This window comes from Rhinolophus ferrumequinum, chromosome X (assembly GCF_004115265.2).
Source record: "Rhinolophus ferrumequinum isolate MPI-CBG mRhiFer1 chromosome X, mRhiFer1_v1.p, whole genome shotgun sequence".
In the NCBI taxonomy this organism is placed as follows: Eukaryota; Metazoa; Chordata; class Mammalia; order Chiroptera; family Rhinolophidae; genus Rhinolophus; species Rhinolophus ferrumequinum.
The window spans coordinates 669,803-741,891 of NC_046284.1; the positions used below are offsets into that span (position 1 = coordinate 669,803).

The 72,089-nt window shown below is 37.1% G+C and overlaps 2 protein-coding genes across 2 annotated transcripts; both read right to left on the reverse strand.

Annotated features, from left to right (window-relative positions):
- Positions 1-17,154: 17,154 nt before the first annotated feature.
- CHIC1 (cysteine rich hydrophobic domain 1) lies at positions 17,155-50,258 on the reverse strand. The gene is made up of 6 exons (XM_033116169.1): positions 49,826-50,258; positions 33,137-33,191; positions 26,449-26,604; positions 21,530-21,586; positions 21,018-21,077; positions 17,155-19,510 (listed from the first exon to the last, which is right to left on the reverse strand). The coding sequence occupies exons 1-6, from the start codon at positions 50,098-50,100 to the stop codon at positions 19,460-19,462; spliced, it is 654 nt and encodes a 217-aa protein (XP_032972060.1). The 5' UTR covers positions 50,101-50,258; the 3' UTR covers positions 17,155-19,459.
- Positions 50,259-53,902: 3,644 nt separating this feature from the next.
- CDX4 (caudal type homeobox 4) lies at positions 53,903-61,117 on the reverse strand. The gene is made up of 3 exons (XM_033119269.1): positions 60,616-61,117; positions 55,213-55,358; positions 53,903-54,109 (listed from the first exon to the last, which is right to left on the reverse strand). The coding sequence occupies exons 1-3, from the start codon at positions 61,115-61,117 to the stop codon at positions 53,903-53,905; spliced, it is 855 nt and encodes a 284-aa protein (XP_032975160.1).
- Positions 61,118-72,089: the final 10,972 nt, after the last annotated feature.

Here is a 72,089-nt window from a genome sequence, read left to right on the forward strand (position 1 = left end):
GGGTCTTAGTGATTGTAGCCAGGTGGTCTTTCCTGCTCACTGTTCTGCAAGATATTGTGGGATTGTGAGTCAGTGATATTGTCTTAAGAACAGGAAAAAATACAGCGCTATACATCCTGTGCTTAACAGGCTACATTCTTCTATTATCTTAAGCAAAGTATACTTTTATAATCTTTCTTGAAACTTGCTTTATAGACACTCCTCCAGCCCCCTTGACATGACTACACTTCAGTGCAACTATGACTCTTAAAAGAGCTATGTAATTATTTTAACTAAAAGCTAAATTCTAGTATACCTATTCTGTTATGATTTGCTATTGGTTTCACAAGGAAGATTTCTTTGATATGGGGTGGCCAGGAAAGTCTTCACTGAAGACACAAGATGTATAAGCTTTTGTAAAGGAAGGGAAAGGCACATTTAGTCGCTGTGTTCATGTTTAGAATGTATGTAATAATTCATTCAGAATGCATTTATTTCTAGTGAAGCTGAGCATTCTTCCAAGTATGGTTTACCATTTTTAGACAGATAGCATAAGTATGAAGTTATTACATACACTTTACTTCCCTTAATAATAATAATAAAGGAGCTCAATGCTGGAGAGGCTGCCAAGATCAGGAACTCTTATGCATTGCTGGTAATGAAATAATTATTCAGTGTAAATCTTTATAAGGCACAATTTGGTATTACACATCAAGAATCATAAAAAAGTCAGCCTGCCTTTAATCTAGCAATCTCATTTCTGGGATGTATCCTAAGGAAATAATTATGATACATTAAAAGATATTTTTGAACAACAACATTGATATTTCTAGTAGTAGAAAACTTGGAATTGACCAAAAGCCCCCAATGGGAACTATTTAAATCCTACAATCATAGAATCCTAAAACTAAAATCTCTGAGGTCATTTTGTCCTCATTTGTCATATTTCTCTGCCACCCCACTGTATTTTTCAGATGAAGCAGCTGAACTCAAGTAAAGTCTCATACCAATTGGAGTGACTATTCTGCAGCCATCAAACATGGTAAAGACCATGAAATATAGGAAAAGTTATGGATAAGATATTGTAGTCACAGCTGCCCATGAAAATGTAATGAAAAGGGTAAGAAAAAAGATAGCCAGTGAAAAATTAAATTTTTAGGCCCACTCCTTTACAGCTGTTTCATATCTCTAAATTACTGAAGTATGCACCATGCTGTTTGGAGCATTTGCCTGATTCAGAGATCATTTACCTAGAGATAGGGGGAGAGAAAGGAGGTGGTCCTGTTCTTAACAATGCAAAGATAATCCAAAGAAAATAGAATAAGTAATACTGCAGTGGGAGTCAGGTAACCTTAGCTTCGGTTCCAACTCTGGTATTAAAAGCCAGTCTCTGCTCCACTTTGGGACTCTGCTTTCTCATTTATATTGGACTAGATGCCCTTGAAGATCATTTTTCATATCTAACACTTTGTTCCAGGAAGCTTAAAATTTAAATGCAAATCTGAGTTGTTTAGAACATCAGGCCGAAGCAATAAGTTTAGATCCTATATGCTCCCTTGTTCTATTATTACAGACTATCCCCTAAACCCTAGCTACCAGTTTGACACATGTGTGTTACTGGTCATGGGGAGGCCTGAGCAAAAGAATTTGGAGGCTACATTCTCAAAACTAGTGTAAAAAATACCAAGGTAATACTACCTGAATATGAGGAAAGCAATGTACGATCTGCTTAAAACTAGTATGGCAGTTTGTTGAAAGTCAGTGGAAAAGATTCAAAGGAATAAAGGAAGCAAAGCCCCTGTAAGAGCCTATTTTTAAAGGGAAAAATTAAAAGATAATTAATTTTTAGTACTATACATTACTAAGGTTTCACACAAACTTTGAACATCCTAAGGGGATAAATAAGAGGCAAATAGCTGTAAGAATTTATTGGCTATAGCTCCCCTAAGGAGAGTGAATCTTTTCTAATTGTGCCCTGGACAACAGCAATACTATCCTTTACTTACAGTTTTGAAAGCTCTTCAACATCCATCATCTCATTTGATTCTCACAATAGTCGTATGAAGCAAGGATTATTACATTATCCCCATGTCATAAATATATCAAAGACTTTGACTATAAAGCTAGTAAATATAGAGCTGGAATTTGAATCCATATAATCTGATTCCAAGTTCAGTGCTCTTTCCATAAAACCACTTTTTCATCTCTGGTGCAAATTCTAACATCAGTCTCCATGGGCTACCTGTTCTTTCTTTTTCTACTCACTGGTCCATGATCTCCTTTAATCCTTATTTTTAGTTTTGCTTTCCATTCTGTTATAGCTCAACAAACTAGAAATTTGAAAAGACCCATTGCATACTTAGAAGTCAGAGATTTTAAAGTACATTGTGAATGTGTTGTAGGCTTAGTTACTGGCATTCCCTCATTTCAAAAATGAGGAACTATTCATTTTTACAAATTATAATTTTTCTGAGACAGAACACTGCCCAAGTCATGAAACTTATTGCCAATCTTTTCTATTAAACAACTAGACAATATGAATACAGATTGTCTCTGTCAGCCTTTACTGATCTGAGAAGGAAAGAGAGGATAGTCTTTGGGTGACACTCTGACTTATTCAGATCAAACAGCACACATACCTCCAGTTACTCTACTCGTCATGGTAGGTCTTGACCCCATTTCTCTTTTCATTACAACTTCTAGAGTCAGCATAGGCCTACTCTGGGTGATCAAACACTGTCCTTTAATCATACGGCATTAAAGTTATCTGTGGCATTCTGTTATCTGTTAACCAGGTACTCATTCCTCCAATTGAGACTTACTTTTGACTTGGTGCCTGGAATACACCAAAGCTCATTAGTCTTAGAAGCCAAGCCAAACACTAACATGAACACAGATGAACTCAGTGGAGTGGCCAGTAGAGTTCCCATTCTCATTTGCCAGCACAGATTTGTTGACTGTTTTCAGCACTTTGAGCAAACAAGGTTGAGATGGAGATGAATAAAAGCCAAGGTTGAGACAGAGATAAAAGCCAAGCAGAAAGACAATTAAAGATTTCATAATGTTATAATTATTAAGTTTTTATAGAGTATCAGACTGATATTAGAGATATCATGGAAAATGGGTCTCAGAGTGCAGGTGTGTTTTCCTTCGACTATGAATGTTAATAGCATCCAGTTGAAAGTTTCATTTATTTGAATTTTCCCTTTCTCTAGTTATCTTAAATAATCAGCTGGAGGAAAATGGGTCCCTGGAAATTTCTCCAAATCCAAAAGCACCAAGGCCATTTTTGTAATTCATCACTCTTACTGTTCGGGCCTACCTGTACAACCTATCTTAGGTCATTGAAAATCCACTAATCAGATTATGTCACAGAAATGGCAGTGTGAGGAGTGCTTCTTGAAATCTCCCCTGGAATTTACAACAAATTGAACAGCTACAATTCAACAAAGGACTCCCTGTGTGGCACACAGGTACACCTGAGAGACCCACAAATTAAATCTTCTAAAGGTGGGCAAATTAGGCGAGTGGGCAGGAGGGAAAGAAGTGCAGAGACACGGCTGCGGGCCACAGGACATAGACCAGAGCTTGAATCTCCCTACATTGCAGAGCTACCACAGTCATAGGAGAGGGAAGAATTTGGAGGGCTAGCCCTCCACTTACGGCCCACAGTCCTGCCTGAGGGATCAGCATATAACATGACTGAACCTAACTTCATGGCAGAGACCTTGGAGCAAAGACTGAGGGCAGAAGGGTGAGAATGGTGGTTTAAGACCTAACTGCCAAGCAGAGGACAGAAGACATAGGCATGGAGCCTGGTTGACCTCTCCCTACCCTCCCAGAGCTTGCCCCACCCCCACTCTCCCAGTGCTAGAAGCAAACTCCAGAAGAAACGGTAGCAGTGCCAGATTAAAAAACAGAATATTTATGGCTCTGAGAACTGCAGCCCTGCAGACTCACAGCTCAACTAATTCTAGTGAAAGGGAAGGAACTGTACGGGCAAGACAACTGTGTGCTAGTAATCACCATTGCTCAGAGTCACTTCTCACAACCCACCCACCCCCAACCCCACTTTTTTGGGAGGATCCCTGCAAGGACAACCAGAGCACTGAGACACACAGGCTCTGCATTGGGCTGCAGGGGGAGCATTAGGATTTCAGAAGCTCAGAGACTATCCCTTTCCACACAGAGGCGGTGGTGCCCTGAGACCCAGGTGACCTGCCCACATAGGAGAAGCCCACCTTCCAGGGAACCCCCCCCCCCACAGTGTGAGAAGCCAGAACAGTGCAAGAGAAAATATAATGCTACAGCATGAAAGAGAATAAAAAGCTGCAGCAGGAGAGAAAATAAAACATTTTACCAACACCTATTGGAAAGCAAAAGAAAGACTTCTTCTTCCTGTTACAGAACCCACTTCTGTAGATGCCCAGGAAGAGAAATAATAATTCATTAATTGCCATGAATAACCAAGGTAAGAAGGCAGCTCAGAAATAAAATGAAAAGTTTCTAGAAAATGAACTTAAAGACATGGAAATATGTGACTTAAATGACAGAGAATTCAAGATTGCAGTTCTTAAAAAAACTCAGTGAGATGCAAGAAAACACAGACAGGCAGTTTAATCAACTCAGAAACATAATCAAAGAACAAAACAAACATTTTACCAAAGAGATTGAAATTTTAAAAAAGAACCAAATAGAATTCCTGGAGATTAAGGACTCAAGAAGAAAAAAAACATTTTAAAAAAGAGGAAAAAGACAACTTGCTACTGCAACACAGAAATCAACTCACAGCATAAGTAGTGATAATTTGTGAGAACAAAAATGTAAAAGAGGAAAGAGTAAAGGTCTGAATTGGCAAAGGGGAATGGAGATAAGAAGCATGCTGAAGAAAAAGGACTACTGTAAATATGAAACTTTCTTTTACAAAACCTTAATGGTAACCACTCACAAAAAATCCAGAACTGAAGTATACAACATAAAAAAAAAAAAAAAAGAAGCAGAGGGAATAATCACAGAATACCACCACACTGAAATAACAGACAGCAAAAAAGGGCAAATAAACAATGGAGACACTGAGTCACCAGAAAACAAAAGATGAAATGATAGGAAATCCTCATATATCAATAACCACCCTAAATGTAAATGGACTGAACTTACCAATAAAAAAGCAGAGTAGCGGATTGGATCCAAAAACTAAATCCAACTATATTCTGCCTCCAAGAGATGCATCTCAGCTACAAGGACAAATATAGACTCAAAGTGAAAGGGTAGAAATTGATACTCCAAGCAAATGGTATTCAGAGAGAAGCAGGTGTTATCATACTTATATTATATGAAACAGACTTCAGGATAAAAAAGGTAACAAGAGACAAAGATGGACATTTCATAATGGTAAAGGGGACTGTACAACAAGAAGACATAACAGTCATCAATATTTATGCCCCCAACCAGGGAGCACCGAAATATACAAAGCAACTACCAACAGAACTAAAGGGAGAAATTGAACCAAACCCAATTATGGTAGGGGACCTACATACATCATGGACGACTATGGACAGATCATCCAAACAGAAAATAAATAAGGAAATTCAGCCCTAAATGACACATTAGATGAAATGGACATCATTGACATTTATAGAGCACTTCATCCTAGAACATTAGACTATACATTCTTTTCTAGTGTACATGGGACATTCTCAAGGATAGAGCATATACTGGGACATAAAATCAGCCTCAGCAAATTTAAGAAGATCGAAATCATACCGAGCATGTTCTCTGATCACAAGGCTTTGAAACTGGATATCAACTGCAAAAAGAAAGCAGGAAAAACCACAAATACGTGGAGATTAAACAACATTCTTTTAAACAACTGGATCAAAGAAGAAATAAGAGGGGAGATCAAAACATATATAGAAACAAATGAGAATGAAAATACATCCTATCAAAATTATTGGGATGCAGCGAAAGCAGTAATAAGAGGGAAATTTATATCATTACAGGCCTATCCCAAGAAACAAGAAAAATCCCAGATAAATAACCTCACATTACACCTTGAAGAACTAGAAAAAGAAGAACAAATGAAACCCAAAGTCAGCAGAAGGAAGGAAATATTTAAAATCAGAGCAGAACTAAATGAAATAGAGAACAAAAAGACAATAGAAAAAATTAATGCAACAATGAGCTGATTCTTTGAAAAGATTAATAAAATTGACAAACCCTTGGCTAGACTCACTAAAGTAAAAAGAGAAAAGACACTAATTAACAAAATCAGAAATGAAAAAGGGGAAGTTATCATGGATGCCACAGAAATACAAAGGATCATCCAAGAATACTATGAAGGACTATATGCCATCAAATTCAATAATCTAGAAGAAAAGGACATGTTCTTAGAAACATATAGCCTTCCTAGGCTGAACCATGAAGAACAGGAAAATCTAAATAGACCAATCAACAGTAAGGAAATTGAATCAGTCATCCTAATCCTTCCCAAAAGCAAAAGTCCAGGACCAGATGGCTTCACTAGTGAATTCTACCAAACCTTCAAAGAGGATCTAATACCTGTCCTACTCAAACTCTTCCAAAAAATTGCAGAAGAGACAGTAATCCCTAACTCATTTTATGAAGCCAACATTACCCTGATACCAAAATCTGATAAGGATAACACAAAAAAAGAAAATTACAGACCAATATCTCTGATGAATGCAGATGCAAAGATCCTAAACAAAATTCTAGCATATTGAATGCAACAATGCATTAAAAAGATTATACATCACGACCACCTGGGGTTCATCCCAGGGGCGCAAGGATGGTTCAACATACACAAATTGACCAATGTGATATAGCACAAACAAAATAAAAGACAAAAATCATGATTATATCAATAGATGCAGAAAAAGCATTGTCAAGATACAGCATCCATTTATGATTAAAACAATAAAATGAGTATAGAAGGAAAATACCTTAACATAATAAAGGCCATACATAACAAACTCTGCTAATATAATTAATGGTGAAAAACTGAAGCCCTTTGCTCTATAGTCAGGAACATGACAAGGCTGTCCCCTATCACCACTGTTATTCAACATAGTATTGGAAGTCCTAGCTAGAGCAATCAGGCAAGAGAAATAAATAAAAGGCATCCGAATTGGGAATGAAGAAGTTTTTGCAGATGACATGATGCTATATATAGAAAACCCTAAAGACCCCACCAAAAAACTATTCAAAACAATAAATATAGTCAAGTTGCTGACTGCAAAATCAACATTCAAAAATCCATGGCATTCCTACATAGTAACAATGAAATCTCAGAAAAAGAAATTATAAAAAAGTGATTCCTTTTGCAAATGCAACAAAAAGAATAAAATACCTAGGAATAAACGTAAGCAAAGATGTGAAAGACCTATACACTGAAAACTATAAGACATTTTTAAAAGAAATTGAAGAAGACACAAAGAAATGGAAAGTCATTTCATGTTCATGGATTGGAAGAATCAACTTAGTTAAAATGGCCGTATTATCCAAAGCATTACATAGATTTAATGCAATCCCCATCAAAATTCCAGTGGCTTTTTTTTTTAAAGAAATAGAAGAAAAAATCATCAGATTTATATGGAACCACAAGAGACCATGAAGAGCCAAAGCAATCTTAAAACAAAAAGAATAATGCTCTAGGTTTCACATTCCCTGACTTCAGCTTGTAACACAGAGCAACGGTACTCAAAACAGCATGGTATTGGCAGAAAAACAGACACATGAAATAGAATTGAAAACCCAGAAATAAACCCACATAAATATGGACAGATAATTTTTGACAAAGAAGCCAAAAACATATAATGGCGAAAAAAAGCCTCTTCGATAAATGGTGCTGGGGAAATTAGAAAGCTGTGTGCAAAAGAATGAAACTAGACTGCTATCTGTCACTATGTACCCAAATTAACTCAAAATGAATCAAAGACCTAAACATAAGACATGAAACAATAAACTGCATAGAAGAAAACATAGGTACTAAACTTATGGACCTTGGGTTCAAAGAACATTTTATGAATTTGACCCCAAAGGCAAGGGAAGTAAAAGCTAAAATAAATGAATGGGACTACATCAAACTAAAAATCTTCTGCACAGCAAAAGAAACCATCCACAAAATAAAGAGGCAACAAACGGAATGGGAGAAATTTTTTGCAAACAATGCTTCCAATAAGGGGCTAATATCCAAAATATACAAGGAACTCATACAACTCGACTACAAAAAAACAAACAACCCAATTGAAAAATGGGCAGAGGACCGGAATGGACATTTCTCCAAACAGGACATACAGATGGCAAATAGACATGAAAAAATGCACATCACTAAACATCAGAGAAATGCAAATAAAAACCACAATGAGGGCCGGCCCGGTGGCTCAGGCAGTTGGAGCTCCGTGCTCCTAACTCCGAAGGCTGCTGGTTCGATTCCCACATGGGCCTGTGGACTCTCAACCACAAGGTTGCCGGTTTGACTCCCGCAAGGGATGGTGGGCTGTGCCCCCTGCAACTAGCAACAGCAACTGGACCTGGAGCTGAGCTGTGCCCTCCACAATTAAGACTGAAAGGACAACAACTTGACTTAGTAAACGTCCTGGAAGTACACACCGTGTACCTCTAATGACAAATAAATTTGAATTTAAACTTTTAATTAAAAAAAAGAAAATTCACTAATCCTGCGAGATTTCTCTATTGAAAGCATTTGGAGGTCTTCTTTGATCTCCCTCTGCCTTCCATTCTGATCATCATCTATGCCACTCTGAACATATGTAGTGCCACTCACCTTTCATCTGTGAAACCTCTCATCAAAGTATAATTATTCCCGGATGCTTTCTCAAACAAGAAAAATGAGAACTGGATTCTCAGCTAACTCAGAGTTGTGTTTGGTGACTGGATTCATTCCTTCCTTCCACCTCCTACCAAATAATTTATTTCTAATCCAAACTGCTTAAAACATTTTTAAAAAATTACACACTAAAATCAAAATGCAAAGCTGATCTCAGAAAACGTTTGCTAATTATGCTAATACACTGTTATTGTGCATATATGTGAAATATAGAAATGTGTATATGTGTATGATCATAGGAAATATATGATGTCAGAACAGCATAGTGGTTAAGAACATAGGCTTTAGAGAAGCAAAACAGTATAGGAAAAATGCTGACTGCTGTACCTGGCACATATTAAGTGCTTACTAAATACTGATTGAAGAAATGAATGACTGACTGAATGAATAAATAAATAAATAAGTAAACTGTGCCACCTTAGAATTTAGCTCTTGGAAGGTAGGCATCACATGCTGTGTAGACATGGCATAGGGCATTCACATGACAGGTGTACAAAGAATGCCAAAAGAATATGAGGAGTGCCCCTAAGTAAAAAGAACTGAAAAAGGACCCACTGCTTCTAGCTTGGTGGAGTTTTGAATGGTCAACATGTTTAATATAAGCAGCAGTAGACAATCCTGATGAAAGAATTGGATTAACTTATTTATGTTTCAGAAGGCACAGAATGTGAAATTACACTTAATTAGAAACAAAAATATTGTGACTTGATATAGTCTTCCCAGCCCTTTCACGTTACCTTACTTAATCCTAACTATTCTGTTGGTGTAATTATTCCTGTTTTACAAAGGAAACCAAGGGTAAAAGAGTTAAACTACTTTCTCAAGACTGACTAGAGGGAAATGGTAGGCAGGAAGCATAAAGCCAGGTCTACAATAATAAAAACATAAACCCAGTGCCTTTTCCCCTGAATCATGGCTGTCTTCCCTGAAATGGTAAAGCAGATAAAAGCAGCCAATTTAGGGGAGTAAGAAACAACCCTATAGGGACCCCACAAAAGGCAGGGTCTCTTTCATAAAGTCAAATTAAAAAAGCTAATAAGGGAGGACCTGGGACGGCGGAGTAGGCAAATGCTGTGCTCACCTCCTCCCACAACCACATCAAAATTACAACCAAACTACAGGACAACCATCATTGAGAACCGTCTGAAGTCTAGCTGAACAGTAGTTTTACCTCTAACGACATACAGAAGAAGCCATGGCGAGACTGGTAGGAGGGACAGAGACGCTGATAGGGCTGGTCACACACCTGCGTGTGACCATTAAAAATCAGGAGGGATATCTCAGCTACGGAGGACTCCCCTGAGGAGTGAGAGGTCCCAGCCCCTCACTGGGCTCCCCAGCCCAGGGTTCCAGTGCTGCGAAGAGGAGCCCCACAACAGCTGGCTGTGAAAACCAACTGGGATTCCATCCATCCAGGTGATACGGATAACTGCAGGAAACCCAGACATCCGCTTAAAGGGCCTACACACAGACTCGCTCTTTCGCAGGAACTCACCCTGGGTTCCGGTGGAGAGACAGCAGCTCGGAAGGTGCCAAACAGAGAGACTGAGTTGTGTAGCCTCAGAGCAAGGGCTGGAGGGACAGAATCCACTGTCCCTGTACTGAGCTCTCCTCCTATGCAGCCAGCAGGCGGGCGCCATCTTTCCTGTATTGAGCCCTCCCCCACTTAGTCAAATCTGAATCTGATTGGCCTGGTCAGCTCCACTCACTTTGCCCTGATGAATCCCTGGGACCAAGCCCCACCCAATTCAAGCATCACCACAGGCTCTTTCAGTGGTGAGCAGCCACCTCAGCCCGCACTGCAGTCTTTCTATAAATCACAGAATTTGAGAGCTGGTGGCTGCCAGTTTGATCCTTCCAATTATTGCCAGTACCCCACGGCAATTAGCATCTCTAAGTAGTGTGTATTAATTCCTGCTCTTAATTCTTCCCAAGTATCCCGGAGAAGACAGAAATACTCAGTTTCTGGGTGTCATAGCTCCCACGCTTCTCCTAAAACAATTTTGCAATATATGTATATTTAGAGCTATAATAACTTCATACCCTTTCACCCAATAATCAATTTATAGGAATCTATCAGAAGGAAATGATCAGATTCAGGTAAAGATTTATGTATAATGATACTCACGAAGTCATTATAATACAATTATTAATAATACCAAAACACTGCAAACAGACAAAATACCAAACAATGGGAAATGACTAAATTTTGACATATTCAAACACTGTACTGGTATATAATCATAATTTACTTTCAAAGATTACATATTGATATGGGAAAATATGAAAGTAAAAGCAATATACAATATAAAACTTTTTAAAAACATGAACTATACACACATACATAAAAATGTTATACAATTTAAACATACTAAAATGGTAGCAGGTGGTGGGATTATGGGAGATTTTTATTTTCTTCCCCATACTTCTATTTCTTATCTTTTTGGTAATGGAAGCAGGTATTTTTATAATAAAGCAAAAACTTAGTTCTGGTTGCAGTATCTAACATATTAAGTCTAACCTATTTTTGAAAGAAGCCTTTCTAAATTTTCTTTCAGATATTAATTTTGGTTCAACACAGTGTGAGAAAAGAAAAACAATCAGTGGTCCTTTCTAAATAAGAAAATATAGGGCAGGTTTTATAGATTCCTACCTAGAGTTCTTCGTATCATGGTGGTATCACCTTGGACAATATTACCCTTGGGAGATAACAAAGCAGGTGCAGTTTTGGGTGGCTGACCAAACCTTAGTTGAAGAGTTATGAAGTAAAGATCAGTTCCAAAATAATGTGTTGGTCCTTCCAGCTTGTGGCTATGTTTCACTAGGTGGAGTTTTTGACGCCACTATTCTATTTGGAAGCCTGACCAGTTTCATAAATATCATCCATTCATCACCATTCACAGACCTTCAAAGGCATAACAATTTGAAATACACTAGTGTTATAGAATCATTTCATGGAAACTCACAATGTCATAATTAAATGAGGCTTTAGAGATCATCTAGCTCAGGGGATATGATATGAATATCCCATAATCACCCGGTAACATAAATAATGAAGCAGGTCATCTGTAAGAAAACTCCCCTTCCAACAAACAAACAAACAAACAATCCCATTCTCCCATCTCGCCAAACCTACCAAATTTTTTAAAGGAATATATGTATCTATCATAGTCTGTATTTTTTCTCAATTTTGAAATAAACATGCATTCAAGAAATAGATATTTTTAACTATACAAGGAAAACAAGACAACCTGAGTTTAAGGGAGACAAAAGCGAATAGGAATGACCATAGCAAAACAGGAAATAAATGCTCCACATAAAAGGGTCTACTCAGCTCCAGCTGATTGTTCACATGTGGAATTGCTCAAGAAAAGCCGTAAATCTGGATTTCTACATGAAGTCTCTTAATTTCAAGTGCTGGCAACTGATTAAAAATGTGTGGGAAAAGCACTGCAGGTCAAAGACGTCTGTTTGAGGACTGGCTGTAGCTTAGTTTGCAATCTTGATCCAGCCCAACCTCCTACATTGGGAGTACTGGATAAAATCAGGCTGATATTTGTTAAAGGTCACTCAGGTGACAGAACAGGGATTACAACTCAGATTTATGATAATTACAATGGGTGAATTCTAATATCCCCCAGAGAATTTCCTATATTTAGGTTAAGTGAAGTATCCCATGAAGTGTTAAATATTATTTAATGGCAAATTTAAAGGCATGTGGCTTTTACCCTCAATAATATAAAATGTCATGTAAAAGTATTTTCTACACAGCACATCCTACTCCATATCCAAGAAGTTATCAATGAAAAGTATAAATGTTTGCACTATTCATAAAGTTTCCATAAAATAATTTTAAAACAAAACATTATGAAACTTCTCTGTAGGTTTAAGTATGCCATCAGTTCTAACATTTTGAAATTTAAAGTCTTTTTGAAATATTCAATACAATTACCAAAGATACTGGGAAACATTGACGTTTTTCTTGCTATGTTACATTTTGCTGTTTTGTCAAATTTGCAAAAGTCTGTCATATGTTTTAAAGATTCTCATTACGTTAATCAGCTTGAGTAGTAACTCAAGCAGAAGACGTTAACTCTTTGAATTTCTTGTACAATCTGCTGACAAGACTCAAAACTTTTGCTAACTAGCTTCACATTTCAACATTTCTTGCACTAAAAATTATGTTTAGTAGCGTGGAACTCCACTTGTACTTTATTTTTAGTTTTATAGTTCACAGGTAGGCATGCAAAGACATTTTTAAAAAATCCTTACCTAGCCAAATGCCAAATTATTGGGCACAACAAAGTTTCCCCAAACCACTATATAGCACGAAATACAATACTTACAGGATCAGATATAACACTAGCAAACGTGGGAAGGGTCAATATGTGAACTACAATTTTTAAAAGGAAGACCTAAGTAATTACCTTATAATTATGCAAACAAGGAAGGGAAGATGCAACAAAGAACACACAACTACATTCAGTGACATAGATTTGCACTTTATTGTAATTTTGCATCCTGAGATAATAAAATTACATCTGACAAATCGACAAAGACAGAAGCAGCAGTGAACATTTCAGAGAGGCAGGTCTCCTTCATTTTGGCACAGCTGTATGTAGATTGAGTTCTTCTGGGACTGCGGGGGTAGGGGGGGGCGGGTCACTCCAGAATTCAAGGGCGAAAAATGAATCCATTCCACAGGCTATGTAACAATCAAGATGCACTTTTATTCTTTTCTGGTAAAGCTGTTCCAACGGGAATCCTCTGCCAAAAAGTAGAAATCCTAGGTTTTTCATACAGATGCTTTGATCAATGCCTGCTTCCTGGCTACCAGGATTTCCTGTTTTTCAGCCGAGACTTGTATTTATATTTGTTTAGTCCAAGGATAGCAAACGAGCTTTTAGATTATATAATTTCAAACATTTGTAACTTGTTTCAATGTCTAGGCATTAAAACAGTTTAATACTATACTATTTGCTTACTAGAAAAATGGAAAATTGATAAAATTAAGCCAAGATAAATGCAAACAAAATGAGCAGGAATAAAAGGAACATTTGAGAAATTATTGCCTTGACTCATCACGTTGAGTTTATACACAGAACTACTTTGAGACTCAGAAATTGATATTTACCCCAATGCTAGATTATGACATTATAATACTTTCCACATTTGCAATCCTATGTGTGTGTATGTATGCTTTACACATACACACCCAAATAAATTAGCTCAGTTATATAATCCAGAAACAGAACACATAACTGAAGGCAAATTCTAACCTGAAGTTATATAGTCCAATCTAGCGAAAGCATACAAACACACATAATCTAGCATTTCATTATTTAGGGGCTGGGTAAGCAACCTGTGGAGAGGGTCAAATAATTTTAGTTCCTTTATAAAAGTGGTTCCCAACATTTCACCATAAGGATCCCTTTATTATTCCTTCCTCATGTTTTCAAGTATTTTGTTTACTAAACTGCATGTGATAATATGCTTTCTCATTTTTCAAAAAAAATTAAAAGTATAACTGCCATTCACAGCTTCTGATCAGTGTGTGACAAGCAGTATTAGACAGAATTGAGAAAAATTTAAGCAAAATGTATGGAAATTCAACATCATTGCAGAAATCTTATAGGTAAATGTATGATTTCTAGTACCTTTTTGAAATATTGAAAAAGGTTCAAGGATGCCCTAACTGCTATCTCCATCTGCCCCCAGTTGGGAACCACTGCTTTATATCCACCTGCTTCTCTTCCCTAAATCAAGTATTAACATAACACAATTATCCATGTTAACACATAGGGGATTAATAACAAAATTTACTACTGAAAAATCGATTAACTGCAACACTCATTCTGTAGGGTTTGATTGAGAAAACAAAACATAACAACATAGATTTAAAGTAATTTAGAAATTACAAAATTATGACATCCAGTATATCTTTCAGTCAACTTCAAAAATCACATTAATATATGAAAAAAATCCTCAATTCCTGTGAGGTAGGTCCAGATTATTGTCCCCACTTACATAATGAGAACATGAGGTACAGAGGAATTGAGCAGCAGAGCTAAGAATTGAACCAACCGGAAGTGACTCGGGTTTGAATTCCATAGCACTTTCCCTTCCATCTAGTATTATCAATTTGTTCCATAGGTCTCTTTGAGGATATGGAACTTAATAAGTCACTGAAACAGATATTGGATAGAATATGAAACTCTTTTCGCCTCCGTGTCAAAGTGGGTCCTCCCATATCTCCATTGTTGTCACAGCTCTATTCTTGTTGATACCAACTGCATAGTCAGATTCCACATAGGCAAAGCCCACAGACCTCAGTCCTCAGTTCCTAGAGAGACTACATTCATTCTTCTCACTGTATAGGGCTGAGGTCTAGCAGGCGTCGGGTTCTTTGAATCTGTGTGATATGAACACACATCAGCTAGGAGCCAGTTGGTGAATCAAACGTTTACGGTGTGCAAGGCACTGTGAGAGTTTCTACCAAGGGTAGTAGAGCTGAGCAAAATCATTCTGAGATTCTATAGAGTAAAAATTTCTAAGAATTCCTTGAATCACAGAATGTTAGGTGATCTCTAATTTTCTGTCCAGCTCTAAGTTCAACTCCATGATTTAACAGATAAAGAGACGACGTGTAATTTAAGTGACTCGCCTGGAGCCCATAAAATTAGATCATTTCCTCATATAGTACGAATCTGACAAAGTCCATAAAAAGTGGAACATTTTCTCAGGTTGCCATCATTAAAATGAAAGGGCTGGCTCAGAATCAGGAAATAGAAATTTTGGGCAAGATAAGGATGTTTGTCTATCTATTTATCTATCTATCTACCTTCATTCTTATTTTTAGTCCACATATTAGATGAACAGGTAATATTAATGAACCCTATTCCTTTTCTGTGGAAAATTTCCCTATAGTTCACCATTTAAAGGAACCCAAATAATTTGACAATGGTTGCAAAATTCATTATTTTAAAGCAGAATTTTATAGCATAAGAGGACATAATTTCAATGAATTTGAGTATCATACAATCAAATTAGCAAAAAGTATCTCCACTATGTGAAACTGCTCCAATTAAATGTGTGTATTATAATTTCCATATCCTCCTGGGTCAAAGTCAATTCTAATGAAATACTGTTCAAGTAGTGAGGTTTGATTTTTGTAAATGGTGGTTTATTTCTAAACAAACTTAAAATGTTAATGATTTTTTAAAGCTCTCATACACTTGGAAAAACTCTATTCGTTCAAAGGCTTACAAATGTTATGGAACGTCACTCCAATTATTAAGAAAACAATAATAAATTTCATTAAAAATGGCAGAGTACTAAATATTAACACAATATGATTAACTGATAAGACATTAGTGCTTATAGGTCATAATAATATGAATAGTGTGTCCATTAAATACTTAAGTGGGTTTGGGTGGGGCTTCAATCAAAGACCATTGTTGTTCCAGAATCATGTTAAATTACACGTTTAGTAGCATTAGAATTATACTAGGTTTCTAAGTGACTGATAGTCTTGTTTTGTAATATTTTGTCACTAATATATCACATGATTGGGGGAAAACAAGGAAACAGGCTTTAAATAATAAATAGAAGAAATATAACGTGTTAGCGAAATATTCTTATACTTAGTTGAAAAAGATGTTTTTAAATCTAATGTCTACTAATTCATCCGTTGTTTCCTTCAACATAAATGTTATCTTTGTTCGAAAAAGACAAGGCACTTCTCCATCTACCTATAACATTTGACTACAATGGCCTCCTTCCTAAATTAACATAGGGGGTAGAAGGGAACAAAGAGTAGCTGGAAAAAGTTAGAGCTTATTTCATTTTATGTACAATTTGGGTGTTTAAAGAGGTAATGGGGGTGGAGATACATAAGGGGACGTTAGAGAAGGACCAGTTTTAACTTGTAAACTCAAAGCTTTGTGAGATTTATAGACTTTGGCAAATACATGTTATTTTCTCTGAAAGGACCACAGCAGGTTTCATAAAGGAATATTATGCAACAAAGAAATTCAAAATTACTCTCTTCAATCCAAAAACAACTTTCACAAAAATATTTTACTCACTTCATGAAAAATATCCAAGTCTGTTTTATCTTGAGGATAAAAGAAAAAAAGGTCGATGGGGGAGGAATTAATGACCACAGTGTGCTCTGTCATTTCAGCACTCACTGTTGCCAATTTCATTAAAAGAAAACACCCCCTCCCTACCAAAGCACTTCAAAATACCTAAACGCTAATCAGCCCTGTCCAAAACAAAATAGCTTGAAAAAGAAGTCATATAAGAAAGAGAAAAAGAAAACTGGGTATTTTCTGAGTAGTTCAAGAAAATAAGGTGAGTCAACCAGCATGATGATCAATAAAATAATAAATTTAAGAGTGATTAGACTAGGTTTTAAAATTAAGTTTACACATGCTGGCAAATGGTTTTCATGACTTGAATTATACTCTGTCACCTCCAGGTGCACTCTATTCCTGTCTCAATATTTGTATCATGGAAACAATTCACCCCCTTCTGCTTTTCTTTGAGCAAAAGCAAGTATGACTTATACATGGTAGAAAAAGTTACTATGACCATAGCATGGTTAAATTCTAAGTTTATAGAAAAAAATGACATTTTATGGGTAGATAACTTAAAAGTAATTATTCTATCAGTTATAATTAGAAATTTTGTATTATTCTGCAAACCAATTTTGGTATTAAACTGTCACAGTTTGAAGCATAAACCTGTTATTAGCTGGAACATAAAGCACAGATACAATTTTTCCCTGACCTCAGCTATAAAACAAGACATTTGGTATGCATTTTCAAAGGTTTCCACCTTGTCTATAAAAATATAGCTTCAATTGTACAGCAAATAGGCAAATGACATAGGCAGGCACACACAATGTATTAAAAATTAGAGATTCTGGGTGGTTGGGTGTTATCGAGGGGGCAATGGGGCTCTACAGAGTGCGGTGAAAAGTGTTTGTGCAAACAATTATAGCCACATATCAAACAGTGTCTCTTTCCCCCTGTCTTCTTTTACTGGATTTTGGATTTCAAATTAGGCATCAATTTCAAAAGTGGCTTTAAAAGGCCTGACCTTGTATGAGGAAATGATTGTTCCCGCCACTGGGATGAATGCTTGCCTAAAGAAGTTACTAAAAGCAGTAAGAGTAAGATAATAAATAAAATATTATTCAGTCCCAGATACTTTTATTTTTAGCACTAGGAGCTAATGCCTATGTAGGCATACACTTGCGGTTGAATTAACACAATATAAAGCTTTTATTATGCTAAAAATTCAAATTCTAGAACAATTAAGAGTGTGGTACTCTCACTCATCTTAATTGCAAAGAGAAATAGAGAAATATGTATCGATGAAAAGGCTACCTATGTGGTGAATATATAAACTAAAATACTTTTGTCTAAGTAAACATTAATGTTTAAAAAAGATTTTCAAAAATAAGATTAAGAATATTTTATCGCTTATGATTCAGTTTCTCAATTAGCTTTCTCTCTTTCCCAAAGTAGAGGTTCAGAACTCCAGAAAGGGGTTAACAGTGGCTTGGATGGTGTCTAGACATTTGAAATCTTGAAACACTCCTTACACGTCATAATTATGTGTATTTTCAAATGAGGGAATGGAAACATGAAGGGAAATAAATGAGGACAGTGAGGCTGTGAAATGTTTCAGATGTTAAATGAATTACTTTAGGGGTGGGAGTGGGGTACAAAATGGGAATTATTATATTAAATGGAAAAAAATAAGGTTCCTGGCTTCAGGTGCAATGCAGAATATCTCAGACAATGATTTCAATTTCAGTCAACTCATTACAAAGGGCAACCCTGCCCTACACCTAAAATTTTTAACATACTTTTATGGTGTTGCCATAAAATAGTATGTTAACAGTCTGTACATTCAAAAGGATGCTTGCAAACTTCATTCATATTAAAATCTATGCAGAATTGTTGGCAAATACAGCAAGAGTAATATTACATTCTGTAAACCATGGCATATCACATTTTACATTATGCAAAGAGACAATATTTACAAGTCTTTAGGAGTTTAAATATTTTATCTACTAACATAAGTGATAATTTAGCAAAGTGCAGGACAAAACCAGTGCTATTAATTGCATGTCCTTTAAAAGCAGGTAAGAGTAAAACGATTTCTAAAAGCTACCAAAAGCTTATTTATGTATATCCAACAAGGGATTACAGAGCATTAAAGTAGCCTAGAAAAATGATGCATATTTAGAAACAGTGAGTATGAAAATAATAAGGCAGCATGCTCAGAATAAGATTTTGTGTTTTTTAAAACACCAGCACTGATGTTTTATCTTTAATGGTAACTATACACACACACACACACACACACACGTATTTATTTAAAAATTAACAGTGCAAAACACAAGCCTCATTTAACAACGAAAAAACGATGTGCAAATTTTCTTCTTAAACCAACACAAATAAAAGTGTGAGGAGAATATTCTACCATTGTAAAGAATAAGTTGAACACAGCAAGGAGACCATCTTCATTCCAAAATCATCTACAAGGCACTAAGGGTAGGAAATGACAGGTAACACAGAAGGGACTGAATAAAATTCCTCAGTCAGGTCGGAATATGGGATATTTTGGTAAGAATTCTATTAGTATTACCTGCAAAATAAAAACAAACAAGAATATAATAACAAAATAAATTTCACTTGCTATACGAGTAACTTGTATATAACCCAGAAAGTCTATAATCATTTCTCACAGGACTATATTTTGGTCCTATACTACAAAGTAAGTGAAATATATAAAACAGTTATACAAAGAATATACCACATGTTTTCATTAGATTGGTAATTAAATGAAACTGGCAAGTATAACTACTTACTATAGCTAACAGTTTTTATTACCTGATTTACAATAACTATTTGTTTAGGTGCAGAAAAGTAAACCCGGTGAAATTATTATGTCCTTCCCCACCTTCCCCACCCTCATTTATCTACATAACATCTATCTATATTTTTCAACTAAAGCTGCTGATATTGGTTGAGTATAGTAATCTATCTCTTACAAGTTGTTTGTAAAAAATAATAAAGTGTCCAAATGGTTTGATTAAAACATTTTAATTAATTTAAAAAGGTTTGGAAATATAATAATAAAAACCTAAAATATATATATATATACTATTATAAATTCAATACATAAATTTATAATAGTGTATATAGGCTTTATCTATAGTAGATTTTAAATTTGTGGTCATTTGTACATTTTTCCCCCAAACTATTCAAAGTGGAGAAAGATACCAAAATAATTCTTATTAATGAAATGGAATGTTTATTAAATATATACTATATTTCAGCAACTTGAAACTTGGATAAATTTCATTCTTTTCAATGTTAATGATGCTGAATTTCTCACATTGGCTATATGTAAATTAATGCTTTATGATTAAGACTGCAAAGCTTTCAGTAAAAAAAATAGAAACTACAGTTTCTTCACTTAATGTTAAATGTCAGCTAAGAAAAAAAAAAAAAGCCAGAAAAGTGAATCCGTAATTCAGAAATCAATTCCTATATTATGCAACTTTTGACAAGATTACATTCAGAAATAGCTTGTTCAACAGCAGCTGTACCCATCAACACACGCAACAGATTAAGGTTGTGCAATGTTTTCTGTCATCTGAGCATCCTACCATGTTTCCCCGAAAATAAGACCTAACCGGACCATCAGCTCTAATGCGTCTTTTGGAGCAAAAATTAATATAAGGCCCAGTATTATGTTATGTTATGTTATATTATATATTATACTATATTATACCCGGTATTATATATTATATTATACCCGGTCTTATACTAAAATAAGACCGGGTCTTGTATTAATTTTTGCTCCAAAAGACGCATTAGAGCTGATGGTCTGGCTAGGTCTTATTTTTAGGGAAACACGGTAGCTGAGATTTTTCTAAAATCTAAATAATTGATAACTTTCAAGATAATTTATGTTGACTACAAATCTAAAGAAGATGGAAGGAAACCTCTATGTTCCAAATGACAAAAGTTCAGGCTGAGGAGGAGAAAAAAGGTAGACAGACGATTTGACAAATGATAGACATAGTGAAATATAAAAATTAGGACAGAATCCAAAAATTTTTAATTAAAAACAACTGCATACTTACATACTCCATCATATTGCTAGTTTCACATTTCCTTTTAGTCAACTTCCAGTGCAAAGCAAGCTAAGAAAGTACAGTTTGTTAAGAATTTTGATATCAATTTATACTAATCATTACCTATACATTTGAATAAATCACTGAAAACAATCCAGGAATAAGTATAAGATCCAAAACACAGCATTTAAAAGTACCTGGTAAAGATTATACATTAAAAACTGAGGGTAAGGGGGATCAAATATATGGTGATGGAAGGGGAGCTGACTCTGGGTGGTGAACACACAGTGTAATTTATGGATGATGTGATACAGAATTGCACACCTGAAATCTATGTAATTTTACTAACAATTGTCACCCCAATAAATTTAAAAAATAAACAAACAAACAAACAAACAAACAAAAAAATCTGAGTATTAATTCTCTAATCCATTCTTTTGGACCTGAAAAATTCTCTCTTTTTTTCCAATTTAATAATACAAATATAAGAATGAGGCACTTATTTGCTTAAACTTTCTTACCTTGTGATATAATCTGTTATTTTCCCATTCTAATAACTTCTGAATTGATCTTCTGGTCTAAGAGGAAGAATCAAGACTTTGTCACAAAATGAAATTGAGGAGTTTTGTAAACTATGTAAGATCCTATTATTATCTCCTCTTGTTTTTCTATTAAAAATCAGAAAAAAACAATATAACTGACAGAAACTGCCAAAAGAGGAAAGGTATTTTGGGTGATTAGTATACTATTATAATAAGATCTCCCTCCCTCCCTCTCTCATACACACACACACACACACACACACACACACACACACACACTCAGGATTTTAATATATGCATTTCAAAATGAAATATGTACAAATTACTGTCTTGTGAGTCCATTCACTGGACTATTGTGAAAACATTACTAATACTGTTGGTAGTCCATTTATAGACCTGATCTACATTTTCATATACATTTTCACAGGGTTACTTTTTTCAATATATATGCAATATATCAAGCTAATCTGATTCTTCACAGAAGAGTTTCCTATCAGAGCTCCTAGCACAATGCCTGGCAAGTAGTAGTCAGTCAAGGTCTACAGGTTCAATAAAGCAAGCCAACATATATCAAAATTTCCACTGTTAAAAAACAGCCAGTCAGAAACCTTGTATTTAGAGGAAACAATAAAAAGAGAAGCAGCACTATAGTAGGACAGAGGCCGAGTTTCTCCATTTGGAGTGTATACATTTTGTAAGGAGTAAGAAAAGTTTGCAAAACCTTTGAAAACATTAAAATAAAATATTACCAGGCAGTTTTGATTCTTATCTAAAGAGTTTTATGAAGTTTCTGATATAATAGGTTAGTAGGACTTGTTAATTTTTAAAATTACTCCCTAAAATTAAACGATTTACAAATCAGACTATATCTGAGACGATTTCCAGAGCATCAACACGAGAAACTATTCTACCTGTTCAACTATGTAAGTTAACAACCAACAGCAATTATATTCAGCTCATATACAATGCCAGCTAGAGTTTACTGTGGAGTCACTAGACTGGATAGAATCTCTCTAAACAAAATCAGATAGCTAACAAATAAAGAGATTGAATTAGTAATTATAAATCCTTCCACAAAGAAAAACCCAGGCCCAGACGGCGTTAATGATGAATTCTACCCAACAGTTAAAGAAGAAATAATACCAAGAACATAAATATAAAACTCTCAACAAAATACTAGCAAGCTGAATCTATCAACATATGAAAAAGATTATATACCATCACCAAGTTGAATTTATCCCAGGAACACAAAAATAAATTGATGTAGTACATTACATTAATAGAGTAAAAGGCAGAAACCACACGATCATCTTCTTCAAGATTTAGAAAGATCATCAAGATTTAGAAAAAGCACTGGACAAAAATCCAATACCCATTCATGATAAAAATCCTTTAAAAAATAAGAAAAGGAAACTTCCTCAATGCGAGAAAGGGCATCTATGAAGAACCCACAGCTAACATCATTCTTAATGGAGGGAGACTAAATGTTTTCCTCCTAAGATTAAGAACAAGACAAGGATGTCTCCTCCCATTACTTTTATTCAACATTGTAATAGAAGTGATAGCCAGGGCAATTAGACAAAAAAAAAGAAATTTTACATTTCAAAAGGGACATTGTAGATGTAATTAACATTACTAATTGTTTGGCTTTAAAAGAGGGAGATTATCCTGGATAATTTTGGTGAACCCAAAGTAACAGGAGCATTTAAAAGTAGAAAACTTTATTTGGCTGGTGGAAGGATAGTCAGAGGGGTTTGGAGCTCAAGAAGAACACGAACCACCACTGCTGGCTTTAAGGTGATAAGGGTCACATAGAATGTATAAGAAGGAAATGACGTCTGCCAAAACCTGAATGAGCTTGGAAGCAAATTCTTTTCCAGAATCTCCAAGAAATGAACGCAGCTCTTCCAGCACCTTGATTTTGGCCTTATTAGATCCTAGTAAGAGAACCCAATTGAACCATGCTGTGCCCAGATTTCTGACTGTGAAATAATAACAGGGTGTTGTTTTATGCCATTAAGTTTATGGAAATTGGTTACATTAGATGGAAAAGTAATACAAGGATCAGCATATAAAGATCAATTGTATTTCTATACACTAGGAAAGAACAATCTGAAATGAAAGTAAAACACCAATTCCATTCACAATAGAAGAAAATATTTAGGAATAAATTTAAGAAAAGAAGTACAAGATTTGTAAACTGACAACTAAACACATTGCTAAAATAAGTTAAAGAACTGGTATTGCAGATGACATGATGCTATATGTAGAAAACCCTAAAGACGCCACCAAAAAGCTATTAGAAACAATAAACGAATATAGTAAAGTTGCCGGGTACAAAATCAACGTACAAAAGTCCACTGCATTCCTATATACTAACAATGAAATTTCAGAAAAAGAAATAAAAGAACAATTCCTTTTGCAATTGCAACAAAAAGAATAAAATACCTAGGAATAAACTTAACCAAGGATGTGAAAGACCTATACACTAAAAATTATAAGACATTTTTAAAAGAAACTCAAGAAGACACAAAGAAATGGAAAGACATTCTGTGCTCATGGATTGGAAGAATCAACATAGTTAAAATAGCCATATTACCCAAAGCAATATACAGATTTAAAGCAATCCCCATCAAAATCCCAATGGCATTTTTTAAAGAAATAGAACAAAAAATCATCAGATCTGTATGGAACCACAAAAGACTCCGAATAGCCAAAGCAATCCTAAAAAAAGAGAACAATGCTGGAGGTATCACGCTCCCTGACTTCAGCTTGTACTACAGGGCAACAATAATCAAAACAGCATGGTATTGGTAGAAAAACAGACACACAGACCAATGGAATAGAATCGAGAACCAGAAATAAACCCACATAAATATGAACAGATAACTTTTGACAAGAAGCAAAAAACATACAATGGAGAAAAGATAGCCTCTTCAATAAATGGTGCTGGGAGAATTGGAAAGCCACGTGCAAAAGAATGAAACTGGACTGCTATCTGTCACCATGTACCAAAATTAATTCAAAATGGATCAAAGACTTAAGCATAAGACCTGAAACAATAAACTGCATAGAAGAAAACATAGGTACTAAACTCATGGACCTTGGGTTCAAAGAGCGGTTTATGAATTTGACTCCAAAGGCAAGGGAAGTAAAAGCTAAAGTAAACGAATGGGACTATATGAAACTTAAAAGCTTCTGCACAGCAAAAGAAACCATTGACAAAATAAAGAGGCAACCAACTGAATGGGAGAAGATTTTTGCAAACAGTGCCTCCGATAAGGGGCTAATATCCAAAATATATAGGGAACTCATGCAACTCAACAACAAAAAAACAAACAACCCAATTGAAAAATGGGCAGAAGAACTGAAGTGACATTTCTCCAAAGAGGACATACAAATGGCAAATAGACATATGAAAAAAATGCTCAACATCACTAATCATCAGAGAAATGAAAATAAAAACCACAATGAGATATCACCTCACCCCAGTCAGAATGGCTGTCACCAACAAGACAAATAGTTAACAAGTGTTGGAGAGGCTGTGGAGAAAAAGGAACCCTCATACACTGTTGGTGGGAATGCAGACTGGTGCAACCGTTATGAAAGGCAGTGTGGAGGTTCCTCAAAAAATTACGAATAGAATTACCATATGACCCAGCAATCCCTCTCCTGGGTATCACCCCAAAAATCTGAAAACATTTATTCCTAAAGACACGTGTGCTCCAATGTTCATTGTAGCTTTATTTACGGTGGCCAAGACATGGAAACCACCAAAATGTCCTTCGATAGATGAGTGGATAAAGAAGTTATGGTATATATACACAATGGAATACTATTCGGTGGTAAGAAAGGATGATATAGGAACATTTGTGACAACATGGATGGATCTTGAGAGTATGATGCTAAGCGAAATAAGTCAGACAGAAAAAGCAGAGAACCATATGATTTCACTGATATGTGGTATATAAACCAAAAACAACAAAAGAACAAGACAAACAAATGAGAAACAAAAACTCAGACACAGACAATAGTTTCGTTGTTACCAGAGGGTAAGGGGAGAGGTGGGTGGTAGATGAGGGTAAAGGGGGTCAAATATATGGTGATAGAAGGAGAACTGACTCTGGGTGGTGAACACACAATGGGATTTATAGATGATGTATTACAGAATTGTACACCTGAAATCTATGTAACTTTACTAACAATTGTCACCGCAATAAACTTTAATTAAAAAAAAAGTTTAAAGATATCTTCCCACGGAAGGGGGATCATTCAAAGACTAAAATAAAGTTTTAAAGAAAATGAGATTAAGATAATAGTCTTTTTGTTTTTATTGGGGAACAGGGCCCATCAGCTCCAAGTCCAAACCGGCAACCTTGTTGTTCAGAGTTCACACTCTAAACAACTGAGCCATCCGGCCGCCCCAAAGATAATAGTCTTAAATTCATGACATAACTAGAAATGTCATGTTGGAATGTTGTTTCAACATGTTCAAAACTAAGCAGGATTCCTGCCCCGCCGCACCAACTTTGTAGGTCACTCCCACTTATGCCTCTTCAGATCAGAAGTCTTTCCATATACTGGTAGGTTGGAAATGCTTTAAATCAGAGCTTCAGGTTTTGTAAAACGAATAAGTAACCCAGTTACATTTATATTTACTTAAGTACTCCACTAACACTGCACTTATTTAAAATGATGGGAAGCCATGTTAAGTGATAAAGTGTTGATAAAGCTTGGACAGATGACTTACTGTACTCTGTGTCCCTGACTCTCGTTGCCTCTAGAATGAGGACAGCATTGTTGTGAGAATGAATTAAATCATGAAATATACTTGGCAATAGCAAGTGTTCAATAAATCTTAGCTCTTATCACTAGTATACAATAAAATTGTTACTCACTCTTTTGTTGAGACAAATAACAGGCCACAGGCTGCAGCCCAGGGTGCAGCAGCAGCAGAGACAACCACACAGCAGCCATCTCCCATTGACTGGGAGGGCTTTTCTCAAACATGCGTTCACACGGCCAATGCTGGTCTTGAATTCCTCTGGGGCCACCTACAACAAGGGCATAAGCTTTAACAGTTTGTGGGCAGCTTTCCACTATTCATCTCTAAACCTAAAGAAAATGTTTGTCTTATTACAAATACTTTAAAGAACAACACATGTCTAAATAGATTTCCTCCCTATCTTCCCATATAAATATATATTACATGCTCCTGGATGACATTAGAAAGCAAAACAACATAATTTTATGTTTATAGAACTTATTCTGATGTTCGAAAACAATCTTCTGCACTTGCCAACAATAAAATGATGGCAATGAAATTTGTGGTAAAGGATACCCACCAAGCAGTTTTCTTACCAAATATTCTCAATATTAAGGCAGTATTAATAGTCTCCAGTCACTCTGACAAGAAGTTGAGTAAGACTAGAAGCGTAACATAACAATATGAAATTTAAATTAGACTCTGGCAATATTCTTGGATTACTTTTAAAAAGGCAACAACTCTCAAATCTTTTCTCCCTGGCAAATTTGCAACATAACAATTTCAACACTTGCCACTGTTCCCATTGTTTGTAAGGAATAGCTACACTTAGAAAAGGCAGTGAGGAGTGATTACATTCAAAAACCAATCTTAAAATTCAGCATAAAATATGCTCATGACTGTTGTAAATTTTGAAAGTTGAAAGGTCCTTATACAAATTTAATATTTTGAATTACTACCTCCATTGCTGGAAGTGGCTGCTTGTGCTTCTCTGTAAACAATGACAAAGTCAGTTCAAAGGCAAGAGCATGACAGGCATAATTAGAGTTCCACCTAAAATTCTGCTTGAAAGTTATATTATACAATTCAAAGGTTTACTAAAGATAGCTTGCTTTCAGTGAAATCACATTTCTGAATCACAAAAATGACTCCCTTTGATTTAGAAAGCTGTCAGACTGTAAAGTCTATGGGGGAAAAATATCCAACATTTGGCTGTGCAAGCAAAACATGAAATTGTTAGGAAAAAGAAACTGCTGTAAAAGAAAAACCCGATTAGCACGCTTGTTATCAAAAATATAGAGCTTTACAACTCTTCCAAGTAACACTTATACTAGAGGAATCAATTTACTACATTTTTGTCTTTTAATAAACATGTCTTAAAGTCAACACTACAAAACATATACCTATTAGCAGATGTTAGAAAACTACATGATCACAGAATTCAGCACCATCATGATTAAAACATTAAGGAATTATATTAGCTTTATTAGAATCGTTCATTCTACCCAATAAGGTTAACCGCTTAACCCACACATTTGATTTTCTTCCCAATATGTTGACCAACATCAACTGTGAAATTGTGAGGCTCAAAACTGTATTTACAAGGGGAAAGTAAACAAATTTCATTCTCCATCTAGACTGTTGGCAATATGACCTAAAGACAATCAATGAGTAAAAAGAATTTCAATTAAATGACTAAATTTCTGAGGTAAATATGAAAATAAATTCAGAGAACCATGGCTCATAACTGAAAATAGTAAACACCAACAGGCTAAGCACATTAGACAATAAATCAAGATTTGGATTCTAGCTACTTATTAGCTATGAAAAATCCTAGGTAAATTCATTTAATTTTTCTGAGTTTTAGTTCACCATCTCTAAAATGAAAATAATAGTCTTTGTTTTATGTACTTCACAGGTAATGGAAATTATACCTTAGAAAGAACCTCCTGACTGGAAGACTTTGAAAAAGAAATCAGGGAATCACAGCTCTGACAAGATTTGGAGAAAGAAAAGCAAAGCTTTGCTACACGTTTTATTATAAACAAAAGGATAATCTGCTACATTTTGAATGCAAATTCAATGCTCTTCAGTTCTTCAATTCTTCAGATTTACCTCAGTGATACTGAACTTCATTTTTTCCTACTGAATCACTGAGCAACGAAATAGAAGTTAAAATAGGGAAAATATATTTATATATTTATCTCTAATCTGTAATATGACTATCAATTCTCAATAAATTGTAGATCCAGAAACACTAACACATTTTTAAAACATGGCAAATTTTTTATATAAACTTATGTAAATCATAAAATTATGAACTCTGCCCATTTACAAATTTAAGTGCTTGTAATTAGAATTTAAATTTTTATTTAAAAAGTAAATTTTTTATTTAAAATTTTTATTTAAAAGTGTATAAGCACAGATAAAAAAGTAAAAGCAATAAGTGAGGTTAAAGCCAGAAATTTATCAGCCCATAAAGTTAAAACTTGCCTTTTGTTGAAAACTTTCTGGGTGAAATAAATTATATGCCAGGCATGTAACATTTGTTATAAATTTGGTTTTTCATTACATGCTTCTGGAAATGAATTAACAAAAACATTCCTAAAATGTGGCAAATTTCCTTCTTCCTTGCTAATTAATACTTTCCACATTCACATTTAACACTCAATAGTCTCAGTTTGTATACTCTTATCATGGGCAAATTGAAAACTTAAATACTCAAGTTATTAAAAATGAGAATTCAGATTTTTAAAAATTTAAGTATAGCTGGCATTCAATATTATATTAGTTTCAGGTGTACAACACAGTGATTTGACATTTCTGTATCTTACTATGTGCTCACACTGAGTCTAATAACCACGTGACACCATGTAAAGTTACATGATTACTGATTGTATTTCCCTTCACCTTTGTCACTCATCCCTCCATTCCCCTCCCCTCTGGCAAACAGCAGATTTTTGAAGTCATAAAATAAATCTACTGAAAAGAAAACTTACTAGAACTTGAAACAATAAACTAAAATTTGCATTTTCACTTAAAAAAAAAAAAGGCCAGGACTGTCTTTCAAAAAATCTATTTGAATAACAGTAAAAGCCAAAAAACACATAAAGGTATAGGAAATGAGAACTGGTTAACTGATTTTAAACAATGTGAAAGGAATGTTTAGTTAACTGTGTGGAATCAGAGTTAATAACACTTTACTCATTTGCTTCCATATAATTGAATATCTCCAGTAATGAAGGTTAGATGGAAGCCCTTTACTTTCTAGCCAAACAGCAGGATGTAAAGAAACATTTAATTCCCTTTGACTTTCTTGGAAAGAAAAAAGAAAAGCACATCATAAAGGCGGGGAAAGGGTCATAATATTTTATAACAGGATACAAGAGACTCTGTAAACAGAAGAAAATCTAAGCAAAACCCAGCAGGACTGATTTGCCTCCTTCAATCACCGGGAACACAAGCCTATCCATCACTTGTCATATCGGCTCATAAAAGTAAAGGTCGATTTTATGGCTTATGGTTCCCAATATTGCACACTAATCTCCTCATAACACCATTTAATTGTTTCAAGCTGAGGGTCAGAAGCTTTTATTTCTTTTCTAAAATTCTGTGGTTCTTTCATTTTCTGGTCACCAGAATCTTTATGTATACACCTGTTTGGTATGTCCTGTTGTGACAGGAGGACTTATCTTTAGCAAAACGGTAGAGACTATCTTTTCTGCACGTAACATAAAAGATTATTTTTTATTTGTATTTAAAGCATGAATACATAACAAGCACAAAATTAATACCGAGCCACAGAGCTTGTCAAAATGGCTTTTAGGTTTTCAGAATGCACTCTGCAATTTTGCTTAGTTGAGGCATAAAAGCTATTTAGAATCCCATTCATAGTGAAAGATTGATTTTGTAATAGGTAGATTTCTTTTTCTTTTTCAGCTGTTGCATTTAGCAAATGAATGAAAATATTCATTTTTAAATATTTTTGCACAAAAACTGCTAAGTCTGGAATTCAGACCTTTTTTCTTTTAGTTTTTTTTTTTTCTGGTTCATGTAAATTCTTTTTGCTCTTCCCCCCAGTTATCAGAAAAGCATTTTGATAATCCAAAATAACCTACACAAATTAAACAGTGCCTACTGGAGAAAAATCATCTGATTAAAGAGAAAATGAATAAAGCTAATGCTACAACATGTGACTTAAAAATAAGATTTTCAGAATTCCTTTTAGTGCTGTTTTTTTTAATCACCAAACACTAAGAAAAATATCACAGCATCATTTATGCCTTATCCAATATATGAGAAATTTTGTGCACTTTAAATAGTGCACACTAGAATAAAATATCCAATCATTATGATATGTGCTACAAAAATGGTCACCTGAAAAGAATGGATGTCATTAAGAACAGCTCATGTCCAGGTTATTTAAGTTGTATTTAGGCATACCAAAAACAGCTTAAAATTCTTACTCCTCTAGTTTAAAAAACTGTACTTTGGGGCTGGTGGAGTTTTTCGCTTTAGAAGGCTTGGAGAGAAATGAAGAAGTGTGAAGAAATATTCTGAAGATTCCTCAAGCACATACAACTGACCTATTTCAAAGACGGATAATTCTTCTGCCTTGGAACTCTCTTCCCTGACACTTTTTTGATTATTCATTTCCTAGAATTTCTTGAACTTGTAATTCAAACTTTAAAAACTAAACCAGTAATAAAGCTGGATATAACTGCCCCGACAACATAGCAGCAGCATGAAGGGAACATAAAGAACAAGTTTCCATTGGAGATGTTTCAATTCATATTCTCTTTACTATTAATATTGAATTTGACATCTTTCCTCAAACACATTATTGTTCAAGAGGTTTTTTCATAGAGCTTTTTTTTTCATTTGGAGAAAACATTTATGATTAATTCATATAAAACAAATCTACGTCTGAACTGCTACTTAAACTGATTTATTCTAAATGATCAGGATAGGACGGTAGAACATACTAGAGAGTGAGGCCGAAATCTCACACCAAAGGGCTCTTTGTATCCTAAAAAGTTATATAGCCACATATTTTATAATGTTAAATTAGCCACAGACTATCTCCACCTGTTTATTATTATGTGGAATGATTTGACATACCCCAGGAAAGATATAAAAGGTCCAAAGTCAAGAGGACAGGGCCGGCCTGGTGGCTCAGGTGGTTGGACCGCCGTGCTCCTAACTCCGAAGGCTGCTGGTTCGATTCCCACATGGGCCAGTGGGCTCTCAACCACAAGGTTGCTGGTTCAATTCCTCGAGTCCTGCAAGGGATGGTGGACTCCGCTCCCTGCAACTAAGATTGAACACGGCACCTTGAGCTGAGCTGCTGCTGAGCTCCCGGATGGTTCAGTTGGTTGGAGCGGGAGCTCTTAACAACAAGGTTGCCAGTTCAATTCCCGCATGGGATGGTGGGCTGTGCCCCCTGCAACTAAACATTGAAAACGGCGACTGGACTGGGAGCTGAGCTGCGCCCTCTACAACTAGATTGAAGGACAACGACTTGGAGCTGATGGGCCCTGGAGAAATACACTGCTCCCCAATATTCCCAATAAAATTAAATAATAATAATAGGATAGATGTGAACTATTAAAAAAAAAGACAATCTTTCTTTAAGAAAAAGTAAATTAAGGTTCGAATAGGTAATATAATCACATGGTTCAAAGATCAAAACAATACGAAAAGATAATCAGAAAATGGTCTCATCCTTACTCTTGCTTTCACTTGTCTCTTTCCCCTTCTTCAATGAAAGTAATCACTTTTATTAGTGTCATGCGTATCCTTCTAGAATTACTTTATAGAATTATCAATGTGCTTATTTCTCCCCTTTATTACACATACTTTACACACTGATTTGCATCTTGCTTTTCTCAATAATGTGTGAGAAAAATTAACACTAAAATAGCATATAAAAGCCCTTTAGAGAATGAAATGATTTTAAAATATGACCAAAATCTATACTGACAAATAGCATTTTTCTAGTAATAAAATTCACCAGAAGTATATTAAGTTACAGACTTCAACACACAAAAGTTAACTTCTTTTAACACCAAATCATCATTTTAGCTACCAAGCACTCAACTCTTAACTATTTGGAAATTATTGAGTATTTTGTAATATAATGGCTTTTCTCTTTCTTCGTCTACATTTTTTCAAGTAACAAACATATGTGAACAACCTTTTGCCTTAGTCAGAGCCTTTTCCCTTGGGCCTAGAAGTTAGCATTACTTTTGTAAGAAGAGTTCCCAAGCACAACTTCAAATCCTAGGAAGTCTGACTATTTGAACCTCAATGCTAGAAGATACCACTGAATGTAGAGGAACCGGGGAACAATTTATTGCAGTGATTCCAATCTTAGAAACCCAAACTATCTAAAATGCAGAAAAATGTCTAATCAAAAATTTGATTCTTTGGACGTATAACAAATCAGACCACAGGACACTTTATAAAAGAGTGATACAAAGTTAAACAATGATAACTTTGTTTACTCTAAAAACATTGGAAATTACTGAGCTAAATGAAAAAAATATATATACCTACTAGGGCTGAGAAAAAAGGCAAAACTGTAAAAACTGAACAAATAAGTAAATAATGGGTGGCATTAACGGAAAATGAACAAAATAACTGGTTGTAGGCTAGTAGTCATGGAGACAGCTTTCAGTCACTAACAATACAGCCTCCAACTACCCTGGCCTCTTGTTACCAGACTTCATTACCAGTGAGTCAAACATTTGTCATAACACTGAATAAGCCATAAAACAATGCTTTTAGAATTGAAAAGTTCAAAGCAAACTCTCACTTACCTTCCCTGTTAGAACTGAGGGAAATTCAGTATCAAACTTGTTGCTCAAGCCAAACCTTAAAAACAAAGACAAAACAAAATGTATTCTACCCAGCATGTTTAACTCTCTCCCATTTTTTTAAAAAAAGTTACAAAGCCATGCATTTTTCTTTAGATATTGTGATTTTAAAATGTATCCTAAAACTAATTTTATGATATTTATAGAAAATAAATCTTTGATTGTTAATCCAAATTAATAATAAAAGAAACTTAAGGAGCAAAGGTTAAAGTAGGATTCTGACTAGATCCATGATATGGGATTAAAAATAATAAATTAGAGAAACACTGATATACAGCTGGAAATATAATTTTTGACTGAAATGTTTGTTAAAACCCATTTTAGTTGATAACTGTTGGAACTGGCTGATGGGTACTATGTGAGAGTAGATTATACTACTCTTTCTACTTTGGTGTACATATGAAAAATTTCCTAATAAAAGCTAATAAAACCTTTGGAACCACAGACTTTGACAACTTTTGGTCAATTACTATTCAGACACTCAAAGGTTGATCCCTATGAATGGCATGTATATATATATATGTGTATATATATATGTGTGTGTGTGTATATATATGCACATATATATATTATATTCAACCAATTTTGAGAAAACAGATCCCAGACTTGAAAGCTCTGATACTCTTCATGTACGCTGACTGAAATCTGTATGAGGAAGTCAAAATGAATTTCATAAGCCTTCATTCACCTACTTGTGGATTTCAGAAGGCATAACAAAGGTCACTTCCTGCATGTTAGATGATACTCGTATATCATAGTGACTACAATTTTTTGTTAGTGATTAATGGGTTGTAAGCAAAAAAGAAAAGACACTAACATTTACTGAGAATGCCTTGTGAGATAGGCAATAATAGTAACAGCTACCAGTAACCATCAACTTACCATGGGCTAGATATTGTGCTAGGTAAATACATTACTTCAAGACTTTATAACCCTGTAAGAGAGGTATTGTCATCCCGATTTTACAGACAAGGAAGCTGACATTCAGAAAATTTCTTTTCCAAAAGTAATAAATTAAATGACTTGCCCCAAATTATATATCTAGTAAGGGGGAAACAAAAATTCAAATGCTGATCTTCAGGTTCTTTCTGTCCTATATTAAGCTCCTTGAGAACTGAAATTCCTGTTTGTTTATTTTGCTATCTTCCATTATGCTCAGTAGCATAATGGAATATAGTAGGTATTTAATAAAAGTTTGTTAAATAATAACCTATTGTACTGTTTGAGTTAACTCATTTATGGCACTTTGGTCTTAGGGTCACTTTAAAGATATGTTAAGATTTCCAGTCAAGATGGTGGAATAGATAAAAGCTGTGCTTACCTTCTCTCAGGAACACATCAAAATTACAACTAAACTGCAAAATAACCATCACTGAGAATCACCTGAAGTCTTGCTGAACTGAAGCCCTACAACTAAGGACATGCAGAAGAAGCCACCTCGAGACTGGTAGGAGGGGCAGAGATGTAGAACAGGCTGGTCCCACACCCGGGTGTGACCATTAAAAATAGGGAGGGTTATCTCAGCTGTGGAGATCCCCCTCGAGGAGCAAGAGGTCCCAGCCCTTCCCCAACTCAGGGTTCCAGGGCCAGGGAGAGAAGTCCCCATAATTTCTGGTTGTGAAAACCAGAAAGAGATTGTGATGGATGGTGGGTGGAGTCCCAGGCACTCCTCTTAAAGGGATCGCACACAGACTTACCCACCGATGAAATCACTGGTGCTGAACTCTAATACTGGGGCAGCAGCTGGAGAGGAGGCAGGGACATCTGGTGGGGAAGTGAGCTGTCTGGCTTTGGGATGGGGGCTGTAGGGGGTCAGCTTTCTCCTGGATGGAGGAGCTGGCAGAGGCCACTGTTTCTTTGTTGAGCCCTCCCACTCCCGAGCATGCAGACACAGGTGGCCGCCATATCTGGCTAATGCCATTCGTTTGCCCCATCCTGGTGATTCAAGACGCCACCCCACCCAACTTTCGTGCACACCCAGGTTGCTTCCAGTGGCTTTTTTGTACAAATTGCCTGCCTTGCCTCATGCTTCAGACTTTCCTAGGATCTCTCAAAGGTTCGTGGAACCCAGACAAGCGGCATCTGGCTTGAGTGTGTCCTATACCTCTGGCTGAGCAGCCCTAGGCCTGACACTCGCAGCAGGTGGCCTTGGTTCACACTTAGCCTCTCAAGGCACTTCCAAACATGGCACAGGTGGCAGCCATTTGTGGGTTTCTTTGTGGGTCCTGATGAGTGGCCCCAAGTGGGGTACAGGCTGTGGCTGAACTTGATCTGCAGTGGGTCTGAAACGAGCTGGAACATCACCCAGCTGCCTCCAAGGGCAACATACCCAAAGGGTGGATTGGGCAGGCACCAGAGAATGGCTGAGGCAGATCCTGCTCTGTAGAGTCAGCCCCTGTATCAACTCCTCCTCTGCAGTCACAGCCAGTCCACACAACCAGTGAGCCTGAGGGTCAATCCCTCCCATAGATGAGCAAATGGCAACCAAGGCTCAACTATAAGAGGAAGGGCACATACAACCCACTCAAGGGACACACCTGGAGTGCATGGCTCAGGTGAACAGGAAGACTTTGCTACTGGGCCCCACAGCACGCCTACTACCTAAGGCCACTCTACTAAGACCAGGAGACATAGCAGCCATGCCTAATACATAGAAACAAACACAGAGAGGCAGCCAAAATGGGGAGACAAAGAAACATGTCCTAAATCAAAGAACAGAACAAAGCTGCAGAAAAAGAACTAAACAAAATGGAGACAAGTAATCTACCAGATGCAGAGTTCAAAACACTGGTTATAAGGATGTTTAATGATCTCAGGGAGAACTTCAACAAAGATTTAGGAATCATAAAAATGGAGACAGAAAATATAAAAAAGTACCAGTCAGAAATAAAGAATACAATAATGGAAATGAAGAATATATTACAGGGAATCAATAGTAGATTAGAAGAAGCAGAGGATCAAATTAGTGATTTAGAAGATAAGGTAGCACAAAACATCCAATCAGAACAGTAAAAAGAAAAAGAGTCCAAAAAATTGAAGAGAGTTTAAGGGGCTTCTGGGACAACATCAAGCATACCAACATTTGCATTATAGGGGTATCAGAAGGAGTAGTGAGGAAGCAAGGAATTGAAAACCTATTTGAAGAAATAATGACAGAAAACTTCCTTAACCTGGCAAAGGAAAAAGACATACAAGCCCAGGAAGTGCAGAGAGACCCAAACAAGATGAACCCAAAGAGGCACACACCAAGACACATCATAATTAAAATACCAAAGGTTAAAGACAAAGAGAGAATCTTAAAAGCAGCAAGAGAAAAGCAGTTAGTTTCCTATAAGGGAGCTCCCATAAGACTCTTAGCTGATTTCTCAACAGAAACTTTGTGGGCTAGAAGGGACTGGCAGGAAATATTCAAAGTGATTAAAACCTACAATCAAGACTACCCAGCAAAGCTATCATTTAGAATTGAAGGACAGATAAAGAGCTTCCCAAACAAACAAACAAAAAGGTTAAAGGAATTCCTCACCATCAAACCAGTATTACAAGGAATTTTAGAGGGACTTCTTTTATATATATATATGAATAAATACATATAATATTCATATATATATATCTATATATATGAATAAAATGGCAATAACTACATACCTATCAAAAATTACATTAAATGTAATGAATTAAATGCTCCAATCAAAAGATGGGGGACTGAATGGATAAGAAAACAAGACCCTTACATATGCTGCCTACAAGAGATGCACTTCAGATTGAAAGCACACACAGACTGAAAGTGAAGGGATGGAAAAAGATATTTCATTAAAATGGGAACAAAGAAAAAAGCTTGGGTAGTAATTCTTATACCAGATAAAATACTTTAAAACAAACACTATAACAAGAGACAAAGAAGGACCCAATTAGTAATCTCACTTCTGGGTATTTATCCAAAGAAACCCAAAATGCTACTTTGAGGGGATGTCCATTGCAGCATTATTTATAATAACCAAGATACGAAGGCAACCTGGGTATCCCTGAATGGATGAATGGATAAAGCGGACGTGGTACATATATATAAAATAGAATATTACTCGGCCATAAAGCAGAATGAAATCTTGCTATCTGTGACAACATGAATGGGCCTAGAGGGTACTGTGCTGAATAGAGTAAGTCAGACAGAGAAAGACAAATGTCATATGATTTCATTTATAAGTGGAATCTAAAGAACAAAATAAACAAATAAGCAAAACAGAAACAAATTCATAGATACAGTGAACATTTTGATGGTTGCTAGATGGGAGGGAGTTGGGGTAAGTAAAAAGGGAAAGGGATTAAAAAGTACAAATTTGTTGTTACACAGCAGTCATGGGGATGTAGGGTATAGCATAAGGAATATAGTCAATAATATTGTAATAACTATGTATGGTGTCTGACGGATACTAGATCTATTGGGATGATAAATAGGAGGGGGTTGGGGTAGGGTGAAAAAGATGAAGGGATTAAGAAATACAAATTAGTAGTTACAAAATAGTCATGGGGATGTAAAGTATAGGAAATATAATCAATAATATGGTAATAACTATGTATAGTGCTAGGTGGGTACTAGTCAAGGGATCACTTCCTAAATTATGTAAATATTTAACCACTATGCTGCACACCTGAAGATAATATAAAATAACACTGAATGCGAACTCTAATTGAAAAATTCAAAAAGGAGGGAAAATATAAAGAAGAATAAGAGATTCAAAGTTCCAGATATAAAACAAATAAGTCTTGGGGATGTAATATACAGCATAGGAAACATAGTCAATAATATTGTGATAGCATGGTACAGTGTCACATGGTTGCTGGACTTATCATGATGATCACTTCTTTAGCATAGGGAATACATATAATCAATGATGTGGTAATAAGTCTGTATAGTGCCAGGTGGGTACTGTTGAATGACTATGATGTACACGTGAAACTAATATAATATTGTATGTTAGCTATATTTTAATAAAAATCTTAAGAAAAAAGACATGTTAAGAATCCAATGTCCTATTAAAACTGTATGTGGGAATACCATATTCTCCTTGTATTATTTATGCTAAAAGCTTCTTTTTAAGAATAGAAGTCAGTCTTAAATACAAAGACTTTTTATACTTAGCAGCTAGTAGCAAAGCACATATCTGTGCATAAACATACTATACCTGTGTGTTTAACATGTATTTTAAAACAACAAATTCTATATTTTAAAATAGTTGAGAAAATTAATTAGTAATTATAAAAAGAACATAACTTCATTAAAAAAATAATTAATTCTCCAGGTGTCAGTACAATATGTAATGAGAACATAATATTCTCATAATAACATTCTCATAATAACATTGCCTTTAAATCCATACATAGACACAGGCATAGAGCCAAACTTAAAAACAAGATAGTGTACCCTTGTACATGAATTTTTATGGCAACTTTCATATGCTGTTTGAGAAACTGACATTTTAGTATTAAATATACATTTGCAATTACATACTAACTCAACAACCAATAACACAAATATTTAATAGAGCAAAAACATATTTCATTTAAATCATATTTAGCTAAATAGTGACTTTTTCCCTAGTCAAAAAGAATTTAATTCATTATTCCACAACTAGTGAATTCTTATTGTGTAACAAAGAAACACATACAGGTTTCATTTAGAAAGTAGACATGATACATTTTAAAGCAGAGCTCTTCCTCTTCCAAAAGGCCCCAGAACCAGCACACCTGGTGGCCAGCTTCAGACCAAGCAGGAGCATCACATTAGTCATAATGATGCTCAATAATCTCAGGGAGAACTGCAACAAAGAGTTAGGAAACATAAAAAGAGAGATAGAAAACATAAAAAAGCAGTCAGAAATAAAGAATACAATAACTGAAACAAAGACTACATCAGGAAATCAACAGTAGATTAGATGAAGCTGAGGACCGAATCAGCAATTTGGAAGATAAGGTAGAAGAAAACACCCAATCAGAAAAGCAAAAACAAAACAAAAAATCCCCAAGAACCCAAAAATATGAGGACAGTTTAAGGGCCCTCACATATCAACATTCCCATTATAGGGGTACCAGAAGGAGGAGAGAGAGAAAAGAATTGAAAACCTGTTTGCAGAAATAATGACAAAAACTTCCCTAACCTGGTGAAGGAAATTGACATACAAGTCCAAGAAGGGCAGAGTCCCAAAAAAGAGGAACCCACAGAGGCCCACAACAAGACACATCATAATTAAAATGCCAAAGGTTAACCACAAAGAGAGAATCTTAAAAGCAGCAAGAAACAGGCAGTTAGTAACCTACAAGGGAGCTCCCATAAGATTGTCAGCTGATTTCTCAACAGAAACTTTGCAGGCCAGAAGGGAGTGGCAGGAAATATTCCAAGTGATGAAAAGCAGGGACCTACACCAAAGATTACTCCACCCAGCAAAGCTATCCTTTAGAATCGAAGGACAGATTAAAAAGAGCTTCCCAGACAAGATAAAGCTAAAGGAGTTTCTCACCACCCAACCAGAATCATTAGGAATTTTAGAGGGACTTCTTTAAGATGAAATAAAAAATATGAATAATAAAATGGCAATAACTACATATCTATCAAAATTACTTTAAATGTGAATGGATTAAATGCTCCAATCAAGAGACATGACTGGATAAGAAAACAAGACCCTCACATACATTGCCTACAAGAGACTCACTTCAGATTGAAAGACACACAGAGATTGAAAGTAAAGAGATGGAAAAAGATATTTCATGAAAATGGAAATGAAAAAAATCTTGGGTAGCAATACTTATACCAGAAAAAATGGACTTTAAAACAAAGGTTATATATCAAGAGACAAAGAAGGACTGAGTAATCCACTTGTGGTATTATATTCACATTTATCCAAAGAAACTAAAAAAACTAATTCTACAAGACATATGCATCCCTATGTCCACGGTGGCTCTATTTACAGTAGCCAAGATATGGAAGCAACCCAAGTGCCCATCAATAGACCATTGGATAAACATGCGGTACATATAGAGGGTGCCAAAATAATGTATACACATTTTAAGAAAGGAAAAACCTGTATTAAAATTGTAATACTAATATATATTGATAACAAAAGATGAACGCAAGTCTTGTGTATACATTTTTTGGCACCTCCGATATACACAATAGAATATTACTCGGCCATAAAAAAAAAATGAAATGTTACCATTTGCGACAACATAGATGGACTTAGAGGGTATTATGCTAATGAAATAAGTTAGATATAGAAAGACAAATACCATATGATCTCACTTATATGTGGAATCTAAAGAACAAAATAAATGAGCAAAGAAAACAGAAACAGACTCATAGATACAGAGAACAAATTGATGGTTGCCAGAGGGGAAGGAGTTGCGTGAAAAAGGTGAAGGGATTAAGCAGCACAAATTGGCAGTTACAAAGTAGTTGTGGGGATGTAGAGTATAGCATGAGGAATATAATCAGTAATGTTGCAATAACTATTATATGTATGGTGTCAGATGGGTACTAGATTTGTCAGGCGATGACTTTGTAAGTTATATAAATGTCTAATCTCTATGTTGTACACCTGAAACTAATATAATATTGCATGTCAACTGTAATTGAAAAATTAAAAATTAAAAAAAATTTTTCTTAAACTTTTCCCAGCTGCAATTTTTTTACTAGATATCAAATATGTGGAGGATATAGACAGATATATTCCACAACACGTATGGAATATTTCTATTGTTTCAATTCTTTGCTTTGCTATTCTGTTTGCATTAATCACAACGCAAACATTGTGATACTTTCCTTTCTGCTGTTTCCATTTCTTTAATATTCCTCCCTTAGTCTTTTGAAATTTGACTTCTGATGCTGTCACTTTACTGAAAATAAATCTCTTATTTAGTAAATTTATTCAGAACAAGTTCATCTTGTTTTATTTACTGCCAAATTCAATGTCCTCTTCTCAGAATTTTTCCCCTTGAGTTTGCAGCTTGTGAGACTTGATCACACCCTTACATTCTTTCAGTTTCCCCTAACACTCTTGTGTTTTTCCCCAAATTTAGCCTTTTGTCATCTGCTTCTCTTTCTAAGGAAGCTATAACAGTTCATCTATATTTACTAGCTTTGACAATTACTTCTATGCTGATGACCATCAAACCTATATCTCTAGTTTTATAGGTTTCAACATGCGCTAGTCCCTCATCTCTAATTGCATACTGAAAATTTCCATTTGGACATCTTGTTACAAAATAATAATAACATAAGTCAAACATGTCTAAAATTAAATGTTATCTTTTATTGAAACTGGCTGCCCCTTTCAAATTCCTCATCTCTATAAATGGCACGTTGACTCTCTTAACCTAGACTTTGGTATCATTTTTGCATCTTCCCTCTACTATTTTTTTTGCATGTTGCTGACATTCGGGTGGTCACAAGTCCTGTTATTTGTTCCTTTGAAACCATTCTTATAACAATTCCTTCCATTCCAGTGCCACCGCCACAGTGGCTTTTGTCTTTCCTCATGTGGTTCCTCTCCCTAGTTTAAAACCTATGGCCCAAGTGAAGTTCCAATCCCTGCTGTAATGCGTTGAATGCTCAAGCCTTTATGGATTCCCCCTTTTTCTGAACACTCACAGACACATCTAATATGTGCTATACAATTCAACAGTTAATAAACATTTCTTTATTCTTTGCTGTTCCACATCAATATCTTAAAGCCAATTTCCCCATTAGCTTTGTAAAGCAATGCCTGTCCTTTGTTTTTCTGTATTCTTCACAGTGCTTACTCCAGTGCTGAAGTTCACATTACTAATTTTCTACTCTAACATAAAAAGTGATTGTCTTTTCTAAAATATAAAAAGTATATTAGAAATGGTAAGGAAAGTATCATTTTACTTCTTAAAATACTCTTTTATGGCCTATATATATCTACTTCAAAAGGTATAAACATAGGCAAACTAGGCCCAATATACTTTCATAATCTTGTCTAAAAGGCAGTTAACAGTGCTGTTTTTGTCTACCAGGGATTTCTTCCTTAACTTTCTCTACTAAAGATTCAGCACTTAAAAAGACTACTTAACTCAAATAACCTTAAGCACATTTCACTTAGTAGTTGTTAGAGAAAAATGTCGAAATGGCTGCTGCTGAATAAACACCTCAGCTCTGTTTCATAAATAAACCATTCAGTTAAGAACTGTGAGTGCACAGAGGTTAGACAAGCTCATCTACCTATTACTGATAAGTGACAGACTTTAGCCAAGGTGTGTGGTTCTTCCACATTAGACAAACAGGCACTTGGAAACTGCTCATGCTGTCATTTTACTGGTTTCATTAAATACTATGTGTTTGAAGTGGACCCAGCTGGTGGCTCTTAATGATTGTATTCTATTTGTCAAGCATCTTCAATGCCCCAAATTTTAATTTCTTGGAGAATTCTTTGGAGTAAAGGAAATCAAGCCAAAGAAGGATGAGTCCTCTTCGTTGTTCTTCCCCCTCTTCTCTCCCTCCCTACACCCCTCACTTTTTAAAATCCTTTTGAAAAAAGCTATACATCAGCCTTTGAACACCTTGCACAAATTAAAGTTCACATATTCAGGTTATTTAAGAAAACAAATGAAAGCATAGTAAAATTCTGCCAACAAGAAACATGATTTAACCAGAAAACTATGCACTTATAGTAACACTGATTCTGAAGCATATGCATTGAACTTTATCTACTATACTAAGGAAAAGGAAAATCTATGCCATATAATTCAAAGAGATTTTAAAAAAATACTGCTAAATCTCTTTAATCTTTCATATGGAAACAATCATGTCTTGCCACACCGTGAAATGGCAAGTGTGACCACAGCTTCAGTATTCTCAGAGCTTAAAATCTTATAAAATACTTACCTTATATAAACACAAATTAACAACTCATCACTGTAATCCCTCAAAGACAGCTACTTACAGAAAAGGCATTCCATTCACTGATTTGAAAAGTATTAATATTTGTAGTGCTAAGTTTTTGCCGAAATGCACTGTTCGGCAAATTTGGCCATCTTTTTCAATTCTATAGGTAATAACTTAAGCTCTTTTAATTTTAATGAGACAATTTTATAAATACCTGAGAATTAGTAACCTATCATCTCTACTAACTTCTGTACAGGTGCACTACTGTGTTTCCCCGAAAATAAGACCTAGCCGGACAATCAGCTCTAATGCGTCTTTTGGAGCAAAAATTAATATAAGTAAGACCCAGTCTTATACTATGTTATTAAAGACTGGGTCTTATACTATATGATATAAGACCCGGTCTTATATTATATGAATTTTTGTTCCAAAAGACGCATTAGAGCTGATTGTCCGGCTAGGTCTTATTTTCGGGGAAACACAGTATCAAGGGTAAATGTCTATATATTTTAAGTAATATGAAGAGTGTGGTAATGTTTACAAATAAGAAAAATATCTCATGAGATATAATTTTCCTTGCATTGGATCTAAATATTTATCCTAAAAATATCAAGAAGAAAAATGATAGATATTTTTATATCAGCCAGATGTATAGTATTTCTGAAACAATACTTCTAAAAGACATTTCATTATTTCTGTTTCTAGAACCTCAAATTGGTGGGAGTTCATTTAGCCATATGTTTTTTTTAATTTGGAGAAAAAAAATCCCCAAATATCCATGTATGATTATCATCTCAGAACTGGAATTACAATTAGTGTCCTTAGGTCATTCTACCTCTTAAGAAATTATAATTAACTGCATATTAAAAGATTAATATCTTGCAAAAACATGGATGGGCCTAGAGGATATTAAGTGAAATAAGTCAGACAGAGAAGGACAAATACCGTATAATCTCACTTATATGTGGGATCTAAAGAACAGAATAAATGAACAAACAAAACAGCGGGGTTTGGGAATGGGTGAGAAAGGTGGAAGGATTAGTTAACTAGTATTTGTTTAGGAGCTATAATATAGTATGCACTATGGTGGGCATACTGAGTGTTACTAAAGTGAACCAATATTTATTCAACTCACTTTTATTGAGTGTCTACTTCAGGGCAGGCACTGAAGATTCAGAGGGAACCAGAAATTGATCCTACCATTGCAGCCTATGGTGTAATGGGGGCAGAGAAGACTTGCAGGAGTTGATGACATATGGAGGACTAGGGTGAGGTAAAGGCAAAGAGATAAGGAACAGCATGTAGTCGCTATGGAAGGCAGTGTGGAGATTCCTCAAAAAAATTACGAATAGAATTACCATATGACCCAGCAATCCCTCTCCTGCGTATCTACTCAAAAAATCTGAAAACATTTATGTGTAAAGACATGTGCTCTGATGTTCACTGCAGCTTTGTTTACGGTGGCCAAGACATGGAAACAACCAAAATGTCCTTCGATAGATGAATGGATAAAGAAGTTGTGGTATACATACACAATGGAATGCTATTCGGCGGTAAGAAAAGATGATATAGGAACATTTCTGACAACATGGATGGATCTTGAGACTATAATTCTAAGCGAAATAAGTCACACAGAAAAAGCAGAGAACCATATGATTTCACTGATATGTGTATATAAAACTAAAAACAACAAAAGAACAAGGCAAACAAATGGAACAAAAACTCATAGACACAGATAATAGTTTTGTGGTTACCAGAGGATAAAAGGGTGGGGGGTGGGAGATGAGGGTAAGGGAGATCAAATATATGTTGATGGAAGGAGAACTGACTCTGGGTGGTGAACACACAATGAGATTTATAGATGATGTAACACAGAATTGTACACCTGAAATGTATGTAATTTTACTAAGAATTGTCACCGCAATAAATTAAAAAAAATTAGTTCCAAAAAAAAAAGAAAAGAAACAGCATGTTATGAACAGGAAAATATAAGCAGTAAGGGGAAATGTCAGGAGATTAGGCTGATAGATTGACAGGGTCCAGTTCTATATGCCATGTTATGGAACTTAGATTCTATCCTGCAGGTGAAGTGAAAAACTCAGAACAGTCTTAAGCAAGAAAGTAGTATCTCCAATCTAGCAGCAGGCTGGGGGATGAATGTGAAGGTGAAAAAGATGAAGGCAAGACGACTAATTAGTGTGGTAAAAAGGGTCTGATTCAGGGAAGTGGTGGTAGGAGGAAAAGAATAAAAGTTTAGGTCATATATTGTTAGCACGTGCTGACTGCATAGCTGTGAGAAGTGTGAGTGGGAAAGAGGAACCAAGGATGAATAATGGGATCAGTGAAGGTACTGACAGAGGAAAAACAGAAATAGGAGCAATTTTTTGAGGGGTTGGGATGGGAGTATGAAGGGTGTGTAGGAGAGGAATGAATTCTGTTTCAGATATGTTGAATTTAAGATAAGGTGAGGAACACCAGATAAGAAAGAGTCTGAGCAGAGTCGGGTTCAGAGATACACATCTTGGAGACATCTGATAATTAAAACCATGAGAGTCGAGATGAGACCATCTAGGGAGAGTAGGGAATGAGAAGAATAGCTATCTGAGAACAAAACCCTAGAGATCAGTGGTATTCAAGGGACAAGAGAGGAAGAGAATCTCATGAATAAGACAGTTAAGGAATAAGCAGAAAAATACAAGGAGAACCAGGAGAGTGAAGTGGCCAAGGAATCCTTAGGTTCGTTTGGCTGGAAAAAATGTTTGTTTTTTTAAAATCAGAATTTAAATACCTTTAACTAAAACACATACTTTCTAGTCCAACTAAGTTCCCATCATTACTCATGCTGCATCATTTTCTGTGACCTGTCTTTCCTCTGACGATCTGTGTGTTTGTGACCCCTGGAGTAGAAGCTTCTAGGAAACAGGGAGTTATTCTAAGTGTCATATGCAGCCATAAGGACCAGAAAGATAGGGAATAAAAGATGAACACTAATTTAGCAACAAGAAGGTCATGGTGATCCTAACAAGGTCAGTTCTCAGAGGGGTGAAGAGGAAATAGATATGGTGAATGTAGCTACTCTTAAGAAATTTTCAGAAGGAAGGGAGACCAGACAGTAGCAAAAGGGGCATGTAGGTCTAGGAATGCTTTTGTTTCACTTCGTTTTTAAAGAAGTAGGCTCTGAATATGTTTACAAGCTGAGCCAGTAGAGAGGCAGAGAGGAGTAATATTAGAGAGACGGGCTGCCTGACATTGGAAGATCTGGGAGGAGGCTGCGAGAGAAGGGTATGGAAGGCACCAGTGGAGGGATGAGCTTTGGACAAGTGGAGAGACTCCTTGACCTCAGAAGTTGGAGGAAGAGAGCATAGGAATTCAGACCTAATTAAGATCCAATGTAGGTTTTTCAGCAGGAAAGTGACATGCTTAAGCAGTGTTTTAAGAAAATCAGTTTGGCACAAACATGCAGGATGGATTGGAGTGAGGAGACATGGCAGACTGTGGCCATAATTCAACCAGGAGATGGCAATGCAAACTAGAGTGGTGCCAGCAGAAATGGAGAAAACGAAAAATCTAATAGAGATTTCAAAAGGCATGATGACACAATTCTGGGACAGACTGGCATAGGACAAGTCAGGAGGAGGAAGAGTTAAAATGACTCAAGGATTTGAAATAACACCCCAGAAGATTAGAATGGTGGTATCAGGGTCAGAAATGGGGCAACTGGAATGCACAGCCAATGTAGGGAGAAAAAATTGCTAGGTTTAAGATATACTGAGTTTGAGGTGATGGTTCTCAAATTTTAAACCTTGAAACGAAACAAAGTCCTCTATAGAACAGATGACTGCACAGAGAATGGAAAAAAAATAAGAAGTGAGAGAGAATAAGAAATATTTCATTCAGATAGGGCGACTCTAACACTCCCATGCCAGAAACACATCAAACAGAAGCTCATACTTTAGATGTCTCAGAATTAGATGAACTATTGCCTGAGGATCTTACTTTATCTGATATAAGAAAAGTTTTACAACCATAGAAAGACCACAGTCTCAGATTCCATAAAACTTTCTCCTAAACATTTAATCTTTTTTCAAACTTGAGACATTTAACATCAAACATGCTTTAGGGTCAGGTGAGTACCAGACTAGTTACGGGGGATCACTTCTTAAATTATATAAATGTTTAACCATATGCTGTACACCTGAAATTAATATAAAATAATATTGAATGTCAATTGTAAGTGAAAAATTTAAAAAGTGGAGGAAAGGTGAAGGGGAATAAGACATCCAAATTTCCAGGTATAAAACAAGTAAGTCATGGGGATGTAATGCACAGCATAGGGAATACAGTGGTACCTCGGTTTTCTAACGTAATCCACGAGTTCTGAAACGTTTGAAAACAGCCGACAGCTAGGCCTCAGGATCTTGCACTCAGCAGAAGCCGTGTGACATGTTCGACTTCTGAGTCGTATTCGAAAACCCGAAGCATTTACTTCCAGGTTTACAGCGTTCATAAACCAAAATGTTCATCAACAGAGACATTCAAAAACTGAGGTACTACTGTATAGTCAATAATATTGTGATAGTGCAGTACAGTGTCAGATGGTTGCTGGAGTTACGGTGATCACTTCTTTAGGTATATAAATGTTGACTAACTATGGTGTACCCCTGAAACTAATATAATATTGTATGTTAGCTGTATTTTAATAAAAATCTTTTTAAAATGTGCTTTGTAGGTGAGAGAATGTGTACAATACAACTAAATAATTTTCCAAACTATATACACTGGTTAGCAATTCAATTATTGGTGTGCTGCTCTTTTGGTTTAGGCTTCAACTGACACTAACAGTTGCTACCAGCACCACGACTTCATACTCCTAGTTGCAAAATTTTTAAGCTGGGAGGGACTTTATACCTACCACAATGGTGTGGGCATGGCAAGTGTCAGTGTTTTGCTTTCAATTGAAAACAGGTTGGTAAGTACTTCACCATGGTTGTGTGAAGAGTAGAATGGAACCATAAACAAGTTTCAGGGAACTTAAATTCTTTTTCTTTGCCCCTTCTCTGTTCTCTGAATTTTAGAAAATAATGAGGGGGAGGAGTGTTGGAATATAAACTATAGACTGGAATAAAAACCTTTTTTCTGTTCAGTCATGTGAAATAATCTGCATGAAAGTAACCTTTGGTGCCAGAATCATAATTAGTTTGAGTAATAAAATGTCTCCCTAGTGATGAAAGGAATGCAAGGAGAACAGTGCAGAAAGCTGGCATCTGGTCATTGTAGGCTATCTAAAAAATTCTTGGACCAAGAAAAACTATGTTAAAATTGCCTAATGAAAAAGCGGTCTAAAAATCTCCCCAACCTCTTGCACAATTTCAAAATCTTTCCTGATACATTTCATGCAAAGATCACAAAAGCATAATAAAATGAAAATACTCAACATGTTAAAATTAAAAGCTAACATGATGGGGAAAGTGGTGCATATTATATGATTTCAGGTAATACAAACTAAATTGAAAGTCAAAGGGGCTATGGGAGCCATCATCAAAATTAGAGGCAGCATGACTTGATAGGAAAAAGTAGCTGTATTTTGCAAATGCAGTAAAAGATAGCAGAGTTAAGAGAAGGAACATGACACAATACTCAAACTTCCAAATATTTACAACCCAAGCACATAAAAATGAGAAAGTACCCTTCAAAGCCCAAAGAATCATTAAAATGTTCTTTTTTTGCTTTGTAACTACTATGCTGAGGTCACTCCCCCTTTTATTTTCTGAAATATTATGTAAGATTTCAATTTTTAAAAGTCAGTCTGCATAAGTTTTCAAGAAATCATCCTCAGCTTCTGGAGGACTAATTCCATATATATATATATATATATACATATATATATATGTATATATATTTAATGTTTGCGTAGTTAATGTCTGGGCATACAAAATCTCCTGGAGGTTATCTTAATTGATCTCAGAGCTGAAAGGCTTTAGAAACCATGTACCCCAAATCTGTCATTTTCCAGATGGAGAAATCAAAGGCCAGAAATGGGCAGTAACCTGACCAAGGTCACAGGGCCAGTAAAAAGCAAAGCTGGGACTAACATACAAGAGCCCTCACTTTAAATGCATTGCTCTTTCTTTGTACTTTTCCTAGTGCCTTTCACCCTGAACCTCTAATTGTGTGACATTTAAGGAATGTCAGAGTGAGGGTGATCAAGACATGGGAAGGTTAATTGTATTCATTCATATAAGGATTGGACAGGAAGAATGGATGGCTGAATATGTGGGTGGCTGGATATTCTACAATATTCAGAAAATGCATCATGTTTCTGTTTTGAAGAATCCAAGTCTAGGTCTTGTCACATGTCACAGCCGTCACCGTATTCCACTACACAGCAATTTTAGCAGCAAAGAATGCTGTGGTACATCCTGCAGTTGAAAGACTATTCCCTTGCCAACACACACAGAGAAGCATAGACTCGCCCCTAGTCCAACGTCCCTGACTGCCAAAGCCCTCAATTTCCCTGTCCTATACTCATTCACTCTTTACCAGGCGTAGGTGCATCACATTTACATTCTCACTCTCGTAACAGCTTCTCCCTTGATTTGTCTATTTAGACCAGGTGTCCTTTCCTAAGTGTATGCCTCAGTCAGCCCTCCCTAACTCCACAGGCCCCTTGATCACCTTCTCATTTCTCTGTTGTTAAATCACAGCCTTTTAAAACCCCATGGTCCCCTCTCGCTTACACGGTGATGTGGCCCGCGCCGCGCACCAACACGGGGTCCGGGGCATATCTCCGCAGATGCTCCTCGCTCACTACCCGAGGCGGGGGCGGCGTCTCCTCTTCCTCCTCCTCCTCTTCCTCCTCCTCCTCTTCTTCCTCCTCTTCATCTTCTTCGTCATCGTCAGGCCCCGATACCGACGACGACGACGACGACGACGACGACGTTGCCGCTTCTTCCTCCTCCTCCAGTTCCGAGATGGTGTCGAACTCCGCCATGTTGGGCAGCAGGATGCTCATCACGTGACCCCTCGATGGCCGCCACCGTCACGTAGAAGAGTTTGAACCTGCTGAGGTACTGGAAGAGGAGGGGGAACGAAATGAAGAGAAAGAGGAGTGTGGTAGGGACAGGATTTGAGGGGTGCGCCTGCGTGTTGTGGCAGACGGGACGGGGGTTCGGAGGCGGGGGCACCAGGGAGAGGAACAAATCAGTGTACGCTTGCGCGGCTCTAAGGGAAGAGGGGCGTTAGAGGTGAACTCCAGGGAATTATCGAGGTCCGGTCTGCGGATGCTGATCTTAATACTGCTCTTTTGCCCTCTGCTGCTTGTATTCGGGGGACTTGCCTTCTAGTTTCACTTGCAATTAATTAATACTCGGTGTTATTACCCACACCCACCCAACCCCAGTGTAGGCAAGTATATTCTATAAAAGTGAAGTGAGAACTTTGTCTCAAATACCTCAAGGTATATACCAATTCCTTACGTTTCTTCAGCATTACCGTTTAAAACACTTCAGCATCAGATCTTTCCCACACCCTGCAAGGCATTTTTATTAACACTTTACTGAAGAGGAGACTTTCTATTACCACTTCTATTCCTACTATGTAATTCGTATACAGAACTTTCTAAGCTAAGTACTTTATGTGTATATCTCATTTAATACTTCACAAGTCTACATACCACGATTATCTCATTTTACAGATATAATTCCTAGACACAGAGAATAAGGTCATGGAGTTACTAAATGGCAGTCTTAGTTTTAAATTTGGGGGTCTCTTCTGATTCCAAAAGCCCAGTACTATTAACCAAAGGACTATATTGACTGAAGTTGTTTGGATACGCTTTGTAGACTGGTGCCTTTTGGGCTGTTTCTTGAAAGATGTTTGAATTTTGGAGGGTTTCCTTTTCGTGGGGAGGGAGGGAGCGGGAATGGAGGATGGGAGAAGCATTCCAACCTAAGGAAACATTAATTAACATCATTCATTTTCCAGACACTGAGCTAGACTCTTTCACATACAATATCTCACTTAATCCTTAAACAATTCTGAGATAAGCATCATCATACCTATTTTATACATGAGATGCCAGGGGCTCAGGAAGTTTAAGTAATTTATTAAGGTCTATGGTGACTTTTTGTCCAAACATTTCCATTTCTAATATTGTGTCTATTATTGTGTATATTAATATTTTATAATAGCCTCTGGCAAGACATACATAATATATCTCCCTTTCTTAGGTATTAATAAATATCATGTATCATTTATGTGAGTGACATACCTTAGACTTAAGATCAAATTAATGTTCTGCACCAGTTTTTTTTTTCTTTCAAAAAACAAAAAAGCCATAGGTAATACTAAAAAAATTGCCAAACATCTTATATTATCCATAAAAGTCCACTAAGTCAATGTCTACAGTGAAGTATTTTGTTGGTTACTACCTAAATGATTGTTTCTTCTTTTCACCACTCAGGATTAAGCTAAGATGTTTAAAGGAAAGAAAGGGAAAAGAGTATAAGGGGTGGACTTTGTGATGAGGTAATGCAACTATGGTAAAAGCTAAGAAATGATGGTTGTGGAGGATGGAAGGGAAGGAGAGGAAGGGGGAAAATCTCACTGTCAAAAATGAAAGAGGCCCCTGACATCTAGTCAAATGTCAAAATGATAAAGCAGTTCAGGGTAGTGCTGCTATGCTTGGAGAAACTCACAAGTGTAGTCAGATCTGCTCAACTGTTTTCCTGCATATACAGTGTGCTGAAAAGGCAAACATGATTCCAAAGGGAATTTGTTTTGCTGAACTGTAGGAGAATTTGGAATTGAGCAAGCTGAGAAAAATACATTTTGTCAGGAAACACAAGAAACAACATGATTTTTAAATGATACTTTAGCAACCTTCAAGAATAGTAAAGCTAGGAGTGGATGGAAAATAAAGTAGACCATACGAGTATAACTTTCTGTCTGATGTGCTATTCAGGGGATGTGGGGGTAATTCTCCCACCTGATGCTTGGGGACCTGAGGCAAGAGGTCACAAGGTGTAACCATCTGAGGGGGTTTCAACCTTAAAACAGCTGAACAGAAGTATAACTTTTAAAAGCCCTCTTTCTTCTTTCCTTCTTTCCTTCCTTCCTTCGTTCCTTCCTTCCTTCCTTCCTTTCTTTCTCTTTCTTTCATCTATCTATTTAAGCATGTGATTCAGTGATTTTAGTAAATTTACAGAGTCATGCAACCATCACCACAAACTAATTTTAGAACATTTTTGTCACACCCAAAAGAAATAACTGTCCTATTTTCAGTCATTCCCCTTTCTCACCTGTAGGCCAGGCAATAATTAATCTGTTTCCTGTCTCTGTAGATTTTTTTTCTGGACATTTCAAATAAATTGGATCATACGATATGTGGTCTTTTGTGTCTGGCTTCTTTCGCTTAACATAATGTTTCTGAGGTTTGTCCATATTGTGTCTTGTATGAGTACTTCATTCCTTTTAATGGATAAATAGTATGCCATTGTAAGGATATATCACATTTTGTTTATCCATTCACCAATGCTGACATTTGGGTTGCTTTCACCTTTTGGATATTATGACAATGCTGCTATGAAAAATCAGGTACATGTTGTATGAACATATGTTTTAATTTCTTTAGGGTAGTTAACTATGAGTGGGATTTCTGGGTCATATGGTAAGATCTAGTCCTAGATTTTTCCATTAACTTACAGAAAATTTAGTAACTTTTTGAAGAGAAAGAGAGTTTAAATTGATCTATCCTCCAATATATACACCTAGACTAAGAAAAGGGAACTGGCTAACCCAAGATAGTTCAGAGCCCAGCTTTTGGCCACTTCTATCTGCAAACAGCGTATTGGACCAACACCAAAAACTCCAGACAACTCTACTCACCATAGCCCAAGTTGTGTGTTTGTAACCTATAAACTGCACCTCCTTGGGCCCCACTATATTGACATGACATAACGGAGGTAAAATTGAACAGCTTGAAGGTGAAGGCTATAGACCAGTACACTGTCCTCATGTTCCTGTTAGGTCTGACTGCCACTGAACTGTAACAGTAAGTGGAGTGCAAAGACAGAAAGGGGGAAGTACTTATTCTCTGTGTTGGAGATCTGCCTTTCTAGTGACTCAATCAAGCCAGCCTATATTGTTCTAGTCTGATTTCATTGTTTTGGCAAGATTTAAAATTGACACTGCAGTTTGGAAGTTCTGAGATAAGATCATCAATACCCGACAAGTATGATTGAGGGACAAACATCTTTTTTATTTCTTATTTTTATTAACCAGTGACAATGGATTCAGAATCACCTTCTGCTGATTTTTTAAACATTTGTCTTGTTGTGAAAATGCTGTTAGCTTTTGAATTAAACACTTGAAAAGGTATCCAAAGACAGATAAATTTCTGCTTATCTTTTCCCCACCCTCTAAAGATAGCATAAAAAAACACACCCAGCATCAAATAGCAAGCCCAAGTACACATACACAAATGTGCCCCCTGGCAGAATTGATTTTTACAGTATGTTCACTGACAAGTTTCTGAAATTGTAAATAGAGTTACCAGGGCCTGTGATTGTAGCTTTTAATTATATAGCTTACAACAAGCTTCCTGACTGACTGACACATAGCATAGCACATAACAGGAGTTTTCTGGGGATGGTTTCTAATAGTAAGTGACCCCTGAATTATCTTCAACCCATTCCTCATCCAGTTGTTCTGCATACTACCTTACAAGGAATTACATCTTGTCCCAGGTCCCTGCTGATATCTCAGAGACCAAAAAGTGAACTCTAAGGGAGGGCACTTTCCATTTTGATTTTCATTCATTCAGACACTATGACCTGCTGTATCTCATTAGCCTGAAATCCACGGACAGCAGATGGGGTGGTGAAAAAAGTGTTAGGTAGTTCCCCAGGGCTGATGGAGCCAGAGTCACTTTGCACCGAGCCTCCACTGTTCTCAAACAGGGAGATTTTCTTTTTGATCATCTTTCTCTCTTTGGCTCTGCGATTCTGAAACCAGATTTTCACCTGAAATACAAAATACTTCAGATTTAATGGGGCAATTTTTATAGTCATTGATGACATTATACAGGGACTTTAGCATTGACAAAGCCCTTTCACATGCATCACCTCATTTAACAGGTTAAAAAAAGTTCAAGCTCAGAAAGGGAAAGTATCTTGTTTGCATGAGATCAAGTCTAGGGCTACTGACTCTGAATGCAGTTCTCTTTTATATTATACCTCACTCAGCACCTCTAGTTGCACAAGTAGAAATAAATGATAGAATGGAAGATGCTGAAATGTGGTCATAAAAAAGGAGGGTTTAAATAGTGAAGGTGATTTCCATCTGTCGTGAAAGAAATTTCCTAATATTAAGGTTAATGAAACATAGAACTGGGTGAACAGGGTAATGAAATACTGTATCTCTCGCTATGATTCCAATGTGCTTTCATATATGGTCGAAATGCAAGCTGCTTGGGATAAGGCAATACATTAATGGACTTTACAATTCTAGAATTCTATAATTCCAGGATTACTTCTAGACAAGTGAAAAAACATCAGGTAGTTATGTAATGTCAAATCTGGGTGAACAGAAACCATTGATCCTTGCATGATTTAATCTTCATTAAGTACCCTCAGTAAGCCAAATTTGAGGCAGGCATCATAAGATTATGTAGACTGTAGAAAATTAAGTTTCCTACCCTGAATAATAGAAAAACTTCGTTCAGGTAGCAGCACTGGTATTCAGTTACTGTTGCAGTTTGACTGATATGATCCTGATAATTGCCATGATTCCCAAATCTCCACTTTAGACATTGGTTGTGACTAGTTGGGGAATTAGACCATGTTTTGACTTCACAGATCAATTCTATGGGAGTTTTAACCCTTCTCCACCTCCTATGTCCCCACTCCTTGCTTCCATACCTACTTAGTGCTCACATTCAATTATTAATAAACTCACTGACAATGAGACTAAACTAGGAGGTCAAGTAGGATTAATGTGGGCTTTAAGAGAGCTTGGAGAATGTCTCCATCTTCTGTTCTCCTTCCGCTCCTGCTTACAGACTTCCCTAAATTCTCAGCCTATTGAAATGACTACATGAGACATGTTGGATGTACTTCTGCTGTACCTGTCTTTCAGAAAGGCCCAGGTTGACTGCCAGCTCTGATTTTCTCCGAATGGTAATGTATCTATTGCAGTGGAATTCCTTTTCCAGCTCCAACCTTTGATGATCTGTGTAAACCACGCGATACTTCTCTTTTGTCCTGGTCTTCCCTGTTTGGGGGGAAAGCAGTGCATTTAATCATATTTTACCTCTTTGGAGATTGTTTTGGTTGAAGGAATCACAGCCACTATTCCCACCCTCATCTGTTCTTTTCAAATATAAACCAAGTACATTTTTTGAACCAAATATAAGTCCATTCCTCCATTAAATATTTTGTCATCTGTGGCCATTACGTGTGTGTATCTTACACACCTATCATGCTACCACTGACCTACTATTACGCCAAAGCATTTTAAAGCACACACGTAAGCTGTGATTACACATGTACTTCCCCTTATTTTTTATGCAGTTCATCATACTGTTTCCTATTGAAGAACCTCTCACCTTTACTTTCGAATTATGCAGGACATGTCTTATCCCCATTTTACAGATAAGGAACCTGAGGCTCAGTGTAGATAAGTAAGTGGCTTTGTGCTAGCGAGCTGAGGAGTGAGGACCCACACACTTATTTTTGACTCACAGTTGAATGTGCTACATGTTATTCCCAGTTTAAACATTTTGGAAAGCACAAGAATGTCCCAAATGTGGTCAATGACTCTGTGACCCTGACATTATTAGTTATATACATTGTAGTTACATATACATTCTAGAGAGAATTTTGTTTAAATAAATAGTAATTAAAAATCATTTATTGTCACTTAGATTCTGTTCTAGGATAGCCACTATAACCTATTAGGAAAAAAGATAGTTAATTTTTTTTTTTTGGTGTGTGTGTGAGTCTTAAACCAATTTTTATTCCCAAGCAGATAATGAATGGGTTAAAGAGGGGTTATTGACTCAACCAGAATATTCTTTGGCAGGACATACATACATTTGCTTTGTGTTACAACATTTAACTAATTTCTCATGCCCTCCTTCAAATAGAGTTTTATTCCTCCTTTCAAATTTTCCAAAAGTGACTTCGCTTTCTTTTCAAGATCCTGGAAGATCCGTCCAGGATCTTCCTCCTTTCCTCTATGGCTTTTGGCAAACTCCTTCTGATCTTCTCTGGTTGTTTTTGATCTGAGGTTTTGGGGAGCAATCTGTAGGACAAAGGTTTCTTTAAAGTGGTTCCCTAACTCCATTGAGGTGTTAAGATGCAGCACAGGCCTAACAAAGGACCTACATAGTACCAGATCCCATCCTGAACCCTCTTTACATGTAGGAACACCAGCCAATTGGTTTGGAATTTACAAGCCCTAAACAAATGTCAGACACCCTTTCATCTCCAGAAAAGAAAAAAAAAAAGGGACATTAATGTAGAAACAAATTCTAGATGAGAGATATATTTTAGGATTAAACTAAATGGCTGAATAACTCATGGAGTAATGAAATAAACAAAACGTACCCCCTTGAAAATGGAAAACGATGAGCCCCAGTCAGTTAACCTACCTCAAAGGCTCAAACTTTGAGCTGGTTTTCTGAATCCAAACAGAAACCCAGGAGACCAGAGGTCCGGTATTTGGTATGTTACAAAGGCAGAATGTATATTTGAGGTCACAATGAAAACTTTAAGGTTTAATTTATTTCCAAAACCTCAAATCATAGGATTGAAACACATCTTTGAAGAGATGTTTCCTAAAACCCTTGCTAATCCCAAAGTGGCTGAATGTTTAAATTCTAACTTGAGGCAGAAGATAAAATTCAACTTGCATGTGTCTGTTTTCTGCTCTTTGACAATCAGTAAACATAACCAGACTTCAAGAACTCTGGAAGGTTGCTGGCCTTCCCCACCCCCACTGGTCATAAATTCCCCTCTTGTAGTTTCTCCTGAGGACAATAAAGTCAAGACCAGGCCTCTTTATTTGCCATGAAAATCCTCACCCTTTCCGGCAATATAACCCCTGAAGAAAGGAGGGTTGAGGAAGTGCCGGGCTGCATATCAAAGCCATGCGAAGTGTTAAAAGGGTCTGCTGCCCCAACCTGACAGATAAGACCTCAAACCTCAAGAAGACGTAGCTCACGGGAAAATACTGACTGCATAGTTTACAAAGAGAAATGAATTCCCATTTCCTGGTGCTCCTCTTGTGTCCTTCCTTCTGAAGTTTCTTCTTCCCTCCCTCTCATTGCCTCTGCCCCTTAAATGATGAAATCAAATTAAATGGGATGTGGACATTTTCTAGTAGAGCACAATGTCCATATTCACACACAAAAGCACCAACAAAGGGCTAAGAGTACTAGATTTTATTGTTTAAAGCTATTCTCTTCTCCCAGATGCTAACCATTTCTGAGGGTGAGGGATCCTTCTAGGGCGCTATTGTGAGTTAATTTGGGAAAGTAACAAAGTTACTTTAAGCTTCCATCTCTCTGTAGGGGGGATTTTGTTGCCTCCTTCAGCCCCCAAGGACTCTAACAAATCTCTGGAGTTCAGGATAGATGGATTCCTTCCCATTACCCAGGATGCAGTATCCCCACAAGGTTTGCAAGCATTCATCCTATATGATGACTTATCATACTGAATGTGTTCATTTGTGAGACTGGCTGTGAAAGTTGAAATCCTTTGCTGCTTTTAGTTAACAATTGTATCCAAATTCATTTATAAAAAATTGTCCAGTAAAATGATCAAAAGCGAGGAAGACAATGATAAAGTTCTGGAATTATTAAACACCTCATTTTCTCAAGTGTCCTGATTGAATACAATCTTTTAAGTATGACTTCCTCAGTATTTTCTCCAGTGGCTTAATCAGAATTAGTCACTTTCTTCTCTGCCTTTCCTTCCCATCCCTAACAAGAAAGCTTCTCTCCAGCCCTGCTTAGATTTCCACCTTGCCAATACATACCCAGGGCTACTCTGGGTAAAAGAAAAAGATGAAAAATAATTTCTAGTTGTAATGCACTGACAATGTTAAAAATATGAAAATGCTTAACTTTTCACAGAACCTTTCTGTCAGGTTCCTTTTCACATAATCTTTAAAATGAGATGTGTATTGGAACAGACCACTTGGGAACGAAGTGGAAATAAAAATATCACACTCTTTAATACAATCACCTAGGGGACAGCCATTTACTCTGTATGTCAGTCCCCTTTCTCTCATTAGAAAATCAAATGCGATACTAATCCATATGAAATGTTTTCTGATTGTTCTCTAATGTGTGTACTTTTCTTTTTCTTACTTAAGGCTATTTAAAGCATTCTTCAGTAATGGAAAGAGCTTTCATTTGTTTACCCTTAATCAGGGAGGGCTTACTTCCATTTTGTTCATCTATTTTCTTCTCAGCCATAAGCCAACTGTTGTCCCACAATAATACAGAGTGAAATAAAAAATTTAGGAGGATCTGACTCATTCATTCAATAAATATTTGTTTAACACTCATTATGGACTAAGCATAAAAACTGATGCATTTTCGTTCTGAGTGGTCCAGTGAGGTGATCAGCTTAATATTTTTGTGAGGTTCATAACCTGTAATCCATGGAAGGGCTTAAGTGGGCCCATGAATCTCCACAAATTATTTAAAAAACTACATGTGTACACTCCACACAGGGGAGCTTTTGTGCATTTTTGGGGGGTAAGGGTCCATACTTTCATTATATTCTTAAATTGTTGTTAAATATGCACCTTGGGCTCTAAGACTATAGCAAAGAGGTAATTTTAATTTAGAAGACATTAAAATGAAACAAAGATGAAATTAAATAAAGCATCATCTATAGGATAGACTACCAGGAGTCAAAGAGATTCCAAAAACATTCAATTTTAAATTTCTCACAGAAGTGGGAGAGAAAATCTTGTGAAGATGCCATTGTATAGCCAGGTTTGAAGGCTTCGCTAACGACGAAGATACCAGAATCTAAACTTCTCACACCAGAATTTCCCAAGAGAAAGAATCTGCCTCATAAAAGCAAATAGAAGACTTTTAATAAACACAAAATTCGTGACTCAAGATAGTTTCTTTTATCTTGTCCCCCCCCATTGTTCTCTCTTTCAAACATCATACTTGTGACTTTCCTCTTCTAAAGTGTTTCAAAACATAATCCTGGACTGGGAGAAGCTACTTTTCTGGCTTTTGTGTGTTTTGCTGATGGTTAGAGTTTAGTGAATGGATGTTCATTACAAGCCTAAGATTAGATGTAGTAACAGCCCTGGGAGTGCCCCACCCTAACCTCATCTTGTATTCTACTTAGCCAGCTGACGTGTGTGTACACATATATATATATGTACATATATATGCAGATTTACTTCCAAACATTTTAAAGCCAAGTATTTAAACTCTACTCTTAATTTGAGATTTCTACCCTGGTAATGCCCTAATCAACCAGACTGCCTGCCTCCTCCCAGCTGAGTCCTCCTAATGGAAAAAGTTGTTTTTTGGAGGAGAGAAAAAGTGCAGAACTGTGAACAGGAGCATAATCACTGTGGACTATTGAAATGTCATTTTCTCCCCAGAGAGATGAAAGTGATAAAGTCGAATTTTACTCGTTTTCTCTAATGACAGGAAGCGATAGATTGGAATAATAAGAATGTGGTAAAAGAACAACAACAGCTGAAAACAAACATTTCCCCGCCTCCCCCGTCCAAGATTAAAGCAGAGTGCCCAGGTCCTCCGCCCCAGGCTCCCATCCGCTGCCCAGTGGCTGCTGGCAGGAGCACGGGTCAGCGTTACGCTGGGATGTCTGGGCCTTCCTGCGCGCGGACGCGGACCAACATCCAGTCCCCACAGGTGGGACAGCTGCCTGGACAGTTATGAGGGCTTTCACCACTGCCTAGCGTTAGAGCTGATAGTCGCTCGCGCCCAGCGGATGTTAGGGTTGAGTAGCATATTATGGCCCACAGGCGTGCTGTAACCTTCTCGCCTGTCTCAGTGCTTCCATTGGCGGAAAGGTCTTTGGAAGAAGACGATGGGTTTCAGTCCAGCTCGCCTCTGCCAACTTGGATACAGGAAGCTGGAGCTTCCTTGAGAGGACGCGGTGCCTTCGTGGCTAAAGTGAAAGGTCCATTGCCAGGCAAGCACCTCGAACCTAAGTTGAGCATCACCAGTTTGGGGGGTGGGACACCGTGGCTATCCTCTCGCCTCATTCACCCATCAATGTTTCTCGAGCATCTGTTTTCCCATCAGGGCGACTACAATGTTGGGTCCTGATCCTTGTGGCTTACAACTACGGTCGACTTAGTTCCAAGTGCCACAATCTGCGGGCTTTGAGGGAGGTCACTAACAAGTGGGGACCCTGGGCAGTCAGCCACGCAGTGCTGTCCTCAGCTAAGCTGTCCCTGCAGAGGCCTGGGGAGTAGGGGAACCGGCAGGCCAGGAGAAGTAGAGGAACCGATTACTCACCAGGCACCTGCACGCTCTTGCGCATCCAAGCATAGGGGCTGTGGCGGCTCCTGTTGGGAGAACAGGCGTTGGCGGGGCCGGCGTCGAAGGGGAACAGCGACCCGCCAGCTGGAGCTGGCAGGGTGCCAGCGCTGCTTCCACCGCCCGCGGCTCCCAGGTTGCTGTACTCCTGCGAGCCGAAAGCGGCGGGGCTCGAGGTCACGTCGTTCATGGGCATTGTGCCCATAGTACTGGACGGCCCGGGGTACGCGCTCCAGTCTTCCCGAGGGGGGCTATAGGGTGAGCCCCAGGCCGCCAAGGACGACCGGTGGAGATCTATGCTGGGCACATGGGGATACCCCATGCAGTGCGTGTAAGCCGGGGCCGCTGTGAAGTTGGAGGCTGGCAGCGCACTCCCACCGCCCCCGCTGCTGCCAGTCCCGGCGGTGCCGCCCCCCGCGGGACTCCTGAGAGCGCCCGGGTACATGCCCGCTTCTTTTTCTAAAAGGCAGCTTCTGTACATGGTGGCTTGGGTACGAGGAAGGAGTTCCCTAAGTCATGTTGAAGTGAGTCCCTGGAAGGCCCCAAGCCTACTTTGAGAAACAGCGGCGAACCAATAGCTCAGTCCGTGGCTACGCCGCGCGCCCCTCTGCACCCTTCAGACTACTCCATCCCGCGGTTCCCACCCAGAGGGTTTCCAGGTGACTGGTAGCCCGGTATAGATGGGCCACCAATGGCTGGGCTGACGTCAAGGGACTTCAGGCTTTTACATAGCATTTGCATTCAAATGAAGGGCCATTTCACTTTCGCAGTGACTTGTTCACTCGACGCTCCCTCTCCCAGAGCTCCCAAGCCTTTCTGCCTTATCTTTCTCGCACTGTGTCCATCTGGCCACCATTGCACCGCTGGCGCTTTTGGAGGCAGGGGCTCCCGCAGCGGTTTCTGACCAGCTCTCTCCAAAGTGAAATGGAGACGTGCAGAGGCAGAACCAAGTCCTGCTACTTGGGATTCAGACCTTACCCTGGAGCCTCCTCACTTTCCACTGATCTTGGCACGCCCAGCATGCATCGTGGTATCCCCTCTGCCCACGTTCCCTGGCAAGGGTACTGGACGTACCACTGAAAAGGGCTTTCCCTTCTTCTCATTGCACCCTCCCCCGAGAGGAGAGCTTTGTTTCCAAGGACAAAGATTTATTTCACAATCATATATTGTGCGCCTGCTATGTGCCGGGCACTGTTGTAGGCATGGGGAGTATAGCAGTGAACAAGAGACAAACTTTCCTGCTTTGCCTTCCTAAGGTTACATTCCACAGTGCGGGCAGTTGGATTAATTGAATGTTTTACAAATACGCACAAATTAAAGAAAGACGAAGAGAGTAGATTATGGAAAAGGAAGGAAAGAGGAAGAAGAACAATGGGAGCAGCATGCTTTCTTATTTTCACATCACTTCACTAGTCCCGGGTATCTTTCTGCCACGTGTGGCTTCTGCCTGAAAGCCACTGCCCCAAAAGGCCAAATTCCTGCAGTCTCAAATCCTGGGCAGCTGCACCTTCCAACTTTCTTTCACACTTTGTAAGGCTCCAATTGTTGAAAAGGACATGGGCTTACCAGCTGATACCAATGAACTCAAGGTTTTGCTCCAAGAAGCCAGATCACCTGCTGACCACAAAAGCAGTATGTATCCCAGTGTTCCTTCCTAACACTGTCTGCATTACAAGGCAAGATTGACTGACATAACTGCTTAACTTAATACTTGGTACACAGTATGGGACCACTGTATTCACCAGTTCACTCAACAAATATTTATTGAGTGCTAGGTGCTGTTCTATGAATCGAGGCATCAATAGCGGATAGACAAAGTCCCTGACCTTATTAAGCTTATATTCTAGTGGGAAGAGGCACTAATAAGTAATTAAATTTTATGGTATGTCACATAGTAATAACCAATGCGCTGAAGAAAAAGAAAGCAGGAAGGAAGATACGGAATACTGGAGGGTGTTGCAATTTTAAATGTGGTGGCCTGGGAGGACCTCACTTAGAAATGACATAAATATAGAAGAGGTGATGGAGTGAGCTATGGGGAGAGGATCCAGACAGAGGGAACAATAAGTGAAAATAGAATGATGTCTATTTTCTGTTGGAGAAACAGCAATGAAGAGAGTGTGGCTAAAGAGCAGATGAGGTCCAAAAGCTAAAAGGAAGTCATTGTAAAGATTCTAGTTTTGGTCTAAGTGAGGTAGGGAGACTACTATAGCGTTTTTAGCAGATGAGTGACATGATTTGACTTAAGTTTTGAAAGGATCACTCTGGCTGTTGGATTAAGAATAGACTGCAAGTGGGCAAAAGACAATCAGGCTGATTAATTAAGACTATTGTGCAGTGACAATGGTTAGTAAAATTACATAGGTTTTAAGTATACAATTCTGTAATATATCATCTACATATCACATTGTGTGCTCACCACCCAGACTCAGTTCTCTTTCCAGGGTAATTAAATTCCATAAATTTAATGAAAAAAAGACTATTGCAACAACCTAGGTGAATGGCATTGGGGAAGGAGAGAAGTGTTTGGATTCTTGATATATTTTGAAGCCTGCGTTGGAGAAGGAGAAGGAGGAGAAAGAACAGAATTGCTCAGCAAAGACCAATTAAAACATGGCTCTGGGGGGAAGGCACTAAGGGGCAGGAAAGTAACATACATATAGGCACTTTTTACTCATGATCTCATTTAATCTTCACAACAGCCCCATGAATTATTTATTATCATTCCCATTTTAAGATGAAGAAATGAAAGCTCAGAGAGGTGGCATGACTGTTTAAATGAAGTAATGGCATGGATTAAAGCTAACTTCCCATCCTAGGCCAACCTGACTGCAAAGTTCATGTTCTTAAGTTGGAACTAGGCTAAATGTAGAACCTCAGGGTTTAGGCCTGACACTTGGCTTCTATTTTCTTTCTCTGCTCAGGCTACCAGGGCTGCCATTCAATGTTCTTCATCACATGGGCCCAATTACCCTTGCATTATTCTCTTTCACTTATTCTATCGTGAGGCCAACTGGTCTCCTGGACAATTGAAAAACTGTCAGGATGGAAGCACGTGGAGGACATTTAAAAGATAGCTAACCCCATGCTGTACTTTACACCCTGTGACTATTTTGTAACTACCAATTTGTATTTCTTAATCCCTTCACCTTTTTCACCCTGCCTCTGAACCCCCCTCCCATCTGGCAACTATCAGTTTGTCCTCTGTATCTATCTATGAGTCTGTTTCTGTTTTGTTTGTTTGTTTTGTTCTTTAGATTCCACATAAAAGTAAGATCTTACGTTATTTGTGTTTCTCAGTCTGACTTATTTCATTTAGCATAAGACCCTTTAGGTGTAGTGTCAGGTGGGTACTTGACTAATTGGGGGGATCACTTCATAAAATATAGAAATGTCTAACCATATGCTATTCCCCCAAAACTAACATAAGACAATATTGAATGTCAACTACAATTGAGAAAAACAAAGTTCGCTAACCCAATATTATCATTTTACCTATGAAGAAATTGAGGGCCTGGGAAGGGAAGATATTCTTTAAGGAAGTGAAGGACAGAACTCAGGTCTCTTGACTCCCAGATTAACACTTTCCACTAAAAAATGTTTCTTTGTTTAGGTAATCCACTTTGTCTAGAGCAGGGGTGTCCAAACTGCGGCCTGCAGGCCAACTGCAGCCCGCAACGCAATCCATTGTTAATTGGCCCACAGCAAATTCAAAAAATATATTTAGTTTACTTAAATAAACCAGATGAGGCAATACGTACTTCACCTCGAGTGAATGGCCCGGCTGTTTGTGTATTTTACCGCATATGGCCCTTGGTAAAAAACGTTGAAAAAAGTTTGGACACCCCTGGTCTAGAGTCTTCCTCCATAAACATTGTTTAAAGTTTTGTTATTCTTCATGGTTCAGCACAAATGCCCCCTCCTCCATAAACCATATGTGATGATGCTCTTCTCAGAAAGTGCTCTTTCTGTTGTCTCAATCCTATTATCAACTTCCCTCCCCCATTAATATTATTCTTGTCCACCTTAAAGTTATTTGGGGTCTTATCTGTATCTTTCAGAATTTGAGCACTTTGAAGGGGTGTGAGGAGGTGTATTTGAGCCCAGCAGTGTGGAGCATTATGCACATGGTAGAGGTTTCAGGAAATATTTGTCTGCTGAATCAATAAATGACCTTAGAACGGTAGATTGGAAATCACTGTTTTGACCCAGCTCTAGAGATATGTAGAAGAGAAGCCAGTAAGAACATTGTCCAGTGCTTGGCAGAACTTGGCTTTAGTATTACTCTGGTTTTGTGTTTCTGTTTATTTCCGGGGGGGTAGGAGTGAAATGAGGTGGATTAGGTGGCCAGGCATGGAGGTTCAGTCTAGTTTATTTGACTGGAAATTTTGATTCTTTTTCTTCACCTGGAAATTAACCAGAAAGGTTTCTTCACTGCAGGAAGCAGACTGGCCAGTAGCAGGAGTCAAACCCCACAGGCTAAAGATCAGGGTTCAGGCCACTCAAGGATTATTTAGTGCCACTAGTGAGTGATCTTTTCGTTTTTCTGAGACTTAGAGAGGCATTTGTGAAATGGAGCCTCTGTTAGACTCCCCATCCATTATCCAGCTCTGAGCTGATCCCCACAGAACAGGTTAATTGCAAGGCTTCTAGAAGATGATGAATGTGAAACCGCTATGTAAACAGTGCAGTCCACCTGTGATGGACTATGGGGATCTGGGTGAGTTGTTGTTGTTGTTGTTGTTTTCTGGCAGGCTTATTGCTTAGGAGGCTTTTACTGCCTGGTAAATGTTTTCTAAGCCTGGTCTGGCCTCTCAGAACTGCCAGCATAGGCCAGGACTATGCTCTATCACCCCCATCCTCCCCCACCTCCTTGGCCCAGATTTCAGCCTGGTTCTATCTTTGCAGGAGAACAGGAAGAGGAGAAGGAGCCTCTGTGTACTATGGAGCTTGGCTTCAGTTGTCAATCACTAGGTCGTCTCTATTACTGGGAGGAAGATAAAGAATACAGATTCAGTCCCTCTTACTGACATGGTAACTGAGGCTGAGAGTAGGGCTTGGACTTACTCAAGGCACTCACTAGTAAATGGTCTGTGGAACTTGGATTTATTTTTTCTTTCTTAAAAAATATTCTTTTTATTTTTCAATTATAGTTAACATACAATATTACATTAGTTTCAGGTGATTAGACATTTATATAACTTAAGAAGTGATTACCTTAATAAATCTAGTACCCATCTGACACTATATATAGTTTTTACAATATTGTTGACTATATTCCCAATGCTGTACTTTACATCCTGTGACTATTTTGTAGCTACCAATTTGTACTTCTTAATCACTTCCCCTTTTTCACCCTGCCCCACAACTCCCCGTCCATCTGGATACCATCAGTTTGTTCTCTGTATCTATGAGTTTGTTTCTATTTTGTGTGTTTGTTCATTTTGTTTTTCAGATTCCACATATAAATGAAATCACATGTTACTTTTTCTGTCTGACTTATTTTACTCACCACAATGCCCTCTAGGTCCATCCATGTTGTTGCAGATTGCAAGATTGCATTCTTTTTTATGACCAAGTAATATTCCATTGCATATATGTACCACCTCCTCTTTATTCATTCTTCCCTCACTGGACACCCAGACTGCCTCCACATCTTGGCCATTGTAAACAACGCTGCAATGAACATATGGATGCACACATCCCGTCAAAGTAGTGTTTTGGGTTTCTTTAGATAAATACTCAGAAGTGGGATTACTGGGTACTTCTTTGTCTCTTGTGATAGCCTTTGTTTTAAAGTCTATTTGGTCTGGTGTAAGTACTGACACTTCAGCTTTTTTTTGTTCATTTCCATTTTCATGAAATATCTTTTTCCATCCCTTTACTTTCAGCCTCTGTGTGTCTTTTGATCTGAAGGGGGTCTCTTGTGGGCAGTATATACAAGGGTCTTATTTTCTTATCCATTCAGTCACCCTATGTCTTTTGATTGGAGCATTTAATCCATTTACATTTAAAGTAATTATTGATAGGTATGTAGTTATTGCCATTTCATTATTTATATTTTTTATCTTTTCCCCCCCTTCTTCTTCTTGAAGAAGTCCCTTTAACATTCCTTGTAATACTGGTTTGGTGGTGATCAACTCTTTTAGCTTTTTCTTGCCTGGGAAGCTATTTATTTGTCCTTCAACTTTAAATGATAGCTTTGCTGGATAGAGTAATCTTAGTTGTAGGTCCTTGCTTTTCATCACTTTGAATATTTCCTGCCAATCCCTTCTGGCCTGCAAAGTATCTGTTGCTAAATCAGCACAGAGTCTAATGGGAGCTCCCTTGTAGGTAACTAACTACTTTGCTCTTGTTTTTAAGATTTTCTCTTTGTCTCTAACTTTTGGTATTTTAATTAAGATGTGTCTCAGAGTGGGCCTCTTTGGGTTCATCTTGTCTGGGACTCTCTGTGCTTCCTGGGCTTGTATGTCTTTTTCCTTTGACAGGTTAGAAAAATTTTCCATCATATTTCTTCAAACAGGTTTTCAAATCCTTGTTCTCTCTCTTCTTCTGGTAGCCCTATAATGTGAATGTTAGTATACTTGATGTTGTCCTAGAGGACCTTTAAACTATCCTCATTTTTTGGGTTCTTTTTTCTTTTTGGTATTTTGATTGGGTGTTTTCTGCTACTTTGTCTTCCAAATAGCTGATTCAATCCTCTGCTTCATCTAACCTGCTGTTGATTCCCTCTAATGCAGTCTTCATTTCAGTTATTGCAGTCTTCGTTTCTGACTGGTTCTTTTTTATGCTTTCTACCTCCATTTTTATGTTTCCTATCTCGTTGTTGAAGTTCTCACTGAAATCACTGAGCATCCTTATAACCAGTGTTTTAAACTCTGTGTCTGGTAGATTGCTTGCCTCCATTTTGTTTGGTTCATTTTCTGGAGCTTTGTTCTGTTCTTTCATTTGGGCCATGTTTCTTTGCATCCTTATTTTGATTGCCTCCCTGTGTTTGTTTCTATATATTTGATAGGGCCGCTATGCCTCCTGGTCTTTGTAGAGTGGCCTTAAGTATAGGTGTCCTGTGGGGCTCAGTGACACAGTCTCCTTGGTCACCTGAGCCAGGTGCTGCAGGTGTGTCCCTTGTGTTGGTTGTGTGTGCCATGCTGTTGTAGTTGAGTGTTGGTTGCTGCTTGCATGTCAATAGGAGGGATTTCCTACTGTTATATGTGTATTGATATTCCATGAAGCAAACCCTTCAATAGAGTAAAAGAGGGACATTTCATAATAAAATGTTTAATGATTAGGGAAATTTAACAGTTTGATATTTATATACACCTAATAATATGGCTCCCATATATATAAAGTGATAATTTACAGAATTATAATTTTCTAATTATAATAAATATATCACCATAGCTGTACCTTTCAACTTGTCTTTATCATTAATTGACAGAAGAAGCCAACAAATGAATCAGTAAACTTTTAACCATTTTAAAAACATGTACTAGTTTACTTAATTGCTACACATATAACACTGTTCCAAAAACTGCAGAAAACATAGCATTGCAGGCCTACCTAAAGAAACAAGAAACATCACTAATCAACAGTTTATCTTCACACTTAAGGGATCTGGAAAAAGAACAGCAAAATAAGCCCAAAGGGAGCACAAGGAAGGAGATAATAAAGATCAGAGCAGAAATAAATGAAATAGAAACCAGAAAAACAATACAAAAGATCAATGAATCCAAGAGTTGGTTCTTAGAGAAGATAAACAAAATTGACAAACCTTTAGCCAGACTCATTAAAAAAAAGAGAGAGAGGACCCAAATTAATAAAATCAGAAATGAAAGAGGAGAAGTGACAACAGACAATGCAGAAATACAAAAAATTTTAAGAAATTACTATGAGCAACTATATGCCAACAAATTTGACAATCTGGAAGAAATGGACAATTTTCTAGAGGCGTACAACCTTCCAAGGCTAACTCAAGAAGAAACAGAAAACCTGAACAGACTGATTACCACCAGGGAAATTGAATCAATAATCAACAATCTCCCAACAAACAAAAGCCCTGGACCAGATGGCTTTACAGGTGAATTTTACAAAACGTTCAAAAAAGAACCTATTCTCCTCAAGCTCTTCCAAAAAATCCAGAAGGAGGGAAGACTCCCAAACACTTTTTATGAAGCCACTATCACCCTGATCACAAAATCAGACAAAGACACCACAAAAAAAGAAAACTACAGGCTGATATCTCTAATGAACATAGATGCAAAAATCCTCAACAAAATATTAGCGAACAGAATTCAGCAATACATTAAAAAGATCATACACCATGATCAAGTGGGATTCATCCCTGGTATGCAAGGATGGTTCAACATCCGCAAATCAATTAATGTGATACACCACATTAACAAAATGAAAAATAAAAATCACATGATCATATCAATAGATGCAGAAAAAGCATTTGATAACATCCAGCAGCCATTTATGATAAAAACCCTTAAGAAAGTGGGAATAGAGGGATCATATCTCAACATAATAAAGGCCATATATGACAAACCCACAGCTAACATCATACTCAATGGGAAAAAGCTAAAACCATTCCCCTTAAGATCAGGAACAAGGCAAGGTTGCCCACTATCTCCGCTTCTATTCAACATAGTGCTGGAAGTTCTAGCCACAGCAATCAGACAAGAAAAAGAAATAAAAGGCATCCAAATTGGTAAGGAGGAAGTAAAATTATCATTATATGCAGATGATATGATACTATATATAGAGAACCCTAAAGACTCTACCAAGAAGCTATTAGAGCTGATTGATGAATTTAGTAAAGTAGCAGGATACAAAATTAATATTCAGAAATCAGTTGCATTTGTATATACCAATAATAAAACATCAGAAGGAGAAATTAAAAAAATAATCCCATTTACAATTGCTCCAAAGACTATAAAATACCTGGGAATAAATTTAACCAAAGAAGTAAAAGATCTGTACTCAGAAAATTATAAGACACTGAAGAAAGAAATGAAAGAAGATATAAATAGATGGAAACACATATCATGTTCATGGATAGGAAGAATTAATATAGTTAAAATGTCCATACTGCCTAGGGCAATATACATATTCAACGCAATTCCTATCAAACTACCAACGACGTTTTTCACAGAAATAGAACATATAATCCTAAAATTTATATGGGACCATAAAAGACCCCGTATAGCCTCAGCAATCTTGAGAAATAAGAACAAAGTGGGAGGTATGACAATACCTGACTTCAAATTATATTACAAGGCTACAGTAATCAAAACAGCATGGTACTGGCATAAAAACAGACACATAGATCAATGGAACAGAATAGAGAGTCCAGAAATAAATCCATGCCTATATAGCCATTTAATCTACGACAATGGAAGCAAGAATGTACGATGGAGTAAAGACAGTCTATTCAATAAATGGTGCTGGGAAACCTGGACAGACACATGCAAAAAAATGAAGCTGGACCACCTCCTTACACCATATACAAAAATAAATTCAAAATGGCTTAAAGACTTAAATGTAAGATCTGAAACCATAAAATACCTAGAAGAAAATATAGGAAGAAACTTCACAGACATTACCCGGAGTAAGATTTTTACTGATATATCCCCTCGCGCGAGGGAAGTAAGAGAAAAAATAAACATGTGGGATTATATTAAACTAAAAAGTTTTTTCAAAGCAAAGGAAACCATCAATAAAACAAAAAGGGATCCTACTGAATGGGAAAAGATATTTGCCAATGATATATCTGATAAGGGATTAATATCACAAATCTATAAAAATCTCACTCAACTCAACTCCAAAAAAACAAACGACCCAATTAAAAATCGGGCAGAGGACTTGAAGAGACATTTTTCTAAAAAGGACATACAGATGGCAAACAGACATATGAAGAAATGCTCAACCTCACTAACCATCAGAGAAATGCAAATAAAAACCACAATGAGATACCACCTCACCCCAGTCAAAATGGCTATCATCTATAAATCAACAAACAACAAGTGCTGGCGGGGATGTGGAGAAAAGGGAACGCTTGTGCACTGTTGGTGGGATTGCAGATTGGTGCAGCCACTATGGAAAACAGTATGGAGGTATCTCAAAAATCTGAAAATGCAACTACCCTATGATCCAGTAATTCCACTCCTAGGTATCTATCCGGAGAAATCCAAAACTCCAATTCAAAAATCTTTATGCATTCCTATGTTTATTGCAGCACTATACAGTAGCCAAGACACAGAAACAACCGAAATGCCCATCGGTAGATGACTGGATTAAGAAAATGTGGTACATTTATACAATGGAGTACTACGCAGCCATAAAGAAGAAAGAAATCTTACCATTTGCAACAACATGGATGGACCTAGAGAACATTATGTTAAGTGAAATAAGTCAGACAGAGAAAGATAAGTACCATATGATCTCACTTATATGCGGAATCTAAAGAAAAGAATAAGTGAATGAACTAATCAGAAACAGTTTTGGAGACAAAGAGGAAAAACTGAGGGTTGCTAGAGGGGCAGGGGGGTGGGGGTAAGGGGGAAGGTGAGGGGATTAGAAAACAATCAGTAACCACAAGATGGCAATGGGGTTTTGAAAATTAATCTGGGGAACATAATCAATAATGTTGTAAAGATTTTGTAGGGTATCCGATAGACACGTGTCCCATTTGGGAGACCATCTCAGGGAAGATGTAGATGCCTGATCACTGCACTGTACACCTGAAGCTGAACAATAATGAATGCCAACCATAATATTATATATGTGTGTGTGTGTGTGTGTGTGTGTGTGTGTGTGTGTGTATAGGTATGTATACATTTACAAGAGGCAGAGTACAGCATTGGGAGTGGAGATATTGGAAATGGGATGGCTCGGTGCGATGTCAGAGAGATAGTGAATGGGGGGCGGGGGGTCCACAGTGTGAGGGATATAAATGATAAACGTCTAAGTAAAAAAACAAACAAACAAACAAAAAAACTCATAGACACAGACAATAATTTAGTGGTTACCAGAGGGTAAGGGGGGTGGGGGGTGGGAGATGAGGGTAAGGGGGATCAAATATATGGTGATGGAAGAACTGACTCTGAGTGGTGAACACACAATGTAATTTATAGATGATGTGATACAGAATTGTACACCTGAAATCTATGTAATTTTACTAACAATTGTCACCTCAATAAATTAAAAAAAAACAACTGCAGAAAACACATTGATTTTACATGCCTATAGAATATTGACAAAAATTGACCTCATAGTTGGCCATAAGCAAATCTCAAGAAATATCAGTGAATTTAAATTATACAGAGTTGCTTCTCTAAACACAGTGATGCTTAAGTTAAAACTCAATAAGAGAAAGATAGCTAGACAACCCTTACTGGAATTTATTAAATGCTTACTACTAACACTACTAGGTTAAGAAATCAAAATAGAAA

Coding starts and splice junctions, on each gene's coding strand:
- CDX4 (XM_033119269.1), bottom strand. CDS start 61,117: ATGTACAGAAGCTGCCTTTTAGAAAAAGAAGCGGGCATGTACCCGGGC. Junction 55,359..60,615: donor CAAGAGCGTGCAGGTGCCTG/GTGAGTAATCGG, acceptor CCCCCCAAACAG/GGAAGACCAGGACAAAAGAG. Junction 54,110..55,212: donor TGGGCCTTTCTGAAAGACAG/GTACAGCAGAAG, acceptor TTTGTATTTCAG/GTGAAAATCTGGTTTCAGAA.
- CHIC1 (XM_033116169.1), bottom strand. CDS start 50,100: ATGAGCATCCTGCTGCCCAACATGGCGGAGTTCGACACCATCTCGGAA. Junction 26,605..33,136: donor CCTCAGTTCTAACAGGGAAG/GTAAGTGAGAGT, acceptor CCCTTGTTGTAG/GTGGCCCCAGAGGAATTCAA. Junction 21,078..21,529: donor ATAACAGATTATATCACAAG/GTAAGAAAGTTT, acceptor GTACTTTCTTAG/CTTGCTTTGCACTGGAAGTT.